This window comes from Nicotiana attenuata, unplaced genomic scaffold, assembly GCF_001879085.1.
Source record: "Nicotiana attenuata strain UT unplaced genomic scaffold, NIATTr2, whole genome shotgun sequence".
Lineage (NCBI taxonomy): Eukaryota > Viridiplantae > Streptophyta > Magnoliopsida > Solanales > Solanaceae > Nicotiana > Nicotiana attenuata.
Window position 1 is genome coordinate 110,746 of NW_017672065.1, and position 72,089 is coordinate 182,834.

The window sequence follows — 72,089 nt, forward strand, 5'->3', positions numbered from 1 at the left end:
GACGTGACTATGCCCGAAACTCGCACGTGGATAAAACTGGCCTTCAAATACGGGTGGAAGGCCAAAAATCATGGTAACTTAGACTCGTCTCATTTCTACTTTTTATGTGAGGAAATTGATTGATCCTTTCTTTCCTTCACTTTTTCTGAAATTAGGTCTACCTACGGGCTCGATTATCATCCCCGAGGAGGATATTTTGGCTGATCTTGTTGATGCAGCGAGGGTGCTTCAGGAGGCGCTTACTCGAACAGGTGTCTCCTGGTCTGCTTCGGGTACAAGTGTTGTGTCACGGAGTCCCGGGCTAGAGAACAAGCAACCAAAAAGAAAGCGTTCATCCGCGACTGGGAAAAGAATAAGAGGGCAAAGAATGTCGCCCCCGAGTCATCTCTGGAATTCATGGTGACATGCCCTCCACCTGGTCCGGTCATAGACACTGTGATGATCGACGATGATGGAGAAGCTAGTGATGAGGGAGCTTCTCTACATAGAAGACGACGATCCTTATCATCTCAACAGGATGCTTAACCTGTTAAGTTAGTTACACCAACCGAGGACGATGTCTCGGCGCTCTGGGGGGAGTTTGAAATGGTGGGAAAGGCCAACACTCATTGCCTGATCCTAGTCAATGCGCCTAGTACCGTGAGGCTGAGTACCGGGCCCCTGCCATCTTCGGTTGATGAGCAACCAACAACCAGCACTGCATTCGCCGTAGCTGCCTTTTATCCTTCAATGCCATCAGCTTCATCACCTTCTTCACCAACTCTTTTGCCAACAAATGCTACATCATTTCCACTGGCGCGTCAGCCCAAGAAGAAGATGTTCCTCTTCCCCAGTCCCTAGTTAATGGGAATTTGGGGCAAAGTTATGGCTCCCCCTCAGAAGATCCGCAAAGGAGGAGGAACGTTACTCTCTCGGTCTCCACCGGATGCCATTTGCTATCCCGGACGGTGGAACTTGCTTACCACCTAAAACCTTTGGCTTTAGAGAAAGATTGGGAAAAGATACAGGCTCTCTCGGGAGAGTGCTTGTTGACCAATGCCATGCACAATGCCACAACGGTACACTCTTTACTTCCTTTACTATTTCTTCTATTTTTGTCTGAAAATATGCTGAATTTGCCCCTCTTATTTCGTAGGCCAACTTTCTTGCTTCCGAGGACCTTTAGAGGTTAATTCGGGAAAATGAGGAACTTACCTCCGAGCGGGATCAACTTTTGGTTGAACGGGATCAAGCCGTTATTCGCCTCTCGGAACTGGAAACCAAAACTACTGAGGCTGTTGTGTTAAAAACTCGATTACAGCAAAGCAAGCAGGAAGTGGATACCCCTAGTCAAGAGATCCCCCCGTTGAGGGTTCAATTTAAATAGGCTAAGCCAAATGGGTTGAAGTTCATAATGTCGTTTTTGCTGCATCCGATTGTGAAGCTGCCTCCGCTGAAAGATTGATCAATTTAGAGGCAACCTTGAATTCCAAGATTGAAGAGCTTGCTGCTGTGGGGATTAAATATGCTCAGTTGGAGGAGAAGTATAGAAAGACCATTGAGCATAATAGAATTTTCAACTCTACTGTCCGCGAACTTGACGTGAACCTCAAGTCCATTAGATCCGCCCAGGAAAACCTTTCTGCCGAGGTAACCTAACTCAAGAAGAACTTAAGCGCCGAGCGACTTCCTTAGTTGTTGAGAAAACTTTACGTTATGTACAGCATGAGGAGAAAAACCTTGGAAGAGGCCAAAGCTGATACCATTGACTTTGATGCTGAAATTGCAAAGGCCCGTGAGCTTGAGTTAGCTGATAAAAGTGGTCTCCCGGCAGGGCCTGATACTTCTGGTTCTTCTGGTTCCAGTTTTGAGTTCTCGGGAACTGAAGAGGAACCGGAAGATGATGATTCTGAGGGCCCAAATGATGAAGGCCAAGATATCGAACCGGCGGCGGATCTGTCCACTTCCCCCGGGAGTGCGGACGCTTCTCTTCCTCTAAGCTCCGGAGATGCAGCAGTTTAGCTTTTCCTTTTTTTCCCCAACTTTTGTATCTGTGCCATTTTTTCACATTTATTGTAAGTAAATACATCTTTTTGCTCAAGTATTGCATGAGTCTTTCTACGTTCTTTCGTTAGAACATTTATGCAAGTTTTAACCTTTGCATTCTTTTTTGCTTAAGTGTTTTGCGCAAGTTTTACTATTTGCGTATGATTATGTAAGGCCTTGGGTGTATTTTTTCCCCAAAAGCATCTATATTTCAGGCATAAATTCATCCGAATCAACCCTTTAACGTGAGGGTTTTCGTAAGTATTTGCGTAACTTTGCTTTTTGCGTCTTTTTTTTACAATGCTTCGGGTGTATTTTTACCTAAAGGCATTTTGATTCTGGGTATAAGTTCTTCCAAAATCAATCCTTTAACGTGAGGCTTTTCATAAGAGGGGGCTCTCTTATGTTTATGGTGCTCTTGAAGAGGACGTCTCCTGTTCATTACGGCACTAGCATTTGAAGTACTTGTTTAACTTTCAACTCAATTCATTGTTTAGACAAGAAACAAGATAGAAATAAAAGGATTTCACTTTATTCATTCCATTTTCAAAAAGTAAATAAGTAGTTGTTATGCTAAAAAGAAATTGCTATTACTTGTGGCTAACTTGTCAACTTGTTTCTACGAGGTTGGCCGCGTAGTCCCCCGTCCCGATGATACAACTATGTTTCCAGTTTTCGTTTTCTGGTCGACGTGGCAGTTTTTGTTGTTGTATCCTTATATCATCCCCCCCCCCCAAGTGTTCGAATGCGAATTGGAACACTGGAAGTTTTGTACCTTCGATGGCCCCACTAATGAATTGTTGGACAATCTTCAACTCGGTATCAAACTTTGCTTCCCCTTAGGAATTTATGCTATCGAGCAAAAGACTATCTAACAATCCTTTAGTGGTTCGCACTAGCGAACGATCGGTTAATCTTTGTTCGATAGCAAACATAACTTCCTAGTAGGAATTTTGCTATCGAGCGAAAGATTAACTAACCGCCCGTATGGTTCTTCGCTTGTGTGCCTTGATATTAGAAGGTCTTATTGCTGCTTCTTTCTTCGTAGTATGCTTTCCATTGTTACCTCGTTAAAAACCTTGCTAGAAAAACCTACTTGGGACAAAAACTGGACGAAGGGAAAAAGAGTGTAGCACATACTTTCAGTACAAATGATGTTTATCAGTAATAATATCTTTTGAGGTGTGCCACGTTCCAGTTGCTGGGCAACTTTTCTCCATCTTGATTCTTCAATTCGTACGAACCTTTCCCGGTAACAGCTGAAACTTGGTAGGGGCCTTCCCCATGTTGGACCTAGCTTTCCTGCGTTGAGCTCTCGGGTGTTTTGAGTTACTTTCCTTAAGACCAAGTCTCCTACTTTGAAATAATGGAGGTTGGCTCTTCGATTATAATATCGTTCCATTCTTTGCTTCTGGGTTGCCATTCTTATATGCGCCAAGTCCCTATGCTCATCGAGCAGTTCCAAGTTGATCAACATTGCTTCGCTGTTTGATTCTTCATTTGCTTAGAAATATCTCAAGGTGGGCTCCCCTACTTCCACCGGGATTAAGGCTTCCGCTCCGTATACGAGTGAAAAATGAGTTTCTCCTGTGCTTGATTTGGCCGTAGTTCGATATGTCCATAACACCCCGGGTAGTTCCTCAAGCCATTTACCTTTAGCCGATTCCAACCTTTTCTTGAAGTTTTGTATAATCACTTTGTTTGTTGACTCACCCCATTTGTGGGATTATACTGGGTATGTTGTTGTTGTACTTTTTTTGTTGACTCTACTTGACCATTTGTGCTAGGATTGTAGGGTGAAGATGTGATCCTCTTTATTTTCAAATCTTCAAGGAACTTTGTAATCTTTGAGCCAATAAATTGCGACCCATTATCGCACGCTATCTCTTTTGGTATTATGAACCTGCAGATTATGTTTTCCCACAAGAAATCTACCACTTCGCATTCGCCGATCTTCTGATAGGGACCTACTTCCACCCACTTAAAAAAATAGTTAGTTAAAATAAAAGGAAATCTTACCTTACCGGGAGCCGACGGCAGTGGTCCGACGATGTCCATCCCCCATTTCATGAACGGCTACGGAGATAGAACTGAGTGTAGTGGCTCTACCGATTGATGTACCAGCGGTGCGTAGTGACATTTTTGTACAAAAGCTTTGGCGTCTTATTCTATGCGGGGCCAATAATATTCTGCCCTTACCAGCTTTAACACTAAAGAGTCTACTCCCGAATGGTTTCCACATATCCCTTCGTGGACTTCTTGTATAACGTAATTAGCTTCGGATGCTCCCAAACATCGGGCCAGCGGGCCTTGGAAAGATTTTCTATACCATTGTCCTCTTTTGAAGCTATACCATGCCTCTTTGGCACGCAACACCCGGGATGCCTTGGCATCTTCGGGCAATTTCCAGTGCTCGAGATAATCGATGATCTCATTCCTCCAGTCCAAGACCAAATTAGTCGTATTTACCTCATAGTAGCTATCTATGTCCAGGACCGAGTGCATCAGTTGTACTACTATCCCGGACTCTGATCCCTTCCTTTCCGTTGATGAACCGAGGTTAGCTAGTGTATCTGCTTCTGCATTTTCTTCCCTCGGGATGTGAATAATCGCCCACTCCCGAAATTGAGCCAGCAGAGCCTGTACCTTTACCATGTATTGTTGCATACGCTCCTCTTTGGTTTCGAAGATCCCATAGACCTGATTTACAACCAGTTATGAGTCGCACTTGATTTCTATGACCTCAGAATCTAGTCCTCGGGCCAGTTCGAGTCCTGCAATCAAAGCCCCATACTCTGCTTCATTGTTAGTTAAAGTGATCGTTCTTATGGCCTGCCTTAAGGTTTCTCCCGAAGGCGTGGTTAATACTATGCCAAGCCCGGACCGTTTTACGTTGGAGGCTCCCCATAAATAAGGTCCAAACTTCCAATGTCGATTCTGACACCATTGCTGCCTCTTTGGTTGTTAGAGGCAACAATCCCGCACTGAAATCGGCTACAAAGTCAACCAAGACTTGTGACTTAATCGCAGTCCTTGATTTATATTCTATGTCGATTTCACTCATTTCAACGGCCTATTTGGCCAACCTACCCGAGAGTTCGGGTTTGTGAAGGATGCTCCGTAAAGGAAAAGTGGTCACCACGGCTATCGGGCAGCTTCTGAGCGGCGACTACGAGAGCTAAGGCCAGCTTCTCCAAATGCAGGTAGTGAGTTTTTGCTCCCGTTAAAATTTTACTAACGTAATAAATACGAGCTTGCGTACCTTCGTCCTCCAGAATAAAACTGCACTTACCGTTACTTCTGAGACTATGAGGTAAACCAACAGTGTTTCACCATCCTTTGGTTTCCAAAGTAATGTAGGGCTTGACAAGTACCTTTTCAAATCTCTCAAAGCATGTTGGCACTTCAGGGTCCATTCGAAGTTTTTTTTTTCTTTTTGAGTAATGCGAAGAAGCGGTGGCATTTTTTTGACGACCGGAAATGAACCTTCTCAAAGCGGCCAATCTTCCCGTGAGCCTTTGGACTTCTTTCACGCTTGACAGCTGGTCCGGGATGTCTTCGATGGCCTTGATCTTATCGAGGTTTACCTCAATCCCCCTTTGTGATACCAGAAATCCAAGGAACTTGCCAGAGCTGACACCGAACGTGCATTTCTCGGGTTTAAGCTTCATGTTATGATTCCTTAAGACGTCAAAGGTGTCTTGCAGATGCTTAAGATGATCACATGCATTCAAAGTCTTAACGAGCATATCGTCTATATAAACTTTCATAGTTTTCCCTATTTGTTTTTCAAACATCTTGTTTACGAGTCGCTGATAAGTGGCTCCGGCGTTCTTCAAACTGAATGGCATCACATTATAGCAATATGTGCCGAAATTTGTTATGAACGAAATCTTTTCCTGATCCTCCAGGTTCATCTTAATTTGGTTGTACCCGTAGTAAGCATCAAGGAAACTCATTAACTCGTGCCCGGCCGTTGCATCGATCATTTGATCTATGTTTGGCAGTGGGAACGAGTCTTTCGGGCATGCCTTATTCAAGTCCTTATAATCTACGCACATACAAAATTTATTGTTCCTTTTAGGAACTACTACTACGTTAGCTAACCAGTCTGGATACTTTACCTCTCGGATCGAATCGATATCAAGTAAGCGAGTTACCTCTTCTTTGACGAATTTATTTTTGGCCTCCGCAATAGGGCGTTTCTTTTGCCTTGCCGGAGGTATGTTGCGATCCAAACTTAGCTTGTGTACGGCCACCTCCGTTGGGATACCTGTCATTTCTGCATGCGACCACGCAAAATAATCGGTAGGGGTGTTCATGGTTCGGTTTGGATCGGTTTTTCCCTAAAAAGAAACCAAACCAAGTAAGTCGGTTTTTCAGTTATTAGAACCAAACCAAACTAATTAAGTCGGTTTTTTCTCGATTCGGTTTATGTCGGGTTTTGTCGGTTTTTCGACTTTTTCGGTTATTTGTTGGTTTTTTCTTAAATATAAGACATACACTACCAAACACATACTGACGACCACATTTCAACGTAACACTATCAAATCAATTGCCCTTTGAGAAATCTATTATTTACCAAGACATATTAATGATAATTGAATCAAATAGTGATGAATAATTTAAGGACTCAATTAAAAATATATTATTTTTAACACGAAATGGATTCTTACACTTAACAAAAAAAAACTACCAATCAATCTAGAATGTAAAGGTAAAGAACTATACTAAAAGTGCAAACTATTAACATTTACCATTAAATTTTTGAAACTTTTTTTTTTGATTAACTCATATTGTATTAATCAAAGTATAACTGTACAAGCCATGTAGCTGTTGACCAGCTACAATCTATACTCGACTATGCTCCTCCTAGTTACAATTGCATTGTTATTCTAACCAACTAGGCAAACTACTACTGAAACTCTAATTACAACCAATTGTACAGACAATTACATGAAACTCAAGCAAAACTATCAAGCCTCTGTAGTGTCCTCTGCCACTTTAGTTGCCTTCTTCCTCTTGTGTGTACATGTAGGACTATTTCTCTGCATAATCTTTGCTCCTCAAAAATACCCTGCTGAAATCTTATCATGTTTCTCTCCCTCCATATACTATATACCAGCATCGCAAACACATAACTGATGATTGTTGCTTTCCCTGTCTTTTTCCTGGCCATATTGCTTGCCCAGTTTAGTGCTTCTCTCCATCCCTTTATGCTTCTCTTCATGTCAAGCCATAGTAATAGCCTTGCCCATACTCTATTTGTGACTGGGCATTCAAAGAAGAGATGGTGCAGTGTTTCTGTGACAGCTTTGCAGAAGACACAATCCTGTGGCACCTGTATTCCCATCTTACTTAGTCTTTCCATAGTAGCTAGTCTTTCATGTGCAGCCAACCATGTTATAAATCTATATCTGGGGTGGATGTTTGTCTGCATGATTATGCTCCTCCATTGAACTTTCTGGTACTGGGGCATCAACATGAAGTATGCTTGCTTTATAGAAAATTTGCCCTGTACCAATAGTGGCTTCATTTTATCACACAGGGTCCCCTGTACCTGTTGTTGATGTAAGTCTTCCCTTGTCTCTATTGTTTTCCTGATTACCCAAGTTGCAGTCTTAGGTATAGGCATGTCATCCAAATTCTGTTTCTTAATATAGTAGTTATGGACCCATTTTATCCACAAACAGTCTTTTTTCATTGCAACTCCCCATAGTTGTTTCATCACAGCAGCCTTGTTCCATAGTCCTAAGTTGATGACATTCAATCCTCTTGTAGATGTAGGCCTGCATATTTGTTCCCATGCTATCAGTGCTTTCCTTGTGAACTTGCTTCTCCTGTCCACAAAAAGGTTCTGCAAACTGCATCAATCATCTTCATGACTTTCTTAGGGAGCAGGAATATCTGTGCCCAGTAAGTTTGGATGCCAAATAGTACAGACTTTATCAATTGAAGTCTGCCAGAATATGATAACAATCTTGCTGACCAGCATCTGATTTTATCAGTTATCTTCTCTATTAGGGGCAAGCATTGGTTCACAGTTAGCTTTTTAGAGGATAGTGGAACCCCTAAATATCTGAATGGTAATTTACCCTCTTCAAATCCCAGCATGTTCAATATTTCCTGCTTTCCATCTTCAGTCACTCCAGCTAGATAGATAGAGCTCTTGTCTTTGTTTTCTTGTAAACCAGTAGCTTCAGAGAATTTTTGAAACACCTCTTGGAGTAGGCTGATGGATCCAATGTCTGCCCTGCAAAACATAAGCAGATCATCTGCAAAGCAGATCATCTGCAAAACAGATGTGAATTATACCCAGCTTCCTGCATCTAGGATGGAAATTAAAATACCCATTCTCTGCTAGCATCATCATTTCCCTATTCAAATATTCCATTGCAATTACAAAGAGGTATGGGGACATAGGGTCCCCTTGTATGATACCTCTTTGTCCTTGAAATGGTTTGGTGAGACCTCCATGTATCACTAGAGAGTATGAGACAGTTGTAACAGATTCCATAATCCATTCAATGAATCTGAATGGGAAGCCAAGATCACTGAGCATTCTCCTCAAGAAACTCCAATCTATAGTATCATAGGCCTTCCTAAGATCCACTTTCATGACACATCTAGGAGACACCCATTTCCTATTGTATCCTTTGAACAGTTCATGACTGAACAATATGTCGTCAATGATGCTTCTTACTTCTACAAAAGCTGATAGTGACTGGCTCACTATGCTCCCAATCACCCTCTTAATTCTCAGCTGTAGTATCTTTGCTATGATTTTGTATAGGGTGTTACAGCATGCAATAGGTCTGTAGTCTTTAACTAATGTTGGTGAACTAACCTTGGGTATCAAGGTGATTGCTATACAGTTCACCTTCTTCTGCATCTTTCCTGTTTCAAAAAAATTCAGTATTGCATCATATATATCATTCTTCACTATCTCCTAGTTCCTTGTGAAGAATTCTATTGGGAAACCATCTATCCCTGGAGCTTTATCTGTTGGCATGTCTTTGATAGCATTGTCTATTTCTGTAAGTGTCACTGTCATTATCATTTCTAATTGTTGCTCCCTTGTCAACACTGGCCCTTTTTTAATGATCTCTGAATTTGGACATTTGATCTCACCACTACAGCTCCCCATTAATCCTTTGAACACAACCATGAATTCTGATTCCACTTGCACTGGGTCTGTGAGTTTAATGCCTGTCTCTGTATAAATGGAGGAGATTGTGTTCTTGCTTTGTCTAATCTTCCACTGGGCATGGAAGTATTTTGAGTTACTGTCACCATACAGGATCCAATTTGCTCTGGATTTTTGTCTAAGTACTTGTTCTTCAATATTGCTCCATCTATCTAAATCAGCTAGGATCTCTTTCTCCTGATCAAATAGGCTCTGACAAAATGGTTGAACATTTATGTTTGCTTGCACAATCTCCAGCTTTTGTCTAGCTTGATTCAGCCTTTGCTGATAGGATGCCATATAATGATTAAGATCCTTCAGTTCATGCTTCAGCTCCTGCAACTTTCTGCTGACCTTCAACATGGCATTCATATTCTTATTCTGCCCCCATACTTTCTTTAGTCGTGCATGAAACTCAGGGTGTTCCATGACATTAACAAAGAACTTAAATGGCTTTGGGTACATTCTTCTCTTCTCTCCACACCTCATTATCACAGGGGAATGATCAGATACTCCAGGGTTTAGGAAATCTGCCTCAATGTGATCATATTGTTGCATCCATTGAAAATTGCCCAGAGCCCAATCTATTTTGCTATAAACTCTACTTCCCACAGGCTTTTTGTTGCACCAAGTAAAGTGCCTACCTATTGACCTTATGGGTGTCAATTGCAGGCTATTTAGCAATTCCTGGAACCCTTGTACCTCCTTAGCTGTAACTGGTTGCCCAATTCTATCATCAGTGGTAAGTCCATTATTGAAATCACCACTTAGGAGCCAAGCATTACCAATTTGCTTCCCAAACTGTTGCAGTTCACTCCATAATTCCTCCATCTCTTGCAGTGTGTTTTTAGCATATACCACTGTAAATTCTGTGGTGAATTGAGTTGAACTTTCCTCTATTGAATAGTGTATGTACTGATCCTTTATAGTTTGAATCTGTACATTTATACTTTCTTTCCATAGAAGCCAAATTCTGCCATTTACTGTTGTGTTATATTACAGCAGTACTTCCAACCCCTGGCTACTTTTTGCAAGATTTTCTTTGCTTTCCCTTCTTTTACTCTAGTTTCCACACATCCCATGAGATCTATTTTTTGTCTTTCCAGAAAGAGCTTCAACTCCTTCTGTATTGAGAGCTTGTTCAGCCCTCTGATATTCCATGTGCATACTATCATAGGGGTTCTGCTACCTTCTGACCATCTACAGGTTTGTCCCCTGTAGTTTTAGGCTCCTTAATTCTCAGAACAACAAATCTGTTTGCTCTCATTATCATCACAGGATCATGCAGCATAGGCTCTTGTATAGCTTTGTTCTTGCCCTTTGCTTATGTACTAATCTCTTGCTCATTTTGCTGCCCCTTCTAGTTCTGCTGTTGGAAAGCATTTTGTTGTGCCTCCCCTTCTGCTGCTACATGTTGAGTTTCTTCTTGGTTTGCCCCATGATTTTCCTCTAATACTTTAACCATCCATACTGGCCTCTTTTTTCTATTTCTTCTCCTTTTCCTCTTAGTTACTTCCTGGTAGGTATCTTCCTTTGTTCCTGGCTCAATTCTTCTACAGTTTTCTGCATCATGGCCAAATTTTATGCAGTCTACACAAAATTTTGGCCTCCAGTCATATGTCACCTGTTGCTGGAAAGTTCCAAAAGGCGTGTCAAGCTCAATACATTCAGGCAAAGGTTGAGCAACATCCACTTCAATCAAAACTCGAGCATAATAGATCCTCTCCATGTCAGCAGTTGTTTTATATGTATATAGTGGTTTCCCAATTCCACTGGCCAATTTGCCTAGTGCCTCAGGGGACCAATATCCCACTGGTAGTCCTGGGAATTTTACCCACAATGGAATAGTGCTAAGGCACTCTGGATCAAAATAGAAGTCAATTTCCCAGTTCCTCAAGATCATCGGCTTGTTGTGGTATGTATATAGCCCAGATTGCAGAACCAAATCCCTATCCTCAATTGTTTGGAACTTGAATATATAGTATCCCTCTTCATGGTACAAAATTTTAGGTTTAGCAACAAAATTCCATACCGTACTCACATAGTTGTCCATTGATCGAACATATGGTGTGTCCCCCAGCACATATCCGATTAGTGCAGAATTCCACACCTCTTTCTGCGTTTTGATGTCATCCTCCACAATCTTCACCACCACTTTGCCATCCCTGATTGATGGAGGAACATAGGTAAGTGGTTTACCCATTTGTGAAACACGGTTGTTCTTTAGTCCTTCATTTCGTTCATTCTGGTCCGTCATCACCTCACTTCTGGGTTGCTTATCAGTTCCAATTTCAGAAAATTGGAGTCGCCTTGGTTCATGAATTTCCTTCTTAACTTGTTCCTTACCTCCTCTTGCAAGAGGATTTGAGCTGGATCAATCCATTCTGTTTCAACTTCACTCTCCTCTTCAATTGATTGAAACTTCGAAGGTAAGAAGCTTACAAACGTCAATGGAGTTTTCCTCCTTAGTATTCCAGTTGCCGGCGTAATCATCGCCTCCGTCGTAGTCACCGGACGGTTATGGCGGTTATTGGTCATTTTTTCAGTTACCAATGTATGTTAGCATACCAGCTTAACATGCGCCGAGAGAAAAAAACTTTGGCCACTTTCCTAAGTAAGTAAGTAAATCAACTTTGAGCCCATCTTACTCACTAGTTGTCCAGAGTAAAGCAAAATAATTTTTGAAACTTTATATAAAACTACACACACACACACACACACACACATACACACACACACACACACACACACACACACATACACACACACACATATATATATATATATATATATATATATATATAGGTAGGTGTAATAATAAATTTGAAATAGCTACTCCTATAGCCAGGTTGGTTCGGTTTTTTTCCGATTTTTTTCCTGATTAAAACCAAAACCAAACTAAATTTGATCGATTTTTAAAATTCAAAACCAAAACCAAACCAAACAAAAAAGTATCGGTTTTTTTGGTCGGTTTGGTTTGGTTTTCGGTTTGGTTTGATTTTTTAGATTTTTATGAACACCCCTAACAATCGACATTATATTTAAGAAATTCAATAAAGCCAGACCAGAGCTCGGGGTGCAGTCCTGTCCCCAAGTGGAATTTCCTTTCTAAAAACTCTTCGAACAATGCGACTTGATCAAGCTCCTACATCGTGGATTTAGTTGCATCCGCCTCTTCTGGTACCTGGAAATACCTTGGCACCCGATAAGATTTCGACGCTTCTACCCCCGGGCTAACTTCATTCGATTCGGGAGTGGGCGCCGGTTCTTGTAGTTGCTATGTTGCGTGCTCCTTCCCTTTGCTAATGGAGACCGAAATCGCATTCATCTCCTTTGCTGCCGGTTGGTCACCCCTTATCCATTTAATCCATTCGGGTGTTGGAAATTTCAGCAATTGATGATACGTTGATGGTGCAACTTTCATCTCGTGCAACCATGGTCTTCCTAGAATAATACTATATCTCATATCATCATCTACCACTTCAAAAAGAGTCATTTTCATCACTCCTTCGGCATTCATGGGCAACAAAATCTCTCCTCGGGTTGTCACGCTCGCGAGGTTGAATTCGGCGAGGAGTTTTGTGGCTGGAATGATGCTTCCGGTGAGTTTAGCTTGCTCAAATACTCTTCATCGTATGATATTGGCCGAACTTCCTAGATCCATTAGAACACGTTTGATTTTAAAGTCTAGCACATTTAAAGAAATTACCATTACGTCGTTGTGTGGTAGCAGCAATCCGTCTGCGTCCTCCTCCGTAAAAGTGATGTCGTCTTCGACAACTTCCTGGAGTCTCTTGCTATGGGTTATTGATACTTTCATCTTTTTTGTTGCCGAGAAGGTGACCCTACTGATCTCGTTCCCCCCGAAGATCATGTTGATCATCTGGTGCGGGGGATATTCCCTTACTTTCGGGGGTTCCGCGTTATCCCAGTTGCGACCGTAGTTGTTCTTGGCCTGGTCACTTAAGAATTCTCTGAGATGACCATTCTTTAGTAGTGTCTCTACTTCTTCCCAGAGATGTCGGCAGTCCCAAGTCTGGTGGCCACCTATGGTGTTCACATCACAAGTTGGGATCCCTATGGCTGGGATCGGATCTGATTGGCCTTGGGAACCGTGCTTCTTTGATATTTCTCATAGCGGATACTAGCTCTACTACACTGACGTTAAAATTGTATTCTGAAAGCCTGGGGTAGGAAGGATCCCGCGTACCTGATGCTTCTTTGTCCTGCAATGACCTATTATTCAGACCGCTATCAGTCCTTCTGTCGGTATGGAACCTGTCTGCTGATCGAAAACCTCTGTCACGACCCTCGATCTGTTCGTAGGGCAAAAAGCGGCCCCTCGAAGACCGTCTATCCGTGTCGAAATCGTCTTTTGATTTTTCTTTGTTCTTCTCCCGTCCCCATGCCGGCGACGGGAAACCAACTTGATCATCCTCGATTCTTATCTTTGACTCGTATCGATTGTGGACATCCGCCCAAGTCGTTGCTTGAAACTCAAGCAAGCTTTCCTTTAGTTTTCGGGAAGCTCTGAATTCTCGGATTCAGTCCCTTGGTTAATGCTTCAGCCGCCCATTCATCCAGAACAGCGGGGAGCAACATCCTCTCCTTTTGGAAACAGGTAACGAACTCTCGCAGCAACTCAGATTCTCCTTGTGTGATTCTGAATATGTTGGCCTTTCGGGCTTGCACCTTTCTGGCCCCAGCATGAGCCTTAGTAAAAGAATCCACGAGCATCTCAAAGGAATCTATGGAATACTCTGGTAACAATGAATACCACGTCAAGTCTCCCCTCGTGAGAGTCTCTCCAAATTTCTTCAGCAAAACATATTCAATCTAGAGAGGAGCTAAATCATTTCCCTTCACCGCCATTGTATAGGTGGTAATATGCTCATGAGGATCTGAAGTTCCATCATACTTTGGCACGTCGGGCATTTTGAACCGCTTCGGGATTAATTCTGGTGTCGCGCTTGGTTTGTATGACAATTGAGTGTATTTTTTTGAGTCCGGTCATTCACCTCTCTCATAAATCGTAAAAGTTCATTCTTGAAGGGATCATTTTCGTCATTGGGGACGGATCCGCCCCCCCCCCCCAGCTCCATCAGAACCAACCTCGCTCCTCGAGGTGTTGTTGTTGACCCTCTGCATTGTTCGATTAGTAGGAGCGCTGGGAGGAACTGGGTCTTGTCTATTCGCGTTATTAGAAGCCCCCAATAACGCCTGTTTCAACTCCATCATAACTTTATCCTGCCGTGTGAGGTGGCCTAGAATGATCGCTTGTTGCTCTAGTAAGACCCTTACCGCATCAACAACATGCTCCTCTTTAGCATCATTAAGAGTTTCCTCCCGAATATGTCGCGGGTATTGCCTGTCGTAGACTGGGGTGGCATCGTTCCCCTCATTGTGGGTGTCAGTGATTGAATCCTCGAAATGAGGTTGGTCTCCTCGAACCTCAGGATTGTGTGTGTTGTTAACACCGTTATCTGCCATTTCTTATGATTTTTGATAAGACAAATAATCAAAACACGTTAGTAAAAGATGCAAGGATCAACTAAATTATATGGCTGTCTAGGCCCCACGGTGGACGCCAAACTGTTTACCCGTAAAACGGTACAATTAAATTTATACGTAGTTTTCTAGACAAGTGAATTAATTTGATCCTGTAATAATGAAAGAATTAACGAAATGTGCAATACTTAGCATTGAAATGCAGATGAAATCACGGAAAACAGAAATTCCGGGGGCAGACTTCCAGGCCGAACAATGATGAAGCTAAAGAACAAGAAAATAAAATTGTATAAAGCTTGAAATATATTATAGCATAAGTTTGCAGAAAAAGTCGTGTCCTGACAATGGTAATAGAGCTCACTATTTATAGTTACATCTAGGGAATAAGGACCTAGGATCAAGCCCCTCTTCAATGCCAATTATGAGTGCCATTGAAGAGTGTGTATGTCACGACCCTAGTTCACCGACTGCGAACATGTCATGACGGCATCTAGTCCCCACGACCAGGTAAGCCTAATATTGCGGAAATATAATAATTGCGGAAAAATAGAGGAAACCAAATTAAATACTAAAGAAACTGTACTGAATGTCGCACGGCATGTACAACTCAATATCACAAGTTCAAAACAATCCCCAAAACCCGGAAACTCACGGGCAACACAGGCTACAGAAGCGAAAAGTAAAGGCTCCAAACTCCAGAATATCTAACAACCGGAAGAAGAAAAACTAAGTACTAGAGATAGAGTGAGAGGGAGACTCGTCGGTCTGCGGACGCAGCAGATCTACCTCGAAGCCTCCGTAGTCCTCCTGCCTCACTGATAGTGCGCCTGAGTAGAGGTAACTGGATGATCTGCACATGAAAAACATGCGCAGGAAGGGCATGAGTACACCACAGCGGTACTCAGTAAATGCCAAGCCTAACCTCGGTTGGGTAGTGACGAGGAAGGTTAGGGCCATACTGAGACAAAATATAGTAATAACAATAATTAACGGTATGATAATCTGACAGAAATAATAAATACAGTAGTGAAATAAGGCAGGTCAACGAGACAATAACAACCACAAAAGGACAGAGCAAACACAGAGTAAATACAACTCAATACCAATGATAACAATGAGGGTCTCCCAGGATACCGTCCTGTATCCCTTTCCTCAACTGTCCAGTGGATCTCCCGGGATACCGTCCCGTAGTCCAACTCGTATACCAAACCGAAGGATCTTCCGGGATACTGTCCCGTAGTCCAACCATCAAAAATGCATGGGGATCTATCGGGAATCTAACCCGCAGTCCCAAAGTAAAAGTGCAGGGGGATCTACCGGGAATCGAACCCGTAGTCCCAAAGTAAATAACCAAGGGGGAGGGAGCTACCGGAATCCCACATCCGTAGTCCCAATGTAAATGCGCAACCACAGCCAGAAACAAACCAAGGAATAAAGCACGAAAGACAGAGCAACAGATAGAATTAGCCTAGCATGCTTCACATAGTACAGTCAAACAACTTAAGCAATTAGGCAGTTAAGTCAGCTAAACATGCTTTCCAAATCTAGCACAAGTATAATTTCAAGTAGGATAAGGCAAGTAGTAAAGAAAGCTAAATATCAACAACTTAAGTGAAAACCAGATTTTTCATCAATCGGCTCAAGTACGTGCTGTCACCTCACGACAAGGCACTCAAATATCAAGAAAAACAATCCTAAGGGGAAAAGTCCCCCACACAAGGTTAGATAAGCCACTTACCTCGAACCGACTCAATATCACTAGAAACCGCGCCTTTGCCACGAGTATCCGACTCCAAATGGCCCAAATCTATTCAACTCAATTACATATCGTAAATAATATTGCAAACAACTGATTCCGCTATTAAAATTAAAGCTAGGGCGCCAAAATAGATAAAATGACCAAAACGCCCCTCAAGCCAACGTCTCGGAATCGAATAATTTTCAAATTTTTAGAACCCTCGTACTCTCACGAGTCTAACCATATAAAAATCTCCCAAATCGGAGGTCAAATGCCCACTCAAAACTCAATAGTCTAGCCAATGAAGTTTTACCCCAAATTATCCAATTTTTGGTCCAAAATTCGAATTCCAATGATGTATTTAGCTATATAATGATGAAATATAATGAAAAGGGATCAAGAAAATGTTACCCAATGATTTTCTCTTCAAAACCCACTCAAAATCGCCTTCTCCCGAGCTCTCAATCGATTTTCAAACTTATGAAATTAAACCCTCGAAATTGATATTTCTGAACAGTCATTTCCGCTTCTGCGGACAAGGGACCGCTTCTGCGGTCCCGCTTAAGCGGAAAGCAAACCGCTTATGCGGTTTTCATTAAAAGGGACAGGACCGCATCTGCGATAGCTGGGCCGCTTCTGCGGCTCCGCTTCTGCGGCTTCTGAGGAAGGGGGCACAAGCCGCTTGTGCGACGTCCAAGGCCGCTTTTGCGGCTCCGGTTCTGCAGTTCCCAAGCCGCAGAAGCAAAAATACCAGAAAGAAAAATACCAGCTGCAGCAATTACTTAGAAATTTCTCCGTTAACTACCCGAAATCATCCTGAGGCCCCCAGAACCTCAACCAAAAGCACCAATACCACCTAATACCTTATTCGAACTTGTACCAATCCTTAAAAAACCTAAAACCACACCGGAAGTCCGATTAAATCAAAGATTCAGCCTAAGAACTTCAAATTCCAACAAAACACACTTTCGATCAAAAACCTAACCAAACCTCACCCGAATGACCTGAAATTTTGCACACACATCCCAAATGACATGACGGAGCTACTGCAACTTCCGAAATTCCAATCCGACCCTCGGATCAAAATCTCACTATTGGACCGGAAACTTCAAAAATTCAAACTTCGGCATTTCAAGCCTAAATGATCTACGAGCCTCCAAAATACATTCCGAACACGCTTCCAACCCTGAAATCACCTAACGGAACCATCGGATTTCCATTCCGAGGTCGTCTTCACACTGTTCCGATTACGGACCATTTTTCAACACTTAAGCTCTCATTTAGGGACTAAGTGTCCCAAAACTTAACACCGAACGTCCCGGCATACCAAAATGGCAGAAATGAACTTAGGGGAAGTAGTTAATGGGGGATCGGGGCGTAAATTCCAAAAACGACCGGCCGGGTCGTTATATCCTCCTACACTTAAACATTCGTTCGTCCTCGAACGAGCATAGAGAACATACCTGAGGTAGAGAAAAGATGAGGGTACTGGCTGCGCATATCCTGCTCGGTCTCCCAAGTCGCCTCCTCGGCCGGCTGACCCCGCCACTGAACCTTCACTGAAGCAATGTTCTTTGACCTCAACTTTCTGATTTGTCTGTCCAATATAGCCACTGGCTCCTCAACATAGGATAGATCCTTGTCCAACTGGACTGAACTGAAATCCAACACGTGTGACGGATCACCGTGATACCTCCGGAGCATCGAAACATGAAATACTGGGTGAACTCCGGCCAAACTGGGAGGTAAGGCAAGCTCGTAGGCAACCTCCCCAACTCGCCTCAAGACCTTAAAAGGGCCAATAAACCTCGGACTCAACTTTCCTTTCTTCCCAAACCGCATGACGCCTTTCATAGGCGAGACCCGAAGCAGAACCCGCTCACCAACCATATACGAAACATCATGAACCTTCCTGTCTGCGTAACTCTTCTGCCTGGACTGGGCTGTACGGAGTCTATCCTGAATCACCTTAACCTTCTCCAATGCATCCTGAACCATCTCTGTGCCCAATAGCCTGGCCTCGCCCGGCTCAAACCAACCCACCGGAGATCTGCACCTCCTACCATATAAAGCCTCATACGGCGCCATCTGAATGCTGGACTGATAGCTGTTATTGTAAGCAAACTCCGCCAGTGGCAAGTAATGATCCCAAGACCCTCCGAACTCAATCACACACGCACGGAGCATATCCTCAAGAATCTGAATAGTGCGCTCGGACTGTCCGTCCGTCTGGGGGTGAAATGCTGTGCTCAACTCCACCCGAGTGCCTAACTCCTGCTGCACGGCTATCCAGAACCGCGATGTAAACTGAGTACCTCTGTCTGAAATGATAGAAACTGGAATACCATGCAAACGGACGATCTCCCTGACATAAATCTCCGCCAACCGCTCCGATGAATAAGTGGTACACACAGGAATGAAATGAGCGGACTTGGTCAGCCGGTCCACAATAAACCAAATGGAATCAAACTTCTTCAGGGTCCGTGGAAGTCCAGATACAAAATCCATGGTGATGCGCTCCCACTTCCACTACGAAATCTCTATCTGCTGGAGCAACCCACCCAGGCGCTGGTGCTCATACTTCACCTGCTGGCAGTTGAGGCATCTAGACACATAACCAACTATATCCTTCTTCATCCGCCTCCACCAGTAGTGCTGCCTCAGGTCCTGATACGTCTTCGCGGCACCCGGATGGATGGAATATCGCGAACTATGGGCCTCTGCTAGAATCATCTCTCGAAGACCATCAACATTGGGCACACAAATCCGTCCCTGCATCCTCAATACTCCATCATCTCCAATGGTCACATCCCTGGCATCTCCACGCTGAACCTTGTCCCGAAGGACAAGCAAATGAGGGTCATCATACTGCCGCTCCCTGATATGATCAACTATGGAGGACCGGGAAACCACACAAGCTAGAACTCGGCTGGGCTCCGAAAGATCCAATCTCACGAACTGGCTGGCTAAGGCCTGAACATCCATCGCCATAGGCCTCTCTGAAGCTGGTAAATATGCCAAACTCCCCAAACTCTCCGCCCGGCGACTCAAGGCATCCACCACCACATTGCCCTTGCCCGGGTGATATAGGATAGTGACGTCATAATCCTTCAGCAGCTCTAACCACCTCCTCTAACGCATATTGAGATCTTTTTGCTTGAGCAAGTGCTGCAAACTCCGATGATCAGTATAGATCTCGCAAGGCACTCCATATAAATAATGACGCCAGATCTTCAAGGCATGAACAATGGCAGCTAACTCAAGGTCGTGGACAGGGTAATTCTTTTCATGTATCTTCAACTGTCTGGACGCGTAGGCAATCACCCTACCGCCCTGCATCAACACTGCTCCAAGGCCAACTCTCGAGGCGTCACAATAGACACTATAAGACCCCGAACCGGTAGGCAACATCAAGATTGGGGCTGTAGTCAAAGCTGTCTTGAGCTTCTGAAAGCTCGCCTCACACTCCTCTGTCCACTGAAATGGGGCACCCTTCTGGGTCAATCTAGTTATAAGGGCAGCAATCGATGAAAATCCCTCCACAAAACGACGGTAGTAACCCGCCAAGCCAAGGAAACTGTGAATCTCTGTAGCTGAGGACGGCCTGGGCCAACTCTGCACGACCTCTACCTTCCTCGGATCCACCCGAATACCCTCACTAGAAATCACATGGCCTAAGAATGCCACAGAGCTCAGCCAAAACTCACATTTTGAGAACTTTGCATATAACTTTTTCTCCCTCAAGGTCTGTAGCACGGTCCTCAGGTGCTGCTCATGATCTTCCCGACTCCGGGAATACACCAAAATATCATCAATAAAAACAATCACGAACGAGTCAAGATATGGCCTGAACACACTGTGCATCAAATGCATGAAAGCTGCAGGGGCATTGGTCAGCCCAAATGACATGACAAGGAACTCGTAATGGCCATATCGAGTCCCGAAGGCAGTCTTCGGGATATCTGGCTCCCGAATCTTAAACTGATGGTAACCTGAGCGCAAGTCAATCTTAGAAAACACTTGTGCGCCCTGAAGCTGGTCAAACAGATCATTAATGCGAGGCAAAGGATAACGGTTCTTCACTGTAACCTTGTTCAACTAGCGGTAGTCAATACACATGCGCATAGAACCATCCTTTTTCTTCACAAACAAAACAGGAGCACCCCATGGTGAAACACTGGGTCGAATAAAACCCTTACCAAACAATTCCTGCAACTGATCCTTCAACTCCTTCAACTCAAGAGGAGCCATACGGTACGGAGGAATGGAAATGGGCTGAGTGCCCGGCAACAGATCAATGCCGAAATCAATGTCTCTATCAGGCGGCATGCCCGGAAGATCAGCTGGAAATACATCGGGATAATCCCGTACCACTGGAACAGAATCAACAGAAGGGGTATCAACACTAACATCTCTCACATAAGCCAAATACGCGGCACACCCCTTCTCCACTATGCGCTGAGCTTTAAGAAAAGAGATAACTCTACTGGGAGTGTGGTCTACAGTACCACTCCACTCAACACACGGAATACCTGGCATAGCCAGTGTCACGGTCTTGGCGTGACAATCAAGAATAGCAAAATGGGGCGACAACCAGTCCATGCCCAAAATAATGTCAAAATCCACCATACCGAGTAATAATAAGTCTGCTCTGGTTTTAAAACCACGAATAGTAACCAAACATGACCGATAAATGCGGTCCACAATAAGAGAATCTCCCACAGGAGTAGAGACATAAACGGGGGCACTCAAAGAATCCCGAGGCACACCCAAATGAGGAGCAAAGTAAGAAGACACATAAGAGTAAGTAGAGCCCGGATCGAATAGAACCGATGCCTCTCTGTGACAAACCAGAATAATACCTGTAATGACGGAGTCGGAGGCAACAGCCACAGTACGAGTAGGAATAGCATAATATCTGGCCCGGCCCCTCTCTCGAGGGCGACCTCTATCTCCCCGACCTCCGCCCCTAGCCGGCTGGGCAGGTGGGGTAGCTGCTGGAGCTGTGATCATGGCCTGAGAACTCTGAGGAGCACGCTGCGGCTGAGCAGTCTGTGAAGATGCACCCCTACCAAGTCTGGGGCAGTCCCTAACCATGTGGCGTGTATCACCGCACTCGAAACAAGCTCTGGGAGGACACGGTGGCTGTGACTAGGCCTGCTGGAGTGACCTCTGGAAACACCCCGCGCAGGAGGCGCGCTAGAAACTGGAGGTGCATAGTAAGGCTCCTGAGGTGCAGGTGGAGCTGGAGTACTGCCGGCTGCTGGAAGAGCTGAATGAACAGGGCGACCCGCATAACCCCTACCATAACGACCTGCTGATGGGGTACGGGCACCAGAGTAGTGACCCGACTCTCGAGACCTCTTGGCCTCCCTCTCCCCTCGCTCCCTGGCGAGCATACCCTCAATCCTCCTAGCAATGCTCACTACCTGCTGATAAGGAACGTCCGTCTCCAACTCTCGAGCCATACTAGATCTGATAGGTGGGATAAGACCCTCAATGAACCTACGAACTCTCTCCCGAACTGTAGCAACCAAAGCCGGTGCATGCCTGGCCAACCTGGTATAACGGATAGCATACTCTGAAACGGTCATAGCACCCTGGCGCAAATGCTCAAACTCTGCGCGCCATGCATCCCTGAGACTCTGGGGAACAAACTCTCTCATAAACATGTCCGAGAACTGGGTCCAAGTCAGTGAAGCAGCCTCGACTGGACTGTCTATCTCATAAGTGCGCCACCAATCATAGGCAGCTCCCCGAAGCTGAAAAGCAGTGAAAGAAACCCCGCTGGACTCCACTATGCCCATAGTGCGAAGAATATGATGACACTCCTCTAGAAATCCCAAGGCATCGTCTGATGCTAATCCACTGAACACTGGGGGATCATACTTCTTGAACCTCTCAAGCCTGCGCTGCTCGTCCTCTGAAGCAGCTGACCCATCCTCGGGCTGAACTGGTGCTGCAGGCGGTGCCGGAATAATCTCGGGAGCCTGCTCAACCTGCACTCGCTGCTCAGGAGTACGGACGGCGGGAGTCTGTACACCTCCCCCGGCCTGGGATGTGGCTGCAGCAAGGGGAAGCAACCCCTCCTGAGCCAAGGTGGTGTACATGCTCATGAACTGAGCCAAAGTCTCCTGGAGCGCTGGAGTAGTAGTGGCAGTAGTAGGTGTGTCACGTGCCTAGGCTCCGGCTGGATCTGCTGGTGGTACCTCGGCGGTAGCTCGCGCAGGTGCTCTGGCTGCACCACGTGCGCGTCCTCGACCTCTCCCCCGGCACCGACCTCTGACAGCTGCAGTAGGGGGCGCGGGTGCCTGATCATCTCGAGTGGCACGTGTCCTCACCATCTGTGAGAGAATAGAAGTCAGAAGTTTAGAATTGATGTCAAAATATCGCACGATAAGGAATTCAAACGAAACGAAGATTTTTCCTAAACAGTTACATAGCCCCTCATAGATAAGTACAGACGTCTCCGTACCGATCAGCGAGACTCTAATAAACCGGCCTGTGTTCCGTGACTCCTATGAACCTAGAGCTCTGATACCAACTTGTCATGACATGTTCACAGTCGGTGAACTAGGGTCGTGACAGTGTAACGGCAGGCATGAATGCCATACCTTTTTGTAACGGGCAGTATACTAAATGCTGTGGATTATTCTCCATTAAATGCTACCGGGCGGAGGGTATTTATTACCTCGTTATGAGTGTCATTTCTTCCGGTAACAAATGGTATAATTGCCTTCGGTTCTAACTATCCCTTGCCTTAGGTTCCACGTGTCATTCTTTCAAGCGGCCATCTGGCGCAACATATTTTACTGTATACAACAGTCGATATAGGTTGTCTCCTTTGTATACACCCTTGTATGATATACTCATCGCGCGTCTGAATACAAGTGATACAAGCTCATGTATACACAGTCGATACATGTTGTATCCTTTGTATACACCCTTGTATAATGTACTTTGCGCGTTTGAATATAAGTGATACAAACTGGTAATAATTGAACAATAGCTATAAATGATAATTAAGCAAATTATAATTAGCTTTAAACTATAGTGCTTTATGAAAAATCCTCTTACTTAAATGCTTATATAAGACTTCTCTTTGTATTTTGGAACGTTAACGGGCTTTACTGTATGTACGCTGGTTGAATTATAAGCACTCAGTGTTTCCAAATGCAAAATTAAAATTTAAAAGAGAACGAAATCCTAAGGCTAAGAGTAATGATGTAGATCGGTAGATGTATTGACTATCAGACATTGTGATCTCCTTTTGTTGAGAAAAAAAAAGTATTCTACTAATGTTACATGTCATTTAAAAAAGAGGTAATTCACTACTAGAACTATTCGAATTTTCGATGGCCTTTTCTGACAGACTAAAATAAGTCAGAATATTGACAAATATATACTACGGCCAGCAGTCAATAATTGAAAATATTTTAATTTCAGTTCATAGTTTCTTTCTCAAGAAAGATAAAATCCAAAAATATCATAAGGGCATCTTAGTATATTCTTGATATTTTTATCTTTTTGCGTAAACATTTTACTCTTTATTAATTAATTAATTATTTATTTTTGAAGAAGTAGAGCCAATTTTCATATATACTCCTAAATAATCCTAATACATTGACGGGCAGAATGGGCCCGGACCTACCGACCCAAATCTTGCGAGGTAAGTTTCCAAAACTTGAAAGGAAAAATAAAAAAGTTCCCCAAACGCCCCTCATATAAAACCTCAAAAGCGGCGCCAAACGGGACTTGAACACAAATTCCAAAAGCAGATGAAGCAGGAAATTGAAGAAGAAAATGGGGGATTCTCAGACCGATTCGAACTTCTTCAGTGTTCGAATTGTTTCAATAGACTATTACATGGCCGCTCCAATTCCTGGCTTCGACATTTGTTACAGCAGTTTCCAAGGTATGCGTAACTACTCGCACGCTTGAATTAGGACGCACATCACATGTTTCATGTTTGCGATTGTTAATTTCGTTTTTGTTGGAACAGGTGGGAGAGTAAATGAGGTTCCTGTGATCAGAGTGTATGGTGCCACTCCTGCTGGCCAGAAGACCTGTTTGCACCTTCATGGAGTAAGAATTTTTAATTTATTCTTTACAATTTTTAATATTTCTCATTCCAAAGACCAAACAAGTTGAGAAATAGTAGTACTTAGGTTTCGATGTATAAGGACAATTTGGATATTCAAAATTGTGCCAACTACAACAACAACAAGCCCAGTGAAATCACACAAGCGCTGTCTGAGGAGGGTAAAGTGTACGCGGATCTTACCCCTGCCTAATGAAGGTAGGACGGCAAAAATTATGCCAACTACAGTTAGTAAAATTGTCACACGATGATATTTTGGGAAATAGTGGTAGAGGATAAATTTAAGGACAGTACAAGGGTAACTAATATATATTAATGTTTGGTAGATTTATAAAAAATTGTAGGGAGTGAAAGAAGGATCTCTACAGAAAAATTTATTATTGATATGAAAGACAGAATTAATATAGTGCCAAGAAAAATCCATTGGTGGGTGATTAAGAAGAAGAAATTCATACTAATTATAGAAATTCCATAAAAGATATGTTTGAAAGAGTGATGAAAATTGTGAGAACAGTGAGAAGAGATACACGGGAGTTTCTCGGAACTATAATTTTACACCAAGGTCTTTGAGATTGTACTTGTTTACCCTAGTTATAGATTAGTCAACCAGTATTATATATGATGAGATACCGTAATGCATGCTATTTGCAGATTAAATTCTGTTAATGGGAAAATTAGCAAGGGAGTCAACCAAAAGTTAGAAATATGGAGAAACTCTAAGGGAGTAAGAGCTTTAGGATGACTAGAAGTAGGATAGAACATATGCACTGCAAGATTAGACCCATAAGAAGAATTAGGTGGAATGAGATAAGATGAGATTGTAGTATCTAAATGTTGACTATCAGATATCTAGACTCAGTTTTCTCGGAGAATGACATAATAGATGAAGATGTAATAGGTAAAGTTATGATAGGATGGATGAAATAGAGGAATGTTGTAGGAGTGCCCTGCGATATGAAGATACCTAGCAAAGTGATTGGAATTGCTAGTGCTACAGAGAACATGAATGATATTTTATCAGTTCTTCGACAAATGTTTTGATGTTGATCAAGATTTGTTTTATTACATAAAAAGGAGAGTTATCTTTTTTCTTTTTTTTTTTTTGATGAAGTAAGGTGTTATATTGCTGGCATCAAGAAGATGCAAAACATTACAAAAGAGGTCGGTTAGCTCCATTTACACAAAAATACAGGTCTGACCAAGAAGCTAACCAGAAGCACCAAAAGCCTAAGGTTGGAAATCAAGCCAAAGACAGAGAGCTAATAAAATCTAGAAATGGAATTAAATCATTTACAGGGGAAAGGTTGCTCCAGCTATATAGATTCCTAAGGCACTTTGCTTTCAGGGAGCTATTGGGAGTTGATATTCCATCAAAGCATCTGCGATTCCTTTCCTTAGGAGAGTTATCTTTCTAGTTTCGTGAAAAATTATCATCTTCAACAAGATGCTTTAATCCTTTGAGTAGGATTATAAGAAGGAGGGTGAATTGTTATTTGTTGTTCGCACTTTCTAATTAAAAAAAGATTGCATGCTTAAAGGACAAGAATGCTGGTCTTTTAAAGATTTTTTTGTTTGTTTAATCCTGTTTTGCCTCGGCATGAAATATTCTTTGCCACCCTTATCATAAAAAGTTGTTGACTTGAAATTTAACAAGTTAACTTTTCCATACAGAATATCTGCTCTTGACTTTCTGGCTGAACTAACATGCATCATGTTGCAGGCTCTGCCTTATTTTTATGTTCCATGGTCAGATCTCTTCCTCCAATCAGATAAAAAAGGTAAATGTACCTTTTAATTTCTCTCTCTTTTTTTTCGGGGCCCATGGTGTGGAAAGTTAGAGGAAGGGGAACTGGTATGTGTTTGATCCCGAAACTCGTTACTTGTAAGAGGAGAAACTGTTTATTGGAATGCCTTTATTTTGGTTAATCCAAAAAGAAGTTTCAAATTTCTTCTCAAAAAAAAAAAAGGAAGTTTCAATTGGAAAAAGTTAAAAACTTTTGGAATGCCTCGAGTTATGCACTTTGAGTGATTTTCATTAGGTTTTTGTAGTATGAAACTGTGGGGTGCGCGTTAGTTGTTCACCTAGTGTGTAGAACATAATCAGCACAAGTAAACACAAAATTGGGCAGGTATAATAAATCTTAGAAGCTGACTGGATAATTTCGTTTCTACTAACATTGATCTTTTACTATGTTTCTTCTATTTAATTTTCTGGATTCAAAATCGGTTAGGGAGTGAATGCACGAATGCTCTAGCTCTTGCTCTTGAGAAGGTTCTCAAGGTAAGTCTGATCGCAGTGGAGTGTCTTCTAAGCATTTGAATTTACAGGTGACACTTTTCTGCAAATTGCTGCTTCAACTTATGCATGAACTTATTTTAAATTTTCTTTCAGCTTAAAGGCAATGCTGGCTCAAAACGTCAACATGTCCATGGCTGCAGCCTTGTACGAGCAAGGAAGTTTTATGGTTATCATTCTTCTGAGGAACTGTTTGTGAAGATCTATCTGTATCCTACGATTTTACCTTGTGCTAGTGATTTTTTGCTGAGAATTAATGTAATTAGGTGGTAAACAGGTATAGTAAATTCAATAATAAGTATGGCTAGGTGTTCCTCCGTCTCTTCTTTTTTTTTTTTTCAAGCCTTGGGGTTCGTTAAATAACTGCCCTGAATAGTCATTCAACCTGCTATGGAATGAAGCTTCTTATTCTTTTAGGATGACGAGTAAAGAGTTCAGTATGTAGTTTTCTTATACTCTCTCCATCTCATTTTATACATGCTGGTATGATTTTCACAAAGTTTTAAGTGTAAAATGCTGGAATGATTATTATATCGAGCCTGGTAGGGAAGAGTTTAAGGTGAACAATTTAAGAGTTGCTTGAGAAGATGTAACTTCAAATCTGAAGTAATATAAAGTCGTATTACTTCATATTAGCTTGAATTTCTGGACAGAAAAATGCTTTCATTGTAGGAACGAGGTCATATTTTTGGGATGCACCAAAATAGAAAGCAGGTCAGATAAAATGAGACATATAATATTGCTTGAGAAACTATTTGGTGTTGTGCTCATGTCTTTATTTATTTTGAGGTTTGTCTAGGAGTTCCTTGACATAAATATAAGCTATCATCCACAGGATGTCTCGCGCGCTGCCAATCTTCTGCTGGTACGTGTTATGAGTCCTTATTATTCTAGGTATTTCGGTCAAACATAACAGCTAGCATTTGCTTACTTCCGAAATTTCCTAACATCGTGCCTTTGTGATTGATAACGTAGAAATTTAGGCAAGACATATTTTTACGTGATAAGGTGCATGTTATATGCCGGAAACAGCCTCTCTACCCTCTGGGGTAGCAGTAAGGTCTGTGTACACTCTACCCTCCCCAGACCCCACTAGTGGGATTACTACTGGGTTGTTGTTGTTGTTGTTGTAAGGTGCATGTTATAGTTTCTCTTTTTGTAGGTTTTCAACTTTTTGGTATACGGGCTTTTTCTTGGCCCAAACATTTAATAAAATGTATTACTTTAACTAGAGTTTGATATATCGCTAGTCTCAGCATTAACTAGAGTTTGATATATCGCCAGTCTCAGCATTAACTAGAGTTTGATATATTGCCAGTATCATGCATTAAAGTAAGATATACTCTTGGTGCATGTTATGTTTTTTTTGCCCAAACATACTTCACCAGTCTCATGCATTATCTTAACTAGAGTTTCTTTTTCCCTCACACTATGGTGCTAGGTCTACACAAAAATAGTTAATTTATTCCTTGGTAAATTAGAATGTGATATATATGCTAGCTTAATGTTGCAACTGGCAAAGAAACACCCGTCTCCTTGACACCTGAAGTTTCTCTCAATGCCCTTAATACCTTAGCAATTGAAGGATGGGCAATCATTTTATTTTTAATTGTTACCATTAAATTTTTCTGTTCCTTTTATACAGGGAGGTGCAGTAATGGATAAGTCTTTACAGCCCCACGAATCTCATATACCTTTCCTTCTTCAATTCCTGGTAACCACCGTTTAATTCATGGATAGTAAACTCCTGTATGACATACTAAAGTGATATGGGGTTAAAAATTCTCCAGGGGCAGTGAAAAAGTTCTATCTCAAGCATATATCAAGTTTAGAAGTACTTAAAAGGCTAATAGAGAAGTAAAAATTGTTAATTGGGGAATGCATTTATACATACTAGTATTCGCAGCAAGTTCATCTTGTGATGATCACCTGTGCATTTAAAGCAATTGACTTTTTTACTTGGCTCTCTTTGTGAGTATCAGAAGCTATAGGCTCTTGTAGTAATTTTTTGTTGGTGTTATTCTTGAGGTCCACGTGTCAGATCTCAAACTGATATCAGAACATGTTTCACCTGTTATTTTATTCTATTGTCAATCGCTGATTCTTAGTTTCAGAAATCTAGATTGATTACTCAAAACTAAGAAAGCAAACTGTAAATCTATTGTGGGAATCTGAAAAAATAAATTATTCAAAACTAAGAAAGTAAAATTTATTCTTGACTGTTGACCCTTAAGAAGAAATGTTTTAGTGATTTCCCAAAACTAAGAAAGCAAACTGTCTGATCTCTTTCTTTCCTTTTTATTTCAGATTTTTGTGGTTAACTGAAAATATTTACATCAATATATGCTGCTGTGTACTTGTCTCCATATATCATGACAGTTTACTTTTTTCAATTTTCTTTTTGGGTAGACTCTCGTTAACAATTGGTGGTGTTGGACATGCCCTGAAGTATGAATATATGGCATCTTAGTTCCTAAAAGTTCTGCATAGGTGGATGTCATATACTATCTTTACAAGTGCATTAGAATGCAGCCTTAGTTTCTAATAGAATTTGAGTTTCCCTTGCTTAATTTTCTCTCTGGCTTAGTTATAACATGTTCTTTTCCCTTTCATGCATAAAACGTGCAGGTTGACTATAACTTGTATGGGATGGGTCATCTACATGTATCAAAGATGAAGTTCCGCAATCCAATACCAGATACTTTCTCTCCAAGAAAGGCTAAATGCTTTGACAGAAGAAGTCATTCTGATACATCCACTTCCATGATTGCAGAGTTTCAGGTAAAAGTGCATTCACACTACAGTAGATACATGTGCTGTTAGTTTAATCCTGCTACAAATTAAAGCATAAAATATTGATTACCCAGTGTCACGGGAACTTTCTATTAGGTTGATTTAGGTGGTGAGGCTTGTTTCAATACACCAATTTGGGTATCTTCTACAATTCCGGACAATTGGATATGGGCAGGCTCTAGTCAGGCTGATCCTTCAACAGATCCGGATATCCCAAACATTAAGCGACAAAGCATCTCTGAACTTGAAGGAGATGCTATTGTTGATGGTTGGTTGGTTTTCATGACTTGATAGACAACTTTTATGTATTTGCACCTTCACTTAATTGCTAAGTTCGTTATATGTTTATGCAGCAATTCTGAATCAGCAGTTTATATCCTATATGTCCCTTTCACAGACCAGCTCCCAAGAGAAAATGGTTCAGTCACTAATACCAATTTGGGAGGTTTGTCAATAGCCAAGTTTATTGAGGTCCATTCGATTTTTTTAAATCATTATGGTGTATTTTATCTGCTATTTTCTTGTATCAGGAGGAGTTTGCAAGGAATGGGGTGCACGAAGTGGGCTTGCCTCCCGATCCTGGTAAACCCCTTCGAGATGATGTCTTGAGAACACTTTCTCATGGGCTTGGATACGAAGAGATTCTAATGGAATTAAGCAATGATGTGAGCACTTCTTCTTCTGATATTCCGCAGTCAATCAACTCATCAATGAATGATGGGAACGTTGCCAAACATGTACATTGTGGCTCTTTAAATAGTATACGGGAACCATCCCGATGCTCAGAAGAAGGATTATTTCAAGATCATGTTGTTGTTGAATCAAGAGAGGAAACTGATGCATGTCCCAAGCAGATGTTAGCTGATAAATTGAAAGCAGCTGTTTCCGTGGTACCATCACAGGATTTGAAGGTAAATTAGCTCCTGGTTAACTCTTGCTCATTCTATGCAAGATGGCTTTTGTTTTAGATGTTGTTACTTTGTTTACTAGGGCTCATGCTTTGCTTGGATGTGATCTCTGGTTGGACATCTTGAGCATTTGTTTCTTTTGTTTTTCTTTGCATTACATTTTTAGCTCTTCCAAGTAGCCAATTCGTAATCTTCAGAATCCATTTCTGATTCATATTATTTGCAATTTAGGCTTCAGATCAGGATGCCTTGAGACTTCTAAATTGGCTTGCATCTTCTCAAGCTTCAGAGGACATAAACTCCGATGATGACCTTGCTCGGGAAATCATTTTGAGTCCTTTAATGCCAGCAACGACTATTAATACGGTGTTGGAGAAGGCAAATGTGGCCTATGAGAATGAATCTCAGCAAGAGTGTGAGGACATTCTTGATTCTGTTCACAGTTGTCATTTTGAAGAATTAGACAGAAAAACTTCAGAGTCCATCAGCAGTGATCGTTCATGCAGAAGTTCGCCGGGTGTGATGATTCCTCAGTTGGATGGCTCCAATGATGATCCAAGCCCACATAGAAAGCTCGGAACATCTTCCCAAGCAGATTCATCGAATAATGCTAGTTTAGCCATTAGCAATAAACACAAAAAGAAAAAAACAGGATGGTGCTCTTTACCCATTTCTTTGGGTCAAAATGTGAATGATTATTCACATCCAAATCCAGCTAACACATCTAGCAATCACATTTGTGGCGAAAGAGATGGCAGAGGAACTTCTTCTCACATGAGTTTTAACAAATACCCTAATTTTCTAACGGGAAGTTTGAATGCATCTGCTAATTGTGAAATGGAAGCTAGTATGATAGTTGAATGCTCTACGCGTGATTTGATGAGGGTAAAAAGATCCTATCAGGCTGAGTCTCCTGAATATGAAAATCAGGTAAAAAAAGTACAACTTGGTGCAAAAGGAAAAGAAGATCCTTTTCTTTATTCAGAATCCAGACATGATGAGAAAGAGAAAATGCCTCTTGATTCCTTGATATCTCGATCAGAAATCACGGATCAACCAAAAGAATGTCATGAGAGGAACTCATGTCTTGCACTTCAGATGCAGGCTGAGCCTGGTGATATCAAAGCTGACAAATTTCGTTGTCCTTCATATGGCAAGCTGCCTCTTTCATCCTGCTCTCAGCTGGCAAATGCATTAAAAGATGGAGTGTTTCTTTCTTCTGAAGGACCTCATGTTGAGGTTGTCAGCAGAACATCTGCCAGTTTGCAAAATTATGGAACTAGTGATGCATCCACCTCACAAGGGATTAAGGAACTATTCCAGCTTCCTGATGTGGAGAATCAAAAATCTGCCATTTACATGGGAAGCTGTGGATGCTCTAGTCGCGAAAATTTTGACAGCTGTCTGAAGTGTACTAAAACTTCAAATTCTGATCTTTGTACTTCTGTATTTGCTCCATATTTTCAGTTCGCATCTGAAACTGAAGATAAATTTTCTGGTTTTGGGAAATTGCTGCAAAAAAATGCAATAGGTTTAAGTCAATCTCCTGTTGGTCCTAATAGTCCAATATCTGCAGTAACTGGTGTATCTGGTGACTCTGTGGAACTTATAGGCATGACCTTCATCAAGAAACCTCCTAAGGTGGAGTTCACAGATGAACCTGGTCGCAATGCTCAGTTAGCATGTGGTGCCCCTAGTTACCATGTGGGGAACAAGAAAAATAAAACAAGGATATGTGCCCAGGATAGAGGTTTAGATGAATGCTCCCCTTTCTTTGAGGGGAAATGCCTAGTAGGAGAAAAGATTTGCAGTACTAACTCTGGAACAAGCAACTACATTCATTGTCAAGACAACATGTTGGGTGTACCCATTCACTATCAAAATGACGGGTCTTATTTATACATGCTGACCCCTGTATATTCACCACCACGAAGTGAATGTGTTCAACAATGGCTGTCACTTGATTGTATAGAATCTACTAAAATGAACGTAATTTCAGGCCCACCAGTGTACCCGTCAATAAAGGTTTGCTCTGATGATGTAGCAGAATCACAGGGTTCTCAATCCACCTTTGGTGATCAACCTTTGATGGATTCTGTGTCTGCTTCAGAACCAAATCCAAATCATCTTCAAGCTAAAGAAAATTATCAGGAAAGCAATAGTGTACAAATGAATTCTGTTTCTCCCCATGTAAGAATAAAACAACAAAATGAAGATATTATCTTGAAATGTGAACCATCAATGCGTGGCTCTCAAGATCTCTCCCAGATATCCGGTCCTGATGGAAAATCACGGCTAACTCCTTTAAGTCAAACTGGTTTTCGGGACCCTGCTAGTATCGGTTGTGGACAGCAGTTAACAATATTGAGCATAGAGGTCCAAGCAGAATCAAGGGGTGATCTGAGACCTGATCCTCGAGTTGATGCCGTAAGAATTGTTGTTCTCGTTTTCCAGGAAGATGATGATCTGAGATCTGATACTCACGTACTTGTGCATTGCAACGGTGAATCTGTTCAAAAAGACCTTGATGGATTATCTGAGTGTAAAGTTTTCACTTTCTCTGAAGAGAGGCAAGTATTTGTTCATTTCATAAATATGATTAATTCTTTTGACCCTGACATACTTATGGGCTGGGATATTCAAGGCGGTTCCCTTGGGTTTCTTGCTGAACGGGCTGCATACCTTGGCATTGGTTTGCTTAACAAAATATCTCGCACCCCATCAGAGGGCAATATAGTTTCTAGAGACTCTGGAGGAGGAAAACTAAGTAATGTTTTTTCTGAAGCTGTTGCAACTGACCCAATGTTTCATGAAGATGCTGCAATAATTGATGATGAATGGGGCCGAACACACGCCAGTGGTGTTCATGTTGGGGGTAGAATTGTCCTTAACATTTGGCGACTGATGCGTGGTGAAGTAAAGCTGAACTTGTACACACTTGAAGCCGTGGCTGAAGCAGTGCTGAGACGAAAAGTTCCATATATTCCTACCAAGGTATTGACAAATTGGTTTTTAAGTGGTCCTGGACGTGCAAGATACAGATGTATAGAGTATGTTTTAGAGAGGGCAAAGCTGAACCTTCATATCATGAATCAACTTGACGTGGTAAATAGAACATCAGAGCTTGCACGGATTTTCGGCATTGACTTCTTTTCAGTTCTTTCAAGGGGTTCACAGTACCGTGTTGAATCAATGTTTCTGAGACTGGCTCATGCACAAAATTATGTTGCTATTGCTCCTGGAAACCAACAAGTTGCTTCTCAACCTGCCATGGAATGTATACCCCTTGTCTTGGAACCAAAATCTGGATTTTATGCAGACCCTGTTGTCGTTTTGGATTTTCAATCACTTTATCCATCTATGATAATTGCATATAACCTCTGCTTCTGTACTTGCCTTGGTAAAGTTACTTCTGCAAAAACTAATATCCTCGGTGTTAGTTCATATTCACCTGATAAAAATGTGATGCATAATTTAAAGGATGAAATACTGCTCACTCCAAATGGTGTTATGTATGTGCCTCCCAAGGTCCGGAAGGGGGTATTACCTCGCTTATTGGAAGAAATTTTAGATACTAGGATTATGGTTAAAACAGCAATGAAGAAATTGGCTCCTGGACAGCAAGTTCTTCACCGGATATTCAATGCGAGGCAACTTGCTTTGAAGCTAATAGCCAATGTGACCTATGGGTATACAGCTGCTGGATTTAGTGGACGCATGCCCTGTGCTGAGCTCGCTGACAGTATTGTCCAGTGTGCCCGTAGAACATTGGAAAGTGCAATTTCGTTTGTTAACACAAATGATAGGTGGAATGCTAAAGTCATATATGGTGATACAGACAGGTATTAGTTTATGCCGACTTTATATTTGAAATGCTTGCCAGGTTTTAAAGTCTCAACAAGCAGTAATAGATATCTAATGTTTGCATTGATCTTGAAATGCTACATGGTTTTGAGTTACACGAAATAACAAGGAGGTGTAATGTAATGGAAAATAATCTAGAAGCCATGTAATGCAGCTTTATTGAAACATGTAATGATGATGAAATGAGTTTATTCATGCACACGCACTTGCTGGCTTGAAGATTATTTATTATCCAGTCAGTCTACCAGAAAGTCTAATAATTTTTGTGGCTTGCCGACTTGCACTTTTTGTGTCTCTGTGATCTGTAATGTCATATGTAGAAAGGGATGGTACTGGAATTGGTAACTAAGTTAGGACTGCCAAATAGTTTTAAGATGTCTATATTTACGACATAATCAAGTTCTCACTAGCATGTTTTGATTGCACTGTATGAGATATTTTTCATTTCAACGACCATCTGAGAGTTACCTAGTACTTGTTGCTGGTGAGAGGTCGCAGTATCCGATGGAATTAGTCGAGGTGCCTGCAAGGCCCGGACACCTCAATTATCAAAAAAATTTCAACGACCATCTGATCTTGTCTGTGAGTGTTACTGGAAATTGGTGGTTGATTTTTGGCTATAAAGCAGTTTTGAGGTGTCCATGTTTAGTACAAAATCAAGCTCGCAGTAGCATGTTTTGACTGCATTTTGTATGCAATATTTCTGAGTTTCGAAACATCTGATTTTGCCGGTGAATTCTTTTGGAGATGGATTCAGAGAGAGAGGTTGAAACGTAGACTAGAAGTTCAGCAACCAGCTTTTGCTGATTTGTTGTCAAATCAAAACGTAGTTTATTTTATTGCAATATGAAGCACGAGCTGTTAAGTTATTTCATTTTCTTTGTAGCATCTCTGTTCTCCTCAAAGGACACATGTTAAACAAGCTTACAATTATGCCACAAAGTTGCACCTGTAATGAACCCATATACAGTCACTTTAGAAAAGGAAAAAACATGGATTCATTCATCAGATTTGATGTGTTTCCCTTGATAATTTAGAGTTCATTTCTCCCAATATTGTTTTGTTCTCATTCTTCAAGGTTGATCCATGCTTTTGTTTTCGCAGCATGTTTGTACTCCTTGAAGGACGGTCCGTTGAAGAAGCTTTTCGAATTGGTCATGAAATTGCATCAGAAGTAACTGCAATGAATCCAAATCCAGTCACGTTAAAGATGGAAAAGGTTTATGATTCGTGCTTCCTCCTTACTAAGAAACGATATGTTGGTTATAGTTACGAGAACCTTGGCCAAAGCAAACCAGTGTTTGATGCTAAAGGTATTGAGACAGTACGAAGAGATACATGTGGGGCTGTGTCCAAGATAATGGAGCGCTCTATAAGAGTCTTTTTTGAATATAAGGATATTGAGAAGGTAATCTTCATGTGTGCGGACCTATGTGGCTTCCTTCAGTGTTATTAAATTCGTTGAATATTTAAAATCAACGAAGAACATGCTTAGTGCTGGGGGCTCTATAGCGAATTCTGCCAGATCAGGACATGTCTGTCAATGGCTTATCATACACATTTTTCAGGCATTTTACTAACCATCTTCTTTGCAAGATGCCGGTCTAACCAGGGAAAAATTTCCCTACGTGTAAGTGCATTGTCATAGTATCGATAGGCAACAGTTACGGTAGAGTAATATGATTGATTTCTACCTAATCTTCCCAAGAACCAGGCGGATATTTGACATTAAGCAGTCCTTTTTATGTGTATATTCTTCTGAGGTGTTTGCTGAATATTTATCTTCAGTCCTATAAATCTCTCATCCTAACCATAGCATCATACTCCTTTAGCCCTCTAAAGTATGAAGTATAACTTACATTGATTGCTAGGTCTTGAAGGAAATCTCTTCGGAAGCGATTTTATACGAGTCCTCCAGATGAACATCGCTTACCTACATGCACCTTTTACAGTTGGGGATGGGGATGATTTGTGTTGCTAGCCCAACTAGTTTGGATTGAAATGTAGTTGATCTTACTTATCTGTATGGTGAATGCTGTTTGTGAATCCTAAGTTTGGAAGCTCTAAAACACCAACGAGAAGAAGTATTACAACAGCTCAAGCCAGTTCAATTTAAAGTACTCCTAGTAAATTACTAGATACTCATTTTCTGTTCGGCTTGAAACAGTTATTATCAATGCCGTCAGGTTGATGTGTATGTTCATGGGAATCGGTGGTATTTGTTAATTCTTTTTTAAAATTCTTTTTATTTGTGCATAGGTGAAACATTACTTGGTGCGTCAGTGGAAAAAGATTATATCAGGCAGAGTATCTCTTCAGGATTTTGTCTTTGCAAAAGAGGTACGCTTAGGCACCTATTCTGCACAGGCTTCTTCACTTCCACCAGCAGCAATTGTTGCCACTAAAGCAATGAGAGTCGACCCTAGGGCAGAACCTCGGTATGCAGAGCGAGTACCTTATGTTGTGGTTCATGGTGAACCTGGTGCCAGGCTGGCTGATGTTGTGGTAGATCCCTTGGATCTTCTTTCGATTGATTCACCTTACAGGTTAAATGACATATATTACATCAAGAAACAGATAATCCCAGCTCTGCAACGAGTATTTGGGCTCGTTCGAGCTGACTTGAATCAGTGGTTTTCAGATATGCCTCGTCCAGAGCGGGAGGCTGCTGGTAAACGTCACCTATTTGCTGCAAATGCGCACAGAACTAGAATTGATTATTACTATCTGTCAAAACATTGTATCCTATGCGGTGAGTTGATCCAGACATCTAGTTACGTCTGTCAAAACTGTTCCAGAAACGAAGCTGTAGTTGCTGCTGCATTAACAGGAAGAACTTCAATATTGGAAAGAAACATCCAACACCTTGCTGCTGTGAGTATTTAACTCGTTGAGCATTATCCTCTTTTTATAAAATTGATATTGGTAGATGTTAGCACAAAAACATATGGCTCTGCAAAATCTGGGTTGATAATGATCCTTTCTTCTTCTCCCCCTACCTGCTAATTGAGCTACTCCTTTTTTTCTTTAATATTCATAATCGATAGAACCATGATAATGATCCACTAACCAGAACACATTTTTTTCCTGGGAAAATCCCCCCTTGGGCTACAATATTTTAAAATTTTCTTACACTTCGCAGCATGTTATCTCTGATATACATGCTTATGATTATTACATCCTTCTAGATATGTCGGCACTGTGGAGGAGGAGATTGGCTTGTAGAAAGTGGGGTGAAATGCATATCTCTTGCATGCTCTGTTTTCTACGAAAGGAGGAAAATCCAGAAAGAACTGCGATCTCTTTCTGCTGTTACTACAGAAGCAGGTTTTTATCCCAGTTGTGTCGTGGAATGGTTCTAACTAATGCCTCTTCTGCGTCAAAGATGTAGTGTGAAGGGTATTTAAATATCTAAAGAACAGAATTTATACATATGTTGTACCACATTATATGAACTTTTTGTAAATATAAATGTATGTACTTTCCAAAGCAGATCTTCCAATAGTCCTGTAAAATAAATTAAGCCTTGTATACTACGTATCTGATTTTCATCAATGAAACATGTAATTCAAATTTTGCAAAGAAATTTGTATTTTCCTGACAAAAAATAAAAGTTATTCTTGTGTGGTATGTTGATGTCTGGGAATCCCGTTCTGCTACACCATATGATTATCATCGGACAATGACTCAAGAATGTAGTTGGCAGTGTCCACCAGATCTTTGCCATTTATCTTTTTATTATCTGAGAATAAAAGAAAACCTGAAAAATGTTCCTTAATTATAGAATTAATGGCATAGAAGTATTTAGTTCCTTGGCGAAACTCCTAGCTGTTTGACCAAAAAGTTTTAGGTCCTTTTTGTTAAACCAATTTAATAAGTAGACAAAGTGTGAATCCTAGTTAAATGTAATAAATCCTAGATATGAAGTTCAGTAATTTCGATGGTACGGGACCGTGTTCAAGTCAATGAATGTCAAGTTAATGCGCAATGACTATCAATAAATATGAGAGTGAAAACATGTAATAAATGTGACAAATGACGTTAAATGTAATAAGAAGGAATTTGTCATCCAAATGTTAAATGAGATTGATGATTCCTTCTTCTGACTATAGCGTGTGACAGCAGACTATAGAAATGAACAAAGTGTTCTTTGATCTTGTGAATAAAAGAGGAATATTTAGTAATGGAATCAAATAGAGGAGACAAGACAAGCTTTTTGTATATTCTTGATAGTCAACCATTTACAAGATGTTCTCTTATAAAAGTCCAGAAGCCCCCTTTTTGTTACCTCTCTCTTCCTATTTATAAGGGATATTCCTAGAAAATTCTAAAAAAGTACAATTGAGGGAATATTCCTATTCATAACCCTAAGAATATTCTAACCGTTGCTGTTGTTTGTTCTCTACTCGACCTTGGCACTTGCCTCTCTCTCAAGGCAACTCCTCGCCAATGGACCGTGTTTGGCTTCGACATCGGCTTCAGCTCGTTCGTTTGCATTCACTAAACTCGACCTAATTTTGACCCATACAGTTTGTCCCTCCGCTTCTTGAGGTCGTCCTCGATGAGCGAATTTTATCTACATCTAATCACACGAAATTCCACCGTGGTGAACGAGCTGAATCGGCCGATGTAGAATTGATGACGAATCGGCTCAAAGGTTGTGGTTGGCGTGGCTGACATAGGATGATGTCATGGCCACGCGCGTCATCATTACGCAACTTCCCGATGCGATGCGTTGTTTCCACTGCCTCTGTTACTTTGATTTTGGTGTCAATGACAGTTTCTTGCATCGATTTGGGCGCCATAATATCCTATAAATAGAGGAAGGGAGATTTATAAATGAAACTTTTCGCACTTCATATTCCATTTGCACTTTGCTTGTTCTTCTGCTTCTTCTCTAACCCTTGTCTCCGATTTCCTTCTACTTTTCAGCTCTAGCTTCTAATTTCCTTTCCCGTTGATACTCTCCTTCCGGCTGTACTGTATACACATTACTGCAGAAATAACGAACTCCCCTCACACTTCTGACATAGTCTCTGATGCCACCCATTGTCGGTGGTCATGCCTTCCGGTGGCGGTGAACCCACGGTTGCGAAAGACGAAAGTTTTCCTACCGTGGAGGAGGTTGTTCCTCGGAACCTGTCGGTCAGAAATGACTTCTCAAAAGATCCCACCCCTGCTCTTGAGCAAGTATTATCTGTCATGGGGTCGAAAGAAATATGTGCCCTACGGTCTAAATTCCGTATCCCTACTCACGTCGATATTGTTCCGGCGGGAAACGACGCGATACAAGTCCACCAGCATGGGTATTGCGCTTTCTACGCCTACCCGTTTTTGGTGGGTTACTCTCTTCCTCTTCCCCACTACCCGAGGAGTTCTACCGCTTTTATGGCATCTGCCTGGCACAACTTTCACCTTACTTTTATAAAGTCTTTTTGATGCTGGCGAAGTTTGCAGAGTTAGCCGGCTGCGAAGTCTCCATCCGTCATTTGCTGCATCTCTTCTCGCCTAGTTTCTACAAAGGCACGCTGATTCATCTCCGCCACCGAGGGACTAAAGGATTAGTGACAAGGATGGATGACAAAGCAAACTGCAGGTTCTGGTGCAGTTACTTCTTTGTCAGGATCGAGCACGTAGTGGCGGACCTAGTCGGGTTCCCCGAGTAGTGGAACTTCAACCGTAAGGGCCTTTTACCATCTGCCATATATTTTGTTTATCCCCCTTCTTTTTTGTTTCTGACTTGCTCATGTCTTTCTACTTTCAGCCGATAAGCGCCCACCTTCCATGGTTCTTGACATTGAAGACTGGGTAACTCGTGTCTTACCTCATACTGTGGGAGTTCGCGATTGGGCATCCTTTAACAAGCGGTTCGGGCCCAAGCCTTCGACTAGTAAGTTTGATTCTCACTTCCACGACCCTTTTGTCTTTGTTATAGCTTATCACCGTCTTGTTATATTTTTAACATGATTTTCTTTGTGCCAGGTCGGCGAGCTTTCAAGAAGGCAAAGGCTCCGATGCCCGCATTCCGCCAGGCAGTCGCTTCGGCTGGAATGCAATTCGTACTGGCTGAGTCCGTATGAGAGGATCAAACACTAGCTCCGCCGCTGGGCGATTCCGCCCCACAAGCAGCCGTTACATCGGCTGAGACCTCTAGTCACCGCGTCTTGCACCTAATTGACGAGTCATCTCATGAGAGGAGGAGGCGGTACCGAGGAAAAGGCGGAGGGTGGAGACCGGAAGAGTCGGTACTGCTGACGCCGAGCCAGAAAGGCCCATTGTTTTGGATGCAGAGGCGGCGCCCTTACTGGGCATTGAGGCTGTTCCCACTCCGGCTATCATCACGGAGGAAAGGCCGTCATAGGTTGAAGGGACCTGCGACAGAGGGGAGCCTGCACAAACAACCAGGGTCGGCTCATCATCAGCGGACAAAAGGGATAGAATCGTCCTCGTAGAAGATGATGGGTTGAGCTCCGATGTCGACCCTGAGGAGGTGTGGGCTTTTGAGGAGAGGTTCACCCGAGTGGAGATAAGGACGGAGGGGCCTAATTGGCACATATTTATCCTCGTAGATTATGACCTCTTGGCCAACTCGGAACGGGCGGTGCCGGGCTTCGCTCCTTTATGAGCGGACTATGAGAATAGGACGCTGTAGACGCTGAAGGATGCTGATATGTCGTTAGGTATATCTGGCATGCCTTGTGAGTAAGCTTGCTTTCCCCATGTTAAGTTAATTCATTTCGTATGCGTAGTTTATTTTCGCTGACCTGTCTTCTTTTGTGTGTTAGACCCTTATTATGGAGATTGAGCGTGATCGGCGGGAAGAGCGAAGGACGACCTTTTCAAGAAGATGGTATCCAAGTACATAGAGTACTGTTCTAAGCACCTAATGCTAGTCACTTACTTAGTGAGGACGGCCAGTTTCAAACGCTTCATGATGGGCTCAAGCAAAAGGATGAGGAGCTGAAGGACAATGACGAGGAGCTTATGAGGGCCATCGGCAAATGCAGCGTGCTTGAGGGGGCGCTGAGGGCTAAGGAGGATGATCTCGAGGTGAGCAAGGGAGTGATGGTCGAGAATACTAACCTTCAGGTCCAGGTGGCGTCTTTATGGGTCGAGCTCGAGCAGAGCCAAACAAGGGCCGTCAACTTGAGGGGTGAGTTGAACACCAGGGTCGAAGAGTTGGGTCGAACTGAGAAAGCCAGAATGGCATGTGGCGGAGGCGGCAGCCCTATGGGGGCACCCTCACTGTTTGCAGGTCTGAGTGAGCTACTGAGGCGGAAACTTCGGTGCTCAAGGAGGCAAGGTTTGAGGAGCGGATTGAGGGTTTGGAGGTGGAGCTGTCTGAGCTGAATGAGCAGTTTATCACCCTAAGAGCCGAGAAGGCGCAACAGCAGGCCCAGCCATCTACTTCTCATTCTTCTACCGATCCCGATGTGTCACAGGAGTTGTATGAAATGTGGGTTCATGATGAGGTCCAACTTGACATATACAGGTCTCTGTAGACGGTTGGAAAGATTTCCCAGGGGGAATTTGAGGATATTCGTGTCAAGGCACGTGCAGCTCGGGACGCCTGTGGTTATGATCCTGGTACGCCCGGTGGGGACGATGATGAAGACGCCTTAGATAGGCTTGCCTCCGACCTTTGGTACGACGATGAGTATGCCGGTGACGGCGGTGATGGGGAGGAGATGCGGTGTGAATTCTTTGTTCTTGGTTTTTGTTTTTTTGTGTTTTGCTGTTTTCTTTTTGTGTGGGCGTCTTTCAAGCCCTTTGTAAAATGTATTGGAATAGAACAATTGTCTTTTGCTGTGTATTTCCGGCTCTTCTTTCTTTTTTATTTCCCGTGAGTGTCTTCTTTTGTGAGAAAGTCCCTAACTTTCGGTCGATCGAATGTAAGTTGATTCGGACGAGGTCGGATGTAGATCGATTCGAACAAGGTCGAATGTAAGTTAATTCGAGCAAGGTCGAATGTAGACTTAGAAAATAATTCGAGTGAGATCCAATGTACATTTCCTTTGTTAATTCGAACGAAGTCGAATGTAAGTTAATTCGAGCGAGATCGAATGTAGACTTAGAAAATCATTCGAGCGAGATCGAATGTACATTTCCTTTGTTAATTAGAACAAAGTTGAATGTAAGTTAATTCGAGCGAGGTCGAATGTAGACTTAGAAAATCATTCGAGCGAGATCGAATGTAAGTCGATTCGAACAAGGTCGAATGTAGATCGATTCGAACGAGGTCGAATGTAAGTTAATTCGAGCGAGGCCGAATGTAGATTTAGAAAATAATTCAAGTGAGATCGACTGTACATTTCCTTTGCGTTGGTGTGATGTGTAAATTTGGTGGAGTTGTGTAAGAATGTCATAAACTGCTTTGTTTATTCATTGGAGAATATTGCATGTTTCTGTTCGGTCCGCACATACATTCGAGGAGTCCCAGTCTATCTAGTCCCTTCATCGCTCGGCCTAGAGAAGTAGTCGATAGGCATGGCGATGAACTTAATACCTAAACTTCGAGACGCCCTCTTCGTCGCCTCATTAAAAACCTCCCCGAGAAAACCCAATTGGGACAAAACTCGGGTGAGGGAAAAAGAGTACGACTTGGGGGATGCCCGTTATCAGAAGTTGAAGTATTTGAGGTGGGCGACGTTCCAATTGTTTGGTAGTAGTTTTCCCTCCATCGTTTCTAGTTGGAATGACCGTTTGTTTGCTGTTGCCGTGATTTTGTATGGTCCGTCCCAATTTGTTCCCATTTTGCCTTCCCGTGGGTCTTTGCTCGCTTGTGTTTTGGCTTTGAGTACATAGTCCCATACGTGGTCTGACTTTGACTTTTTTATTGTAGTACCGTTCTGCTTGCTGTTTTTGAGCTATCATTCTTACGTAGGCCATGTCTCTTCGCTCATCTGTTTCGTCGAGGTCTTGCTTTCTACTTTCATCGTTACTTGGTTCGATCTCATTGGAGTATCTCAAACTTGGTTCCCCGAATTCGACTGGTATCACTGCGTCAGTCCCATATATTAGTGAATATGGCGTTTCTCCTGTGCTTGTTTTTGGCGTGGTGCGGTATGCCCATAGCACTTCCGGTAGCAGTTCCGGCCACAGTCCCTTGGCCCCCTCAAGCTTATTCTTCATGATGTTCAATATTGTTTTGTTGGAGGACTCCGCCTGACTATTGCCTGCGGGATGATATGGCATGGAGAGTATTCGCTTGATGTGCCATTTCTCGAAGAATTCAGCGGTCTTTTTCCAGTAAATTGGGGACCGTTGTCACAAATAATTTCTTAGGGAATGCCGAAGTGGCATATGATGTTTCTCCATATGAATGTGATAACTTCCTGTTCGCGTATTTGGGCGAATGCACCTACTTCTACCCACTTGAAAAAATAGTCAGTTAAAACAAAAGATAATCGTACATTACCTTATCCTACTGGAAGGGGTCCAACGATGTCCATCCCCCATTTGATGAATGCCCAAGGCAATGTGACTGAGTGGAGGTGCTCGCCCGCCTGGTGGATCATTAGAGATTGTTTTTGGCATTGTTCGCACTTTTTAACGAAGTCGGTGGCTTCCCTTTTCGTGGTGGGCTAGTAATAGCTGCCAGTATGAGGCATCTAATGAGGGCTCGATTGCCGGTATGGGCTCCACAATGGCGTTCATGTACTTCTTCGAGGACGCGCCTAGTTTGGTTTGGTACTAGGCATTTCGCCAAGGGACCACGAAACGTTCTTTTGTACAAGGTGATGGTTGATGATGCTGTATCTAGCCGCCTGTATTCGAAGCTTCTTGGCTTCTTTTTTGTCGGGTGGGAGCACTCCGTCCTGCAAATATGACATAATACGGTTGTTCCAGTCCCAAGTCAAGTTTATAATGCGTACCTCAATTTGGTCTATTGACGAACGGAGGACGGCGACCACGTTTTCATTTCCGATTATGTTCTTGGTGGCCGTTGCTAATTTGGCGAGGCCGTCTGCTTCGATGTTTTGTGCTCGAGGTATCTGGTCGAGTTGGCACTCATCGAACTCGGGCAGTAGCTTATGAATTTTCGCCTGATATTTTTGTAGCCTCTATTCTTTGATTTGGAAAGTCCCAATGACTTGGTTGACGACGAGTTGTGAGTCACATCGGAGGATGACTCGCCGTGCTCCATACTTGAGAGCTAGTTTCAGTCCTGCAATTACGGCCTCATACTCGGCCTCATTGTTAGTCATGTCGGGACACCGTATGGATTGGCGGATGACTTAGCCTGTTGGGACCTCAAGCACGAGTCCCAGTCCAGATCCTGACGCGTTAGAGGCACCATCGGTGTATAGGACCCATAGGTCGGATAACTTGGGGGAGGTACAGGAGGCTTCCTACTCGTCTTCCGGCATTATTTTGGCGCTGAAGTCGGCGACGAAGACAGCGAGTACTTGCGACTTTATCGTTGTTCACGGCTGATGTGTTATATCGTGCTCGCTTAATTTGATGGCCCACTTGGCCAATCTACCCAACAACTCGGGTTTATGTAGGATGCTTCTCAAGGGGAAGGTCGTGACCACCGAGATGGGGTGGTATTGAAAATAGGGTCTAAGCTTTTGTGAAGCTACGACTAATGCCGGAGCCAGTTTTTCGAGGTGGGGATACCTTGTTTCGGCATCGACCAGGTTTTTGCTAATGTAATAAATTGGAGATTGCGTACCTTTGTTTTCACAGACCAAGACTGCGCTTACTATGATTCGGATACAGCCAGGTAGATTAAGAGAGTTCGCCAGGTTCTGCTTGGCGAGTAATGGAGGCGAGGACAAGTATGCCTTTAATTCTCTTAGGGCATTGATGCATTCGCAATTCCACTGGAGCTCGTTGTCCTTTTTGAGTACGTTGAAGAATTTGTGGCATCTGTTAGGGGATCGTGAGATGAACTTTGATAGGGCGGCTATACGGTCGGTCAGCTTCTGCACCTGTTTCTTGCTAGTCAAAATTTTAGGTATTCCCTCTATAGCCTTGATTTGGTCGAGATTGACCTCGATGCCTCTCCGCGACACCAAAAAATCGAGGAACTTTCCCGAGGTCACGCCAAAAGCACACTTTTGGGGGGTTCAGCTTCACGTCGTATCGTCTAAGTATGTCAAAGGTTTCCCTCAGGTGGTCGATGTGGTCCTCTTTTCTTTTTAATTTGACCAACATGTCATCTATATAGACTTCCATTGTTTTGCCGAGTTTCTCTTTGAACATCTTGGTGACCAGCCTCTGATAGGTTGCCCCTGCATTTTCAACTCGAACGGCATGACTATGTAGCAGTACGTCCCAATGTGGGTAATAAAGGTGGTTTTTTCCCGGTCCTCCTCCTCCATGAGGATTTGGTAGTAGCCTGGGTAGGCGCCCAAGAAGCTTAATAACTCGTGCACTGCTGTTGCGTCGATGAGCTGATCGATGTGAGGCAATGGGAAGGAGTCTTTCGGGCAGGCTTTGTTTAGACCCATGAAGTCTACGCACATGCGCCATTTCTTGTTTTTCTTTTTCACCATGACCACGTTGGCAACCCATTGGGGGTACTTTGACCTTCAAATGGAACGGTTGGCGAGCAATTTTTCTACCTCTTCGTGGACGGCCTCGTTGATTGCAGCACTGAACTTTCTTCTGATTTGTCGTACCGCCGGGTAGAGTGGGTCGACATTCAGCTTGTATATTGCAATGTCTTTCGGGATACCTGGCATATCTGCATGGGAGAAAGCAAACAGATCGGCGTTGTCATTTAAAAATTTATGAAATTTACCTGGTTTTGTGAGTTTGTGGCCGATGTAGGCTATTTTGTTGTGGTCGCTTTTGTCCAGCTGGACGGGATCGAGGTCTTCCATTGTTGACCCTGTGGCTTCCACGACGTCGAGGTCTTTGACGACATCTATTTGTTCGTCAGACTCGGGCCCCGACTTCGGTAACTGCTATGCTCCTGAGTCCCCCTCCCTTTGTTAATTGTTGAGTGTATGTGCAGTTTTGGGCGATGCGGTAGCATTCTTGAGCTGTTCGCTATTCATCACAGATGCTGAATATTCCCCATGGGATAGGGAACTTGATGACCTGATATAAACTGGACGGGTTGGCCCTCATGGCGTGTATCCTGGGTCGCCCTATAATGGCATTGTAGGCTGTCTCTTGGTTCATGACATGCAATGTTGTTTCCAGGGTGATGCCCCCGGCCAGAACGGGCAATGTTATCTCTCCGGGGGTTCGTTCAACTATATTGTTGAAACCTGTTAGTGTTATGCAGTGTGGTACTATCTTATCCTCGAGTCTCATTTGTGTGAGAACTTTGGGGTGGATAATACACGCGCCGCTCCCGTCGTCTACCATGATTCTTTTTACATCGGTATCTGAAATTCGTAAAGTAATGACAAGTCAAAATGAGGAAAGGTCAAATCGTGGGTATCTGACTTATCGAAGACGATGTCATCATACCGCTCATGAGTGATCGACCGCTTCAATTTGTGTGTGGTGGTGAACTTCACATGATTGATTGTGCTTCGTCGCCTCCGCCGATGATCATTTGGATGGTGCGGGCGGGAGAGGGTGGCTTTGGGGGGCCTTGATGTTGTTCTCGTCCACGGGCGAAATTGTCTCTCCCTCGGTCGCTCATCAACTCCTTTAATTGTCCTTGGTGGAGCATGTTCACTACTTCTTGTAGTAGGGCTATGCAATCCTCGGTCTTGTGGCCTCGTTCCTGATGGAACTCACCGAGGGCATTCGACTTTCTGGAATTTGGGCCATACTTTATCTTTTGTGTCCATTACACCTTGGGACCGAGTTTCTCTAGGGCGTAAACTATTCTGAAGGTGAAACACAAAAATAGCGAGCAAATAAAAGTGGAGTCATACCTCTTTCGTTTCGGTGAGTCTCCGTCTGTGGCCTGGATGCCCCGTCGGCTTAGAGGGGAGTTAGTGGGATGGCCGCTCTGATGTATGGTTGGTGCCTTTCCCGATTGAGGTGTGGGCCTGCCTAATCTCTTCGGATGTCATTCCGACGATCTTTCCCTAGTTTTATTTGGGCTGTCATTAACCGTTGAGTTGGACCATTGAGGTCGTCTTCGTCTGCTCTCACCTCGGCACAGTAACCGTTGTGGATTTCTTCCCATGTGGTAGGAGGGTATTTCATGAATCTGATTAATAATTTTCTGGTCACGCTCGACCCGTTCCTGTTTAACCCATTTTGAAAGACCGCTACCGCCATCCCCTATGACATATTTGGCACGCTCATTCTCACTCTGTTGAACAGGGCGAGGAAGTCCTTGAGTCCTTCGCCAGGCGATTGTTTGATGGCGAATATGCCATTCACTCTGGCTTCGGCTTTCTTGGCCCTGTCATGGGCGGTGACGAACTTGTCGGCCATTTCCTCGAATGTCATTATGGAACGTGTCGGTAATTGTGAGTACCATGTTAAGGCTCCCCTTGTTAAGGTTTCGCCGAGCTTCTTCAGCAGTACCGACAGTACCTGCTCTTTCGAGAGGTCGTTGCCTTTTACTGCCATGATGTAATGAACGATATGGTCTTCAGGGTCCGTTATGCCGTCGTATATTTTCAAATCTGGTGGCATTTTGAAGGTTTTGGGTATGTCGTGTGGGGCTGCCTCCTCGATGTATGCCTGTTCCACGAACCGGCCGACATCCCATTTTGGCAGAAGTTTTGGGGCGCCTGGTATCTTATGAACCATTTCTTGGTGCTCCCTCATTTGGTCGCGGAGTGCTTTATTCTCATTCTCCATTTCTTCCATTTTCCTCAAAATCGCTACGAGGGCGTTGTTACCTGCATCAACAACGGTGTGAGTGTTACCTGCTGGGGGAGGAGGGTGTTGCTCGTTGATGGTTGTTGGGGTGTCAACTCGTGCGATGTTCCTACTCGCCCCTTGAGCGGGTTTGTCGAGTATACTGTTTAGGGTACTTGTCAGCCACGCTTTCAATAACTTTTTCACTGCGGGTGGTGCTTCATTCGTCGTGGACGTGGAGGCTCCCTTCTTATGTGAAGCGGTTACACTCCCACGAGGAGGAGGTGAGTCACTTTGCCTGGGTGAAGCGCTCGACGTTACATTCTCCTCGTCTTCCCTGTCCACCTCGTTGATGGTGCCTAGGAGGTTAGTAGTGACACCCATCACTGCTTTTAGTCTTTCCTCTCCTTTTCCTGCCATTGTTAGCTTGCGCAAACAAGAAAAAGGAAGCTTTTTTTTTAGATCTAGAAGAAACTAAACTTTTTAACTAGGAATTCCCCACAAACGGCGCCAAATTGTTTGACCAAAAAGTTTTAGGCCTTTTTTGTTAAACTAATTTAATAAGTAGATAAATGGTGAATCCTAGTTAAATGTAATAAATCCTAGATCTGAAGTTCAATAATTTCGATTGTACGGGACCGTGTTCAAGTCAATGAATGTCAAGTTAATGCGCAATGACTATCAATAAATATGAGAGTGAAAACATGCAATAAATGTGACAAATGGCGTTAAATGTAATAAGAAGGAATTTGTCACCCAAATGTTGAATGAGATGGATGATTCCTTCTTCTGACTATAGCGTGTGATAGCAGACTATGGAAATGAACAAAGGATTTGTGAATAAAAGAGGAATGTTTAGTAATGGAATCAAATAGAGGAGACAAGACAAGCTTTTTGTATATTCTTGATAGTCAACCCTTTACAAAATGTTCTCTCATAAAAGTCCAGAAGCCCCCTTTTTGTTACCTCTCTCTTCCTATTGATAAGGGATATTCCTAGAAAACCCTAATAAAGTACAATTGGGGGAATATTCAATGGAATATTCCTATTCATAACTCTAAGAATATTCTAACCGTTGCTGTTGTTTGTTCTCTACTCGATCTTGGCACCGGTCTCTCTCTAGGCGACTCCTCGCCAATGGACCATGTTTGGCTTCAACCTCGGCCGTAGCTTGTCCTTTTGCATTCACTAAACTTGACCTAATTTTGACACATACACTAGCAACCTTGGTTCTGTGGTACACACATCTTCTTGTCAAGCAGTTTGTGCGCTTCTCGGGTTAGCTTGTTAGGTGAATGTACGTAATGGATGTATCTTTTCTTTTGAATTGTCTTAGTCCATAGCTTCCATTTAATTAAACTATTCAAAGTTCCCTTTGTTTAGTACTTCTTGAGTACGGGAGCATACGCACGATTTTTTATAAGCGGTGTCGAAATTTAAAGTGGTGAACAAATTACTACAATAAATATGGGAGATAAGAAATAGAGAAGAGCAACGCCATCAAACCCTGTCACTTAGAAATTACAAGTTATAGAGGATGCAAACTTTTTCGTATTTACGGTTTAAAATTCGTTTATCTTATTCTAAAATAATTACTTTTTAAAAGTTAAATATTGATTTCATTATCACTTATGGTGTCACGGAAGAGGACACAGTTCTATTTTTTAAACAAAAGAGGCTTAAAAGAAAAAAAATGCAAAAGAAACTCATACGAAGTATTCGAACTGCAGACCTCAATGTTGCAAGTGAGGCGCTTGACCATCAGACCTGTTTGACCAAAAGTTATCGAAACCTTTTTGATTAGATCAATTGGAGAAGATGAAGAGGTAAATCTCAACTAAGAATAATGAAATCTCGATTGCAAGATATAAAGAATGAGCGCAATGGATAATGCTTCTTAATACCACGAAATTGAACGATTAAGCATCGGTATGATAACCTGGAATGTAGGAAGATATTGTAATGACTATTCTTGCTTTTCAATCAAGTGTTCAAGAAAAAGAAAAGATCCCCCTTTACAGAGCCTTCCCCTTCTATTTATAAGGGACAATACCCTCCTGAACCCTAAAAGATATAACAAAAAAGAATATTCCAAAGTATATTCTGACGACCTCGTGCTGCACCTACATTACTACCAATGTCGTACGTTCTCCAGCCGCTACCAGTCATCGCCTTCCTCAGCTACCAAAGGACGCCGTATCGTGAGGGTCCAGTCCCTCGTCAGTGGCCGTGGTCGTCCAAATTTTGACCCATACAGTTAGTCCCTCCGCTTATCGAGGTTGCAGCTTAACGCAACCTCAATAGGCGGACATTGCCCACATCTGCGGATAAATTTGCCTTATGAATCGTAATGGTTTGACCATCAACGGAAGGTTAGCGTGCTCAACGATATCCCGGGCGGTATGTCTTGTCGAGAAATGACGTCATGTCTTCGTGCGTCATCATTATGCGTATTTTCGAGGCAAGGGATGACGGTTTGTCGCTTCAATTTTGGTGCCATCTTACGGCCTTACGCTTCAATTCCGGCGCCACCCAATCTTATAAATAGGTGGAGGGTTTGTTTTTTCAAAAACTCTTAGCTATTTCTTTGTTGATTATTCCTTACCTTCTCTACCGCTTTTGCTCTAGCAATCCTCTTGGCTTTCTCTCTGTTTGTTGTTCTTGGCTTTTTCTGTTCTGTCAACACATTCATTGCCATAGATATTCCTAAACCATATCAATCTCGTGAGGGGGTTTCTGACGCTACCCCGTTGTCCGTGGCGCCGCCCACTGGCGGTGAGGACATGACGGTGGAGGAGGGGGATAGTTTTCCCACCGTGGAAGTGTTGCTGCCGAGGAACTCCATGTCTCGAAGCGACTTCCTTAAAGAGCCTCCTCCCACTCCTGCTCCGGTGATATCTGAAACTGAGCAGCCCATTTCAATGCCCTTCGTGCTAAATACAACATCGCCTCTCATATTGAAATGGTTCCTGCGGGAGGGGATTTCGTGGAGGTTCACAGACCTGGGTACTGTGATCTTTACGAGTACCACTTTGTGATTGGTTATTCCTTCCCCTTAATTCCGTTGGTAGAAGAATTCTGCCGGTTCTATCAGATTTGCCCGGCACAGCTTTCCCCGTATACGTATAAGATACTTCTGGTGTTGACAAAATACGTGGAGTTGGCAGGGTGCGAAGTTACCGTTCACCACCTCCTACATTTGTTTTCTCCTAGCTTTCACGGGGGCACAATGGTGCACCTAAGACATCGTGGGATAAATGGATTGGTGGACGGAACTGATGACCGGGCCAGTCGCAAATTTTGGCACAAGTACTTCTTTGTCAGAATTGAACACATTGTATCTGATCCCGCCAAATTTCCGGAGCGGTGGAATGAGAATCGTAGATGTTGCAACTTATTTATTCTTTACTTTTTTCTCTTATATAGCTTAGCGTTTACTTACGGATCTTTTTTGCAGCTATGGGGCGTCCACCCCATCCCATTGTTGGTATAAGGGATTGGGTGGCTCGTTTGCTGTATCAGGCAGTGGAGACTCGAGACTCGCCAACTTTTATCAAACGTTACGGGCCTAAGGTTCCGTCTGGTGAGTGTCTTTCTCTATGCCGTTACCTGGCCGTTTGTTGTCATCTACTTGATATGACTCTCCGTGATGGCAGGTCATGGTGCTTGAAAGCGTAGGGCCCCCGTCCCTGCATTTCGACAGGCCGTCGCTGTTGCACGAATGCAATTTACTTTGAGTGAGTCCATCCGAGAGGGATGTGCTCAACCGATACAGGTGGGGGATTCTTCTCGCGATATGGTCGTGAGGGAAGAGGCTTCTTCCTTACCGATCCATCACCTTGTGGACGAGTCCTCTAACGGGGACGAATTATTGCTGAGGAAAAGGAGGAGGGTGGAGCTTGGGAAGGGCGTGGCCGTTGATACTGATAAGCGTAGGACGGATGCATCACAGATGGCACCTATGCCCACGTTTATGGCTGACGCCATCTTGGCGGGGAGGTCTCCCCAAACAGAAGAGGTTTACCCAGGAGGTGGTTTCGTGTGCTCCGCTGAGGGCGACACACATCGTCTAATGTCGGAGGGGGCCTACACGTCGAGGGTGAAGGCTCGGGCTCGGGTGTCGACCCGGGGGAGGTTCGTGAGTTTTTGGAGCGTCACACTCACGTAGAGGTCAGAGTGGAGGGTTCTGATCGACACATAGTTGTCCCTGGGGGCTACAACGTGTTGTCAAACTGTGATCAGATAGCGTCTGCTTTAGCCCCTTTGTGTGTTGTCCCTGAGAATGAGGCGCTTAGGGCGATGAGCGATATGGAGTTGTCTCGGAGCGTCTCCGGCATGGCCTTGCAGGTAGATATCTTTCTCTTCCTTTTCGTCGTTGGGTTTGTGTTATTATTTTTGGCATGTCCTTTTGTTTTAACTTTACTTGTTGTGCCAGACCTTTATCATAGAGATCGAGCGCGAGTGCCGGGAAAGGAGGAGGACGGCCATCTATGGAAAGATGTCTTCTAAATATCAAGAATATCCCACCAAGCATCATGCGATGGCCGACATCTACAATCAGGATCCTGACTTCCAACTGTTCCGCAAAGGGCTTAAATAGAGGGATGATCAATTGGCGCGTAAGGTCAAGGAGTTGAGGGAGCGAGACAAGGACCTTATGAAGGGCATCGCCCGTAATAGTGAGCTCGAGGCATCCCTTAAAGTGAAGGACGATGAGCTTGAGCTAAGTAGGGGGGTAATGGCCGAGAATGCCGACCTGCAAGCAAAGGTGGCCAATTTAACTGTCGAATTGGATACGAAGACAGCGGAGATTAATGAGCTTAAGGGTGAGCTGAGTCTGAGTGCCGATAGATTGGCAACTGTTATTTCTGAGGCGGCAGTTTGGGAAGATGCCCTCTGTGTTTGTAGGTCGGAGCGGACCAAGGAGAAGGAGGCGTCCACGCTTAAGATATCGGGGCTTGAGGGGCGTGTTCGGGAGTTGGAGGCAGAGCTATCTGCGTTAAATGAACAAGTGATATCATTGAGAACGGAGGACGTACGCCGACAATCGCAACCTTCTACCTCTCGTGCTTCGACCGATCCTGTCGTGCCTCGTCGTTTGTATGAGTTGTGGGTTCACACTGAGGCTAAGCTTGATGTGTACAAGGCTCTTCATGCTGACGGGAGGGAGTCTGAAATAAAACATTAGGAGATGCGTGCCAAAGCCCGTGCAGCTCGTGAGGCATACGGATACGACCCTCTTACGCCTGGCGGGGATGATATCAACTCTGATGATGCAAACCGTCTTGCCTCCTACTCTTGGTACGAAGATGTGTACGCCACCGGGAACGATGTGTAGTTTTTGGTTCGTACTTACTTTTGCTTCGTGATTTTTGTAAGGGCGTCTTTGAGTCCTTTGTAAAGACAGGTTCTTGTTATATTTTTGTTGTAATGAAAAATTGTTTTGTCGATTTGGTGGCAATCTTTGTTGCATTTATGATATTTCGGGTCTTTGTTGAAATATTAAGCCCATTTTGCTTCGAGTGAGGTCGAACCCTTTACTTCGACGATGGCCTTAGCCATTGGGATGTTACTTTCGAGCCGGTGTCGAAGTAGTATCCCGTCGTGGTTCGAGTGATGTTGAATCCTTTACTTCGATGATGGCCTTAGCCATTGGGATGTTACTTTCGAGCTGGTGTCGAAGTAGTATCTCGTTGTGGTTCGAGCGATGTCGAACCCTTTACTTGATGATGGCCTTAGCCATTGGGATGTTACTTTCGAGCTGGTGTCAAAGTAGTATCCCGTCGTGGTTCGAGTGATGTCGAACCCTTTACTTTGATGATGGCCTTAGCCATTGGGATGTTACTTTCGAGCTGGTGTCGAAGTAGTATCCCGTCGTGGTTCGAGCGATGTCGAACCCTTTACTTTGATGATGGCCTTAGCCATTGGGATGTTACTTTCAAGCTGGTGTCGAAGTAGTGTCCCGTCGTGGTTCGGGTGATGTCGAACCCTTTACTTCGATGATGGCCTTAGCCATTGCATCTACTGGAGTGTCGCACATGTCGATTTTATTCATGCACTGGAGATTCTACTATGTTCCTATCGGAAATATATGTTGACTTCATTCATACAATGGAGATTTGATTATAATCCTGTCGGAAATACATGTTGACTTCGTACATATAATGGAGATTTGACTATCTATACCTAGTCCCTTCATTGCTCGACCTGGAGAGGACATCGGCAAGCAGGGCGATGAATAATACTTCGGACCTCGAGACGTCTCCCTTGCCGCCTCATTAAAAACCTCACCGAGAAAACCCGATTAGGACAAAACCCGGTGAGGGAAAAAGAGTACGACATAGGCGACACCTCTTTTCAGAAGTGGAAGTATTTGAGATGGGCGACTTGTGTTTTAGCTTTGAGAACATAGTCCCCGACTTTGAGTGGTCGTACTTTGGCCTTCTTGTTATTGTACCTTTCTGCTTGTTGCTTTTGGGCTATCATTCTTACGTGAGCCATATCTCTTCGCTCTTCGACTTCATCCAAGTCTTGTAATCTGCTTTCGTCGTTACTTGTTCCGCTTTCGTTAGAGTATCTCAGGCTAGGTTCTCCGACTTCGACGGGTATAATGGCATCAGTCTCGTAGACTAATGAATATGACGTCTCGCCTGTACTGGTTTTTGGCGTGGTGCGGCATGCCCATAGTACTTCTGGTAGCAATTCAATCCATAGCCCCTTGGCGCCCTCGAGTTTCTTTTTCAATATATTTAATATCATTTTGTTGGAGGATTCGGCTTGGCCGTTGCCGACGGGATGATATGGTGTGGAGAGTATTCGCTTGATGTTCCATTTTTCAAAAAACTCGGTTGTTCTCTTCCCGACGAACTGAGGTCCGTTGTCGCAGCTGGTTTCTTTGGGGATGCCGAAGCGGCATATTATATTTTTCCATATGAATGCGATAACTTCTTGCACGCGTATCTGCTTCCACCCATTTAGAGAAATAATCAGTTAAAACCAAAAGGAAGCGCACCTTACCTCGCCCTGCTGGGAGGGCCCCGACAATATCCATCCCCCACTTTATAAATGGCCATGGCGAAGTGACGAAATGCAGGAGTTCTCCTGCTTGGTGTATCAAAGGGGAGTATTTTTGGCACTGCTCACATTTCCTGACGTAGTCCGCGGCTTCTTTTTTCATGGTAGGCCAGTAGTATCCTGCGCGGATAAGGCATCTATCAAGGGCACGATTTCCCGTGTGGGCACCGCAGTGACCCTCGTGTACTTCTTCTAGTACCCTCCTTGTTTGATTTGGCCCAAGGCATTTGGCCAGGGGACCGCCGAACGTCCTTTTGTAAAGATCATAGTTCGCGAGGCTGTACCTGGCAACCTGCATTCGGAGCTTTTTGGCTTCTTTCTTATCTTGTGTGAGCGTTCCTTCCTGCAAATATGTTATGATACGGTTGCGCCAGTCCCAAGTTAAATTTATAGAGTGTACCTCGACCTGGTCTATCGAGGAACGGAGAAGGGTGACCATATTTTCTTTGCTGATATTTCTGGTGGCTGCTGCTAGCTTGGCGAGACCATCCGCTTCGATATTCTACGCCCGGGGTATTTGGTCGGCGACATTCATCGAATTCTGGTAGTAGTTTGTGAAAGTCCCAGTGACTTTGATTTGGAAAGTCCCAGTGACTTGATTCACCACGAGTTGAGAGTTGCAATGGAGGACGAGTCGTCGAGCGCCATATTTGAGGGCTAATTTCAGTCCTGCAATCACAACTTCATACTCGGCCTCGTTGTTAGTCATCTCGGGGCACCATATGGATTGGCGAATCACTTCGCCTGTAGGGACTTCGAGGACGAATCCTAGTCCCGATCCCGACGTATTAGATGCACTATCGGTGTAGAGGATCCAGAGGTCGAATCGTGCAGAAGTGCGGAGCGCCTCTTGCTTTGCTTCAGACAGTATTTCCGCGCTGAAATCAGCAACGGAATCGGCGAGCACTTGCGACTTTATCGCAGTTCGCGGTTGATATGTTATATCGTTCTCGCTCAATTCTATGGCCCATTTGGCCAACCTACCCGATAGTTCAGGTTTGTGTAGGATGCCCCTGAGGGGCAAGGTCGTCACCACTTTTATGGGGTGACATTGAAAATATGGTCTAAGCTTTCGTGAAGCTATGACTAATGCCAGGGCTAATTTCTCAAGGTGGGGGTACGTTGTTTCGGCATCAATTAAGGTTTTGCTGATATAATAAATTGGAGATTGCGTACCTTCGTTTTTGCGGACCAAAACTACACTTACCGCGACTTCGGAGACTGCTAGGTACGCCAGGAGGCATTCACCTGGATCTGCCTTAATAAGTAATGGCGGCGAGCAGAGGTACGCTTTCAGCTTTCTTAAGGCGTCGACACATTCTGAATTCCACTGTAGTCCGTGGTCTTTCCTTAACACATTGAAAAATTTATGGCACCTGTCCGATGATCATGAGATGAACCTCGACAGGGCGTCTATTCGTCTTGTCAATTTTTGTACCTGCTTTTTGCTGGTTAATGTCTCTGGTATTCCTTCGATGGCCTTGATCTGATCCGGGTTGACCTCGATGCCTCTTTGTGACACCAAAAAGCCGAGGAACTTACCCGAGGTTACGCCGAAGGTGCATTTATCGGGATTCAGCTTCCTTCCGTATTGCCTCAATATTCCGAAGGCTTCCTTCAGATGATCAATGTGATCTTCCTACCTTTTCGACTTCACTAGCATGTCGTCGATGTAGACCTCCATAGTCTTTACGAGTTATTCTTTGAACATTTTGGTGACTAACCTTTAGTATGTCGCTCCCGCGTTCTTGAGTTCGAACGGCATGACTCTGTAGCAGTACGTTCCCCGGTGAGTGATAAAAGTGGTCTTTTCTTGGTCTTCTTCTGCCATTAGAATTTAGTTGTAACCGGAATAGGCGTCCAAGAAGCTCAATAATTCGTGCCCCGCCGTTGCATTGATGAGCTGGTCGATGTGTGGTAACGGAAAGGAATCTTTTGGGCATGCTTTGTTTAGGTCGGTGAAGTCGAAACACATCCGCCACTTCCCATTTTTCTTTTTCACCATGACCACATTGGCGAACCACTAAGGATACTTTGATTCTCGGACGGAACCATTAGCGAGCAACTTATCGACTTCCTTGCTGACTGCGTTGTTGATTGTGGCGTTGAACTTTCTCCTCATTTGCCACACAGACGGGTAAAGGGGGTCTACATTCAGCCTTTGTTTGGCGATGTCCCTTGGGATTCCTGGCATATCTGAATGGGAAAAGGCAAATAAATCGGCATTGTTAGTTAAAAATTCGTGGAACTTACTTGGTTCTGAGAGGTTGTGACCGATATAAGCTTATTTCTTGCTGTCGTTGTTGTCCAATTGAACGGGATCGAGATCCTCTACGATTGCCTTGCAGGCTTCTACGACATCTGGGTCTTTGATGGCCTCTATTTGTATGTCGGGTTTAGCTCCCGATATGGCTGATTGCTATGCTTCTGCACTTGCTCCCTTTAGTTGCTGGGTGTGTGTGCAATCTTGGGCGATTCGGTAGCATTCTTGGGCGGTGCGTGGCTCGCCCAGGATGCTGAATATTCCCCACGGAGTAGGAAATTTGATTACTTGATAGAAACTTGATGGGACAGCTCGCATGGCGTGTATCCATGAGCGCCCTATGATAGCGTTGTAGGCTTTTTCCTGGTTCATGACATGAAACGTCGTTTCCAGAGTAACTCCTCCGGCCAGAACGGGCAGCACTATCTCTCCAGAGGTCTGTTCCACTACATTATTAAAACCCGTTAGCGTTATGCAGCGCGGTATTATTTTATCCTCGAGTCTCAACTGTATGAGGACTCGTGGGTGAATAATACACGCACCACTTCCATCATCTACCATTATGCTTTTTACATCGGTATCTGCGACACGTAAAGTTATAACCAGAGCATCATAGTGAGGGAAAGACAAACCTTTGGTATCCGACTTATCGAAGATGATACTATCTTCGAGGTCGTCGTACCGTTCGTGAGCGACTGTCCGCTTGAGTTTGTGTGTAGTGGTGAATTTTCCATGGTTGATTACCGTATCATCGCCGCCGCCGATGATCATTTGTATGGTACGAGCGGGTGAAGGTGGTTTTGGGGGTCCTTGAGGTTGGTCGCGTCCACGAGCGAAGTTAACCCGTCCTCGATCTCTCAGCAATTCCTTCAGGTGTCCCTGGTTTAGCATTCTTACTACTTCCTATCGCAGGCCTATGCAGTCCTCGTTCTTATGCCCTCTTTCCTGATGGAATTCGCACAGAACGTTCGATCTCCGGGTGCTCGGATCGGATTTCATCTTTTGTGGCCACTGTACCTTTGTGCCGAGCTTTTCTAGTGAATACACTATTTTTGAAGGAGAAACACAAAAGTTATGAGCAGATAATAATGGAGGCATACCTCTTTCGTTTCGATGTGGCGCGGTGTGTCGAGGAGTGGCATCTGCAAGTCGGGGAGGAGGTAGGATGGATGTACGGATGTAGGGCTGATGCCTTTCTCGACTGAAACGGGGTAGTTGATCCCTTCGGCCACCATTGCGGCGATCTCTCCTTGTTTCAATTTGGACTGATGTTAGCCGTTGAATCAGACCATTTAGGTCGTCCTCATCTGCCCTTACTTCGACACAATAGGCATTATGGATTTCTTCCCAAGTGGTGGGAGGATATTTCATGAGCCTACTTAGCAGTTTTTGGTTGCTTTCGACCCATTTTGGAAGGCCGCTACCGCCGTCCCCTCTGATACGTTTGGTAGGCTCATTCTTACCCTGTTGAATCTGGCTAGGAAGTCCCTGAGTCCTTCGGCCGTCGTCTGCCTAACGGCGAAGATGTCGTTTACCCTAGCTTTTGCCGTTTTCGCTCCCGCATGAGCGGTGACGAATTTGTCTGCCATTTCTTCGAACATTGATATTGACCGTGCTGGTATTTGAGAATACCACGTCAGTGCTCCCCTGTTAGGGTTTCGCCGAATTTTTTCAGCAGCACTGATGACACTTGTTCTTTCGACAGATCGTTGCCTTTTACCGCTATGACGTAGTGGATTATGTGATCTTCCGGGTCCGTAGTACCATCATATATTTTCAAGTATGGTGGCATTTTGAAGGTTTTTCGGATAGAGTGGGGGGCTGCCCCTTCACTATATGTTTGCTCGACGAATCGTCCGACATCTCATTTTGGTAGCAACTTCGGAGCGCCTGGTATTTTATCGACCCTTTCTTGATGCTCCTTCATCTGATCACGGAGCTTTTTGTTCTCATTTTCCATTTCTTCCACTTTCTTTAAGATGGCTGCGAGTGCATCGTTACCTGCATCGACGATAATATGAGTGTTGCCTGTGCGTGGGATTTCTAGCGCACTAGCGACAGTTGCGATGTCTGCAGGTATTGTATCTCCGATATCCCTTTGAACAGGTTTGTCGAGTATGTTACTCAGTGTTTGTCAACCATTCTTCCAATAGCCTTTTCACAGCTGGTGGTGTTTCTCCTGCTGCGGATGTTGAGGTTCCCCTCTCGCGTGAGGCAGTCACGCTTTCATGCGGGGGGGGGGGGGGGGGTTTNTAGGGTATCTCCCTCAGGTGTAGCGCTTGGTGTTGCATTTTCGTTATCTTCCCTACCGGCTTCGTTGATGGAATACAGAAGGTTGTTCGTGACACCTACTATTGCCTTTAATCTTGCGTCCCTCTTTCCTGCCATTGTCGGTTTTTGCAAGGCAGAGAAGAGGTGATTATCCCTTTCAAGGATCTAGATGAAACTAAAATCTTAGCTAAAGAAATCCCCACAGACGGCGCTAAATTGTTTGGCCAAAAGTTATCAAAACCTTTTTGATTAAATCAACTAGAGAAGATGAAGAGGTAAATCTCAGTTAAGAATAATGAAATCTAGATTGCAAGATATAAAGAATGAGCGCGATGGATGATGCTTCTTAATACCACGAAATTGAACGATTAAGCATCGGTATAATAACTTTGAATGTAGGAAGATATTGTAATGACTATTCTTGCTTTTCAATCAAGTGTTCAAGAAAAAGAAAAGATCCCCCTTTACAGAGCCTTCCCCTTCTAGTTATAAGGGACAATACCCTCCTGAACCCTAAATGATATAACAAAAAAGAATATTCCAAAGTATATTCTGATGGCCTCGTGCTGCACCTACATTACTACCAATGTCGTATGTTCTCCAGCCGCTTCCAGTCATCGCCTTCCTCAACGACCAAAGGACGCCGTATCGTGAGGGTCCCGTCCCTCGTCAGTGGCCGTGGTCGTCCAAATTTTGACCCACAAGACCTGACACTATCTTCTGTTCAGCAGTATCATATGGTTTTTATGTATACTTTTGCAAAATATTTATATGTGCAATAATCAAAGTTTTCCGGCTGATCGCTTGGACTAGGGTGCATCCGCCCCTGCTTTAAGTACCTAGAATTTTTAAAGCTACATCTAATAGCAGACGGAATGGAGAAATACGAAGGGGATAATGATCAATATCAAAACGATCATATCTTATTGATTTAGCTAGTGGTAGTCATATTTGAAAATCGATAACCCATAAGCATCGTCCGATAAGCACCCCTACAAAATAAGAGCTGTGTAAACCCATTGTTTATGGCCGACTCATAATAAAAAGGAAAAAGAACAAACATGGATGTTAAAATTACACAGGTAAAATTACTGGTACGTGAACGTAAAATCGAAAGCTTAAAGGTAAAAGCAACACTCTGTTCACTTATTTTAGTTATTGCAAGGGTTTAAGGTTTCCCTCCTCCTTCAATGTCAGTGAGGGTTTAGCAATCCAAACATACGACCATGGTTCTCTCTCGTCTTCTCCTCAGGCGCTTATCTTCCTATAAACCCTATCTTATCACTACCTTCTCACAAACCAAACCCTTCTCTTCAGATTCCAACCCAACCCCCTCTAAACCTTCTTCTCTATCAGCTCGCATGAGCTTCGTATTCGATCAAATTGACGCCATTGAAAAAGAACGGGCGGAAAAGGACCAAACCCTTCAACGTATTCGGGCCTGGCGTGAATCCAAAAAGCCCAAAGATCAAAACCAAGAGCCGGTAGGTCCAAGCTCGGACTTTTCTGATGTGGGGTCATCGGAAATGGAGAAGAATGATGGGTTAGGTGGTGGTGGTGGGTTGATGAATAAGAAGGTGGAAGTGGTGCATCCGTGGCCCGAGTGGATCGAGTTAATGGAGCGTTTGGTTCAGCAAAATTACTTTGATCATAAGAGAAAAGATGAGGATAAGTTGATTGAGGATTTAGGGTTTAATGTAGCTGAGGTTGCTGAAGATGAGGGTTTTGATTTTACAAGGGATTGGAAGACTGTTCAGACTGCTGCTCTTAATTTTGGCAAAGATCGTTTCGATATATTGAGGTCTGCTTTTGAATAAAGAATGCTTTTTAATCATTTTTTCGTCCCATTTTTGCATGCTCAGATTGAACTTTTGGCAATTACACGAATTCAATTGAGCTGCATTGTACTTGTGGCCATAGTATTGACTGGCCGATAGTCGTGAAGCTTAGAAATGATGGTGTTCATATTTTCCCTTTATTTCAAGTTTACCTTAGGTAGCTATGTTAGTAACTTAATTGACTCTTACTATTGAGGAGTTCTCGCTCTCTTCTTATATTACTATACTGTGAGAAGTACTTCTAAAGTTGTGATAGATGAATGAGATCCATAGTTGGTTGCGAATATACACAATTGTTTTGTTTTTTGATAGCAAGCTGTGAGTCTAGTTAATTAACTTATGCAGTTTCCGCTGTTCCTTTTTTTTTAATGATAATTATACATAGTGGGAAGCAGAGGGGGAAATGGGGGACGGGATTACTAGATGGCGAATCGATTCCTTACATGTTGGAGGTTTAGGCAGCCCGCCAAGTGACCTTCTTTCAAAAGCATTTGATATGGTAATTAACCAGAGTAGATTGTTTTGTTTATTGTCCAAAAGGAAGCGATGACTTTTTATTTGATTACCATCACCTTTTGTCGGCCCTGCCTACGCTTGAACTCAGCAGGTATTGAGGTGACATCTCCTCCAAATTAGGGCTCTAGGCTTTAGCTGTTTGTTAAAGGACAATGAAGTGAGACCTTTCAGTGACATTTTTCAGCTCTGTGTTGCCGGATTTAGAGGCAAAATTTGAAGTAAAGAATTAAGGGGAGTGATTATAAAGAGTACCACGATGTTCTAGTGACAAACAATAACTCTTGATGCACAGAGTGATTAATTGATTTCAGGTCATTGTCGAGACAGGATCTCCAAATTTTGGTTGGTTATGGATGTCCTAGTGCAGACAAGAAGGTGGTTTTTTCCGCCAAGTTATTGAGGAAACACGTCCATCTGGACGAAGGAGATGTAAGTTTGGATTCTTTGTTGTAAAAATAATTTTCATGCCTTATCAGAAGTTCTGTTATTGATTCTTTATGGAAATCTGTTTTTTTTCATTCCCATTTTCTTGTATTTACTTCTTGTTGTGCGCTCAATTTAATTTGCTATATGTGAAGTCTTGATAGGATTTGGCATGTGATGGAGGAAGTTCACAGTTCTTGTCGTTTCGTGCATTTGCTGAAAAACATTTTCTATTTTAATCTTCTTGTTATTGAAATGCTTTAAGATCTCCTCTTGGTACATTGCTTTCAGAAAGTGATAAAACTTTAAACTTTGCAGCACAAGATTTTGTTGTTGAATATTAAACTTCTATAGTTTTTAGAAAGCAGCAGGCTCTAGCTGTCACCCATAATACTTTGTAAGCAGCCTATGGAGTGGCAATGTACATGAAAAAAGTATATACGTTAAAGACATAATTTACTAAACAATAGTGTTCATTCTCGAGGGGTTCACACTATTTAATATAGTATTGTAGTAGGCATAGGTCTTGAATTTGAGTCTCATTGCCTTCTTCCATCAAAACATCTCCAGGTTCTTGGCTCATGACACGAGGGGGTTGTTTTTCCTTAAAGTAAATAACTATATTAATATGGGAATGTTCCGTGTACAAGCAATATACCAGAAGGTAGAGAGCCTCTATCGAAAATGGTTCTCTAAGAAACACCCAATTTTCTATACAATAGGATTCTCATGGCTGCACCAAAAAGAAACTAGAAACAAGAGGTTATTTCTCAAAGGTGCAAGGGCGTTTTCTACCATGTCAAAGGCTCTTCTATTAACTAAATAAAAGCATTCATTTTCTAGCAGATTAAGCTTTTATACTAGGCGGTTACTCAAGTCAACATTATATTAGCTTAAGATTTGTAAAGAAAAATCAAGTTTTTCACTTGACTCACATATAAAGATTGTTTCAGATTAGCTGAACTATTGGTAATGTTTGTCTTGGACTTGGGAATGCTTGACATTGCATTCTTTAAGCATCTGAATATTACCACCTTATTAGGACATAACATGGCATGAATCAGTGTAGGGAAGCTTTAAAAAGGCTAAAGTAGGTGAACATTATTCTTTCGCAAGGTGAATATTCACTAATGATGAATTCATGATTTATTGAGCTTATGGATCTGGGCATTTGCTAGCTGTATTTTTCAATGACCAATCCAACTTATCGCATGATTGTATCAGGTTTGCAGTTCTTGCAATTTGAGGAGTTCTTGTGAAAGGGCATATTTACTTACCAATAAGGAGGATGAAGCAAGGACAATTGATGTCATGCGTGTCCTACTGACTTATGGTTTTGATGCAATCAATGGATCCGTTGTTAATGAGAGCCTTACGAAGAAGAAATCTGTGAAGACTGTTGTTCGTAAATTGCTTCATGAAGTAGTCAAGTTGAGTGCTGTTCCAATAGATCCAAATCTTCCACCTCCAATTTTTAAAAAACCACCTCCAAAGGTGAAGCAGCCACCTCCCCCTCCGAAGAAACGAGTAGGACGTGACGACATTGAGATGAAAAAAGGAGATTGGCTGTGTCCAAAGTAGGTTTCATTTCTTTTCTTCTGCACTAAGTCTGCTATCATGGTCAAAGTGAAAAGCGTTAAAAAGCGCTCCTGGTCTATCGGGCTTTAAGCGCGAAGCGCAATGAACATGTGGGCTTTAGTTAAAAAGGCGCAACGAAGAAAAAAGCAAAAACATGTATTTAAGACGAAAAAGAATAATAACTTCATTCATAATGATTTCCTTAACAATTAATGTCTCTTTTTGCACTTCATATTTATTGTTTAGTACCCCTCTATTCAAGATGGAACTTATCAGCAATGAGGTACATGCCTCAGTGTCTTGCCTACATTGGAGCGCATCCTAAGTGAAGCGAAGCGCCTGCCTTGAGCTTCCTGAGCTTCAGGGCTAAAGCGCGCCTCAAATGAGCCTTTGACAATCTTCTTTGGAAATCCACAAAGCAATGCAGGGCTTCACCTTGAATGGGATTAACTGCATGGTGATAAATTGTTTATCATTTTTCTTAGTTCACTCTTTACCCTTGTAGTTGATCCTGTAGTTTAGGTTGTTATGAACTTTTTTCTCAACAACCGGTTGTTATGAACTTATAGAGTCGGGAAGAAAAAAAAATTGAACATAATTCTCAAATGTAGAGTTGATACATTCAGTGTTGTTAAAGACTCACTTAAAGCGTGCTCAAGTCCTAAAGCTTGGTGAAGCCCAGGTTGTGCGCTTCACCTTGCATAATTGGCAATTTAGGGTAGGCGTGAAGGTGAAGCTACTAAGGCGCGTGGCACCTTCACTGATGAGTTCTGTCTTTAAGTGTGCAACAACATATGCATAGCTTAATTGTAGTTTTTCCGTTCTTTTGTCCAAGTAACTATTACTTGTGGTTATAGGTATATTTTCTTGCATTACATTTCTATTTTTATTTTTTTTTCTTCATTGACGCTTTTCTTCGCTAAGCCCACGCTTTAATTGCACTTTGCTCTTAAAGCTCCAATAAACTTTAGCGATTTTTCGCGTTTTCGCTTTTGGCTACTCTGGATACATGGCTAACAGCAAGCTACACTGTCAGGTGTGACTTCATGAATTTCGCGAAGAATACCATATGCTTACAATGTGATGCCAACCGCCCAAAGAGACAGCTGCTTCCAGGAGAGTGGGAATGTCCCCAGTATGTCCTCTTTTTGCCTTTTCTTATTAAGTCTTTCCTATTTTTCTTCTGACATGAGTATATTGTTGAATTCTGCAGCAATATGTTAAATTAGGCAGGCATTTATTTTTGCTGTATTTACTTAAGCACCGTAATAAATAATAATAGATGCCTAGGTTGAGGCTTGAATCTAGTAGCAGTGGCTACTTTAGCAAGTTTATCCAGATGAGGAGGACATCTAAGAAGCAACTTTAGTCGTCTCTTCATTGTACAACTGCTAATCTCCTTTCTGCCTGGACCAAGCTGCAAATTCTGTTTATGATTGCATGAATGCCCGATTAAACTTGTACATTTGTTTACATGCTCGTTGAAGTTAGCAGATATCTAATTGTGTGAATGTTTGGGAAAACTTTGTTGAAGGACTTCTTTTACCTGAAGCTTTCACTTTCTAATATATTTCTTGTATATTTGTTTACCCTGTTTGTGGCAATGACAAAAATGGTTATTTCCTTTTATCAATTGGCAGGTGCAATTTCTTGAATTATAGGAGAAATGTGGTGTGTTTTCATTGTGAATGCAAGCGCCCAGCTGATGACTATATGGTCACTCAACAGCAGGAGAGGCAACATGGACCCAGGATGCAGATGGACAAGGTATCTCGCCGGCAAGATGTTTCTAATGCATGGAATTTTGATTTTGATGATGATGAATCGGATGGGGCGGACGTTGCTACCTTCGAGTATGCAGATTCTCAGAAATTGGATGAAGATTTTCCCCTAGATAGGCGAGAACAAAAAGATACTTCTAGGGACAATGAAGATGGTTTCTACAAGAGCAGGAGGCCTCCAAAAGGTTATGAAACTGAATACCCTGCACCTGAGAAACCAGGGGTAGGATTTAACGATTTTGATGATGAAGACGACGACGATGTTGACAGTTATGAGATAGAGAGTAATGGAACAAACAGAAGTTCTCGAATAGATTTCTCGGATATTGAGGTCAACTCCGAATCCGAAGACATTGATAATGCTGATAGCAGTTTGCCTGTTGGTGGTAGGAACAGTTCCCTCACAAGTGATGCACATTTTAGATCGAGACATCAGCAAGGGACTTTTCGTGGTTCTGAGGATGCTGAAGTGGATTTTGACACAGATGATGACCTTCCAATTAAAACTAATGGGAAATCTAATCAGGCTTCTTATTCTAAACCAAGATCTAGGAACAAAGGTGCCATGAGTTTTGTCTCAGAGGACGATGGCCTCAGCTCTGACTCCGATGATGAGGATTTCACAAGTCGGCAGAATAAAGGGAATAAATGGGGATCAAGAAGGGATTTTGGAAGGAGAAGCAACTCCTATAGTGAAGATGAGCCCTCCTCTGACTTGGAGAGCAACAATGGTAGGTCATTTAACAAAAATAGACAGAGAGGTGGTAAGGCAGGTCAAAATGGCAGATGGGACTCATCCGAAGGTCGTGGTGATAGGATAAGAGACAAAAGAACCTCTTTTAAGGATAACTCGAAAAGAACTTCCAGAGACTCACGTGGCAGCAGCAGGAGAAGCCAAGATAATGGATATAATGATTACAAAAGCCGTGGGCGTGAAGAATCTTATAAACAGCAACGAGGAAGAAACAGCAATTATGGTGATCGATCAGATAGTTACTTAGACGATGAAAGACATATGAGGCCAAGAATAAATGTACGGTAAGTCCCAACATACAGCTTATCATTTCAAGAGTTGGTTGGCTGTGCAGGAATAGCACTGTGGGTCTCCCGAGTGTGGAAAATGGGATTCATTTCCTCTTCACAAAGGGCTTTCCAGAAGTCAGAAACAGCATGCCAAGTTCTGAATAACCATCGTCACGCCAGCTTGAGAGCTAGAAGCTCCTTACGCTAAGAGATGAGCTACAAGGAAGTGTTTCAGTGACTGTATACGAAGTTGATTGGGGGAAGCTTCATACAAATAAGCTAACCAGGAACAAGTAATGATACCCAGGCGATAACTTCCTTATACCTACCCTATGCTTGACCGGCAAAGCTGCAGTATCTTCAATCTTCTTTCATTTAGTTCAAGCTGATATGATCTACGCGTTGTAACTATAGACAGTTTTTCTGTAAACAATAATTTGCTATTGATATGATGATATTGGTCCCCGTTGTTCGTATGCAGAGAGTATCCACCAGAACTACACCTGATTAATGCAATTCATAGCTATCTGGTTGCCTAAGTCCTATGATATCTTTCATAATATACTATAAATTTTAAAAGACAGATAAGGACATTACGTAATATTACATTATCCAAGCAAACTGTGTTTGTCCAAGTTAAAAACACACACACACACAGAGGGACATAATAACAAAGCTCGTCGTTTTTATTTTATATACACAACCACAGCCATATCTTCACTACAACAAAATCAAAGCTGTAGAGACAATACAGACATCAAACAGCAAGAACAAGAAAAAAAAAAGAAGATAATAGCAGAAACAGTTATTAGCTGGTTGCAAAAATACTATGGAAATTAAGTCCTTCTGACGCTAAAAATCCTTTTCAAGCAATTCATAAAAGCCAAAAAGCACCTGATAATTCTTTCTCCAACTTCCTCCAAGAAATGGAAGAAGCAGTATCCCTACGACTTCTTTATCATTAAGCTGCTGAATGTCGCCAAAAACGCTACAACAAATCCCACTGCCGCGCTCACAAAAAACCATAGCCTTATTTCATGCTCATCATAATCGTCGTCTTCAATAGCCTTATTTCATGCTCATCATAATCGTCGTCTTCAATTATCTTTGGTTCCTTTTTTTCCGGGTGAAGAGCATTCCGTAATCAATGGTTTCCCACAAAGTTTTGGATTACCTTCAAAACATGAAGGATCAGTAAAGGTTCTGAATTGGTATGTTGTTGGTATAGGGCCATGAAGGTTGTTATATGACAAGTTTAAGATGGCTCAGTGAGGTGATGGATGTCATGCTCAACGGGATAGAACCCGAGAGATTGTTAGAGGAAAGATCTAGTGTCTCCAATTTCTGCATCCTCCCTATGTTCTCTGGAATTCTTCCTGATAATTGGTTGCAAGATAAATTTAATGTGCCCAAGGCTGAGAGACCTGTAATCTCATTCGGGATTTCACCCTGAAGATTGTTGCAGGAAAGATCAATAAGATTCACCTGAACTAAAGTAAAGGTGTATGTCATTGTTGTTCCTTTCTTAACCAACTTCATCTTGGGTGTAAAACATAGTCGATATAGCCATAGTTGGGAAACCACTTGTAAAATTTCAGACTTAAGAGTTCTCAAGCTTCCCAGGCAGGAAGGGATAGAACCTGTCAAATTATTATGTGAAAGATCAAGAATATGGAGGCTAGATAGTTGGCATAGTTGTGCTGGAATGTTTCCATGAATCATATTACTAGTCATTCTAAGCTTTTGCTAAGATAATAGGCTTTCTCCGAACCACTCTGGTATCGTGCCATTGATTTTGTTCTCTCCAATGTCAAGTGACCTGAAGTTGTTGCAAATCATACCACCAATCAGGGATCTTTCCAGACAAATGATTGTCTGAAAGGTCCAATCTCAATAGCCGCTTCACTCTACCTATGGAATATGGTATAGATCCTGTAAAACCATTTCCAGAAAGATCTAAGACCTTAGAGTTTTTAAATAAATACCCTTTTAAAAAATTATATTCCACAACAACCTTTTGATTTTTATAGCCAAATATCTATTTATGGTCACTTCCTACTCTTAAGTCATAAAATACGCCTGTATTATTTTTCTCTCTTATGTATTAGAATATCCGTCGTTTCCTATTTCTCTACTGTGTAAAACCCCTCAATTTCTCCATTTTTTACTCCCAAATCTCAAACTCCAATGGACGAAAATCATCTTTTTTCTATACCCAATTCAGCTCCATCTCTGAAGCAAAGTTGAAGAACTCCTTTTGCTTCTCCTGTTGCTTTCCTCACCGCCACCCTTCTCCTCCGCCTCCGCAGTCATCCTCCGATGAGAATCCGGCACTGATTTGGGAACCCAATAACCTCCCGAATTTAAAAGACAAGGTTTTTACTATTTTCAGCTTTGGATCTAACCGGCACAAGAGACAACACTCCTCCTCTACTGCTCAATTCCGTTATGATCCGTTGAGTTATTCGCTGAATTTCGAAGATGGGTTTGATGATGAAGAAACTCCTTTTTCTGCTAATATATTTCAATGTATTTCAATGTATCTCGATGTATTTCATTGTATTCATTGTCTTTTTTTTCATCGTATTTCAATGTATCCGCTGTATTCTATGTATTTCATTGTATACACCGTCTCGCTATATTCCATGAATATATTTTTATATATATTTTTTAATTAATATAATTTATATATTCAGATGTATTATATAATTTCTCTGAAGATTGCTATGTTTTTGGGGTGTTTTTCGATTGAGAATCTTTTTTATAACTGGAAATACAAAATTTGTGTGTTATAACTGAGTTTGTTAAGTTATATTAGGAGTCTATTATGTTAATTGATTCACTTTCCGTTTGAAAACAGTGTAATCCCCTATTTCATGCCATGAATACAGTCGAATACAATAATTTGTCCAGCTGTAATCCCATGTTTCACGCCATGAATACAGTCGAATACACTCGAATACAAAAATCTGTCCAGATGTAATCCCCTGTTTCACGCCATGAATACAGTCGAACACACTCGAATACAACAACTGATTAGGTGGACTTCCCTGATTCACGCATATTTTTGCTACTGTATTCATGAATACAATAGCTTAAATACATCTAATACATCTTATAGCAACAGAAAACGTATCTACTATCCGTAATATAGCAAGTGGTATCTATAGATAGCTAATTACCACTAAAAGATAGTGCTTTATGAAAATTTTTCTATTATAATATTATAAATAATTTATTAAATGAATTGTTTTAAATCGTTTGTGGTCAATTTTTAACCAATCATTATTTAGCGATTTTTAAAGTTTATACTCCTTTTTAAAAATATAATTATTGTTGAAAGTTGTAGACTATTAAATTTGTAGTTACTTCCTTTTTTTTTTGTTACCTCACCCATGGCGGGTGGAATCGACTTCTTAGTTTGTCGTCTAAGAAGAATTAACTCAAATAGCCATCCACCTAATCACTTACACTATAAATAGCCGATGAATATATGATTTATGTATAATTTATGTGTAATATATGTTTAATTGTATGTAATCAATGTATAATCTATATATATCGGCTAGAAAAAGTAAATATTGAACCTGGCTGGCTATTTGTGTAACATTCCCGAGTTAGACTTCAACTTGAATCAATTTTGTCAATAACTATGATTTTGTAGAATCTTCTTCTATTCTTTAAGTGGTTTTTAGACAATTTTTCAATCTCAAGTTAATGAAATTATCAAAGGATTAGATGTGAAAAGGCATTTCTTAACCTTGAATGTCTTTAAAGACTTCTTATTAAATTTTGGCTTTAGGTCACACGTGGTGTTGACCTGCGTCTGGACTATATAAGTTTTGATGGTTGGAATTAGATTGTCTATGTTCATGGAGCTTTTCATTTTAGTTTTTTGGCTTCTTTTTAATCTGCATTCAATTAAGTTGCCAATTTTAAATCTTATACTCCCCTTGACATACACAACATGGTTGAGACTCGTATTAAAATTTTTAAGTTCTATTGCTTTCATGAAGTGGAGGCTTGGAGCAACGGTAAAGTTATCTCTGTGTGACCTATAAGATATGGGTTTGAGCCGTGGAAGCGGCTACTAATGCTTGCACTAGGGTACGCTTCCTACATCACACCCCGAAGGGTGTGACCCTTCCTTGATCCCTATATTAACGTGAGATACTTTAGGCACCGAGCTAACTTTTTTATTTTTTAAGAAAAGGAACAAAACAGGGTCTTAAAGGGGTGGGGTTGGGGGTGGTTGGAATTTGAAAAAGTCCATAACTTGATTTTTAGTCGGTATAACTTCTCTGAGTTTATTTGTCAGTAAAATATCTTTTCCTTCAGAGATTGAATTGAAAGTCCAGTTAATGTTATGAAAGGTTACAGGTATTGATCATATATATGATCCACTTTTTATTCCATTTATTTTAGGAAAAATACATAAAATGCACTATGTATTTGTCCTGAAAAATTAGTTTCACGCTTAACCTTTACGGACGTTCTATTACCTCCATATACTTATCCAAAGTGAATTTAATACTACCATGTGAAGTGTAATACCACTTTTATTGTGTGAGGTGCTCCACACGCGCATGCCACGTTAGCGCTAGGGGTGTACATGGACCAGGTTGGTTCGATTTTTATCAAAACCAAACCAAACCACTTATAGCGGTTTGAATTGGTTAGGTTTTGTCGGATTTTTTGTTACGTAAATATTATCTCAATCTTACTTTGTTAAGTTTTTATATCTCCCGTCGCCTGTCCACTTAACTCTGATACCCGAATCTCCTTTTGTTTGAAGTTTATTGGACATGAATGAACCCGAACAGACACACCCGCTGCTTCTGCTTTCTGCCATATGGGTTAGTCCGGCTAGCTAGTGAGCGGTTCTTTTGGCCGGGAAGCAGACCGGGCCCTACGGGCGGGCATCTCCCGCAATGCAAGCACCATTGTTCGACACCACCCGAGAAGCTGTTCCTAGGAAAGATTATGGGTCTCGGGTATCCAATCAATTAATCCCACAAACCGGGGAAGCTTAAGCGGAAATGAAAGAGGAGCTATCAGTCAACTATAGGAAACTGACCAATAGCTCTTCTTTCTTTTGGTAAAGGTTAACGGTCCTGTTCAAGCATTGGTGCATAACGGGAGGCTAGCTCAGTATATTACCTTTCCTGTAGT

The 72,089-nt window shown here is 42.6% G+C and overlaps 3 protein-coding genes across 3 annotated transcripts; 2 read left to right on the forward strand and 1 right to left on the reverse strand.

Annotated features, from left to right (window-relative positions):
• Window positions 1-10,571: 10,571 nt before the first annotated feature.
• LOC109211625 lies at window positions 10,572-11,468 on the reverse strand. The gene has a single exon (XM_019375176.1). The coding sequence runs from the start codon at window positions 11,466-11,468 to the stop codon at window positions 10,572-10,574; it is 897 nt and encodes a 298-aa protein (XP_019230721.1).
• Window positions 11,469-24,152: 12,684 nt separating this feature from the next.
• On the forward strand, window positions 24,153-38,029 carry LOC109211628 (DNA polymerase zeta catalytic subunit). Its single transcript, XM_019375178.1, has 15 exons — window positions 24,153-24,372; window positions 24,460-24,542; window positions 26,279-26,336; window positions 26,790-26,839; window positions 26,951-27,063; window positions 27,677-27,719; window positions 28,500-28,568; window positions 29,483-29,635; window positions 29,744-29,915; window positions 30,001-30,092; window positions 30,178-30,558; window positions 30,787-34,397; window positions 35,524-35,827; window positions 36,679-37,293; window positions 37,608-38,029. The coding sequence occupies exons 1-15, from the start codon at window positions 24,261-24,263 to the stop codon at window positions 37,779-37,781; spliced, it is 6,030 nt and encodes a 2,009-aa protein (XP_019230723.1). The 5' UTR covers window positions 24,153-24,260; the 3' UTR covers window positions 37,782-38,029.
• Window positions 38,030-60,749: 22,720 nt separating this feature from the next.
• Window positions 60,750-67,397, forward strand: LOC109211629. Its single transcript, XM_019375179.1, has 5 exons — window positions 60,750-61,559; window positions 62,424-62,541; window positions 63,760-64,112; window positions 65,150-65,248; window positions 65,754-67,397. The coding sequence occupies exons 1-5, from the start codon at window positions 60,985-60,987 to the stop codon at window positions 66,934-66,936; spliced, it is 2,328 nt and encodes a 775-aa protein (XP_019230724.1). The 5' UTR covers window positions 60,750-60,984; the 3' UTR covers window positions 66,937-67,397.
• Window positions 67,398-72,089: the final 4,692 nt, after the last annotated feature.

What these genes read in the sequence shown, in the direction of transcription:
- LOC109211625 (XM_019375176.1), bottom strand. Translation starts at nt 11,468, where the DNA reads ATGACGGACCAGAATGAACGAAATGAAGGACTAAAGAACAACCGTGTT.
- LOC109211628 (XM_019375178.1), top strand. Translation starts at nt 24,261, where the DNA reads ATGGGGGATTCTCAGACCGATTCGAACTTCTTCAGTGTTCGAATTGTT. An exon ending in CACTAATACCAATTTGGGAG is followed by an intron (nt 30,093 to 30,177) that starts GTTTGTCAATAG and finishes TTCTTGTATCAG; the next exon opens with GAGGAGTTTGCAAGGAATGG. An exon ending in AATATAAGGATATTGAGAAG is followed by an intron (nt 35,828 to 36,678) that starts GTAATCTTCATG and finishes ATTTGTGCATAG; the next exon opens with GTGAAACATTACTTGGTGCG.
- LOC109211629 (XM_019375179.1), top strand. Translation starts at nt 60,985, where the DNA reads ATGGTTCTCTCTCGTCTTCTCCTCAGGCGCTTATCTTCCTATAAACCC. An exon ending in GATCGTTTCGATATATTGAG is followed by an intron (nt 61,560 to 62,423) that starts GTCTGCTTTTGA and finishes AATTGATTTCAG; the next exon opens with GTCATTGTCGAGACAGGATC. An exon ending in GGAGATTGGCTGTGTCCAAA is followed by an intron (nt 64,113 to 65,149) that starts GTAGGTTTCATT and finishes CTACACTGTCAG; the next exon opens with GTGTGACTTCATGAATTTCG.